Source organism: Bos mutus, chromosome 24 (genome assembly GCF_027580195.1).
Source record: "Bos mutus isolate GX-2022 chromosome 24, NWIPB_WYAK_1.1, whole genome shotgun sequence".
In the NCBI taxonomy this organism is placed as follows: domain Eukaryota; kingdom Metazoa; phylum Chordata; class Mammalia; order Artiodactyla; family Bovidae; genus Bos; species Bos mutus.
This window is the reverse complement of record NC_091640.1, coordinates 55,243,062-55,315,150: the sequence shown is the minus strand read 5'-3', so window position 1 is coordinate 55,315,150 and position 72,089 is coordinate 55,243,062.

Sequence of the window (72,089 nt, the reverse complement as noted above, 5' to 3'; positions counted from 1 at the left end):
AATTACTGCCCTTTGGACAGCTAAACCTTAATGTGGCTGCAGAATCCTACTTAACACAGAGACAGTCAGCTGTGTTCCACCCACTGAGCAGAGCTGGCACACTAAACAAAACCTTTAATACATCTTGAGGATAGAGACTAGTTAGCAATGGGAAGCAAGACATTTCTTTCTCATCTCAATATTATTTTTAGAACCTAAGTCATTTAGACTATTTTTATCCCATGCTGGAGTGTGGGTAAAATGAGAACAAAATAGTTACTGAGTTCCTGATATGTTAAACATATTGAAAATTCTACAGTATTATTTTATGGTGTCGTACTTAATGATCATCAAATTGAAAGAAATAAAACATCAGATGCTACAGAAGAAAGGCTATCCCAAAATAAATAAAAACTTAGGTGGACATTTCCTAGAATGAATACCTGTTATAGATTTGAACCATTATATTTCTGATTCAAAAAAAAAGTAACTGCTTGGGTTCAAGAAAATGGTAAAAGTCAGGCACTGGAGGAAGATGAGGTTATTGGTGAGGCTGAATTTAAACTCTCTAGAGTTCATTCAAGACACATTCATAGAACACTTACCACTGGGAAGATACACAATGCCTATTGCTTTTGAAAATACAATGATGTATAAAGAGGCATGGTGGTCAAATCCTTTTTTGAAATAAAGTGGTATGATGGTGTGAGTTTGGAATTGAGTTCAGCTGCTGGATAGACTGCAATACAGTGGATTAAACAGACAAGAGTGTATTTTTGTTCTGTAACTAAAAGTCTGTGTCAACAATTTTAATGTTGGTTCAGCTAATGGTTCAAAGTGTCAGGGTCAAAGGTCCTCTGATTTTCTTGACCTTTCTCTCATGACCCCTAAACAGCTGCTATAGCTCCAGCCAATACATTCAAATTCAGGCAAGATGAGACAGAAAGAGGAAATGAAAAATATATGCCTGCCACCTGAGTTAAGGAACTTTCCCAGAAGTTCTACCCAATGACTCCAACTTTTTTAATGGCTTCATCGTCTACAAGGATGTCTGGGAAATAGAGTGTCTTTTGGCTTTTAAAAAGTTTTTTAAACTGGGATTACTGCTGTCTAATAGCATTCTTTATTGAGAAGGAAGGGGAGAATGGATACTCAGTAGTAATTAGCAGTCGCAACCACTCGTGTAAATTAACTTAAAATACAATGCTAGTTGTTACAGGAAATTGATCTTTCTTTCAAAGAGCTCCACTCTAATAGGTGAAATAAGATATACACAACTTAGAACAATAGAAACCAATTTATCATCTTTGCAAACTATCCAAAGGATACAAAACTGTATTGCATACACATCAAACTGTCACCAGTTCTTTTTACTAGGTAAAGGGACAGCAGTTAATTTTTATTTCCTTCCATATAATTTTTGAGGGGTTTCCAAATGTCCCACAATGAATATTTGCTGAGGTAGTGAGAGGAGGCACTCTAAAGGAGGGATGGCATGAATCTGTTTCATATCTATTATTTCATTTTATCATTGTAACTGTGGTGTTTAGAAAAATGGGGGGGTATAATTAGACATAATGAACATTTTGATAATGAACCCATATGAACTCAGGGTTTTGGAAAAGAGATTAAAGAGCTGAATGCCTAAACCGGGTGCTGGGCTCAACTGCGATGATAATTCTCTGCACCCCAAACACATAGAATCGTAGAATGTCGTGTGGGTTCTGAAAAGCAATGGCAGTCGGAGCTATCATTCATGCTTCTGAGTCCAGTTCATTTCCCATTTTCTAAAGAAGGTCATTAGTGGAAGAATGCCAGAAACGGATTAACAGCAAGATAAGGTGAGGATCCGGCGCAAGGTACCACCTGAGCTTTGTCATTCCAAGACCCTGGGTGCCAGCTCCTACCCAGGGCCCCCTGATGTCTGCCCTAAACAGTCCTCTTTATGGAACAGCTTCAAATACCACAATCTGACCTGTCCAAATGGTTCATCTGTGTGCACTCACACAACTCTAAGTTACGGTGCTCTTGGGTTTACTGGAACTTTTAAAAATACATGGAGAGTTGCAAGAAGAGTGTTGGGGACAAAGGTCCCTGGGAATCCTGTTCTCAAGTGCCTTCGCTTCCTCAAAGCATCTGGGGATTGCACAAGCAGTCAGGGAGAGTTACTTTTCTTAATTTTTTGGATATGAGCCATTTTTAAAGTCTTTATTGAATATATTACAGTATTGTTTCTGTTTTGGTTTGGGGGCTGCAAAGCCTGTGGGATCTTTGCTCCCTGACCCGGGATCAAACCCACACCTCCCGCCCTGGAAGGCAGTCTTAACCCTGGGATGGCCACGGAGGTCCTGAGAACTCCCTCTGGGTGGAGACGAAATGTCCCAAGAGATGAGCCATTTCCGTTTCTCTTCCTGATGACGTTGCCTTTGGTTTTCTGGTCCTCTTTTGGCAAGACAGTGTTCTTGGCCCACCCAGCTAGCAGAGCATCATCCTCTTGATTATTAGACAACAGAGCATTTAACGCAGGCTGCCCTCCTCCTCCTTTTCCTACGAGCTCTGTCCTGTGGGTCATCATTATGGCTACTCGCTGGGGGATCTGATACCTGAAGACCCTGATGCCCATTTCTGTCAGAAGCAGCCTCCCTATTTCAGCATCTGTCCTCATTTGACCTACCTACACTGGTGCAATGCGGCTGAAAAATAACAAAAATAAATAAATAAAGGGCCGGCAATCTATATTATTAGTGAAAAAAGAGGGAAAAGTTTATGTCATCATGAAATGCCCTCAACGTGAGCACAGAATTTTTAAAGTGAATTTATATGGCAAAAGAACTAAAATATCCCAAAACCAGAGCCTAATTATGCTTCATTCACACAATGACAAGCCACTCAGACAAAACATGGAAAGCTCAGTAAGCAGCTATCCATATGCATGACATGGAATATCCAGTGTTTGCCCAAGATTCAGTCCATAAGAATACTCCCCATCTCCCAACTTCATTCTCTTAATTTTTTGCTCCAATGTTTGACCTCCCCTCTCCTGAATTCCCAATGCATGTTACGTCAGAAGAAATATTTTGATAATACCAATACACTGTCTCAAACACTTTTGCTTTCTTCGTTATCCTTACCTCCTCATAAATATGGCAAGCTCATGAAAACAGGATCTACCTCTGATTCCCCCACTACGAAAACTGTATTTTCATGTAACATGCCAAGAAAACAAAATTATAATTGCTTCCACTTAGCAAAAGAATGAAGCAAGGACTGAAATAATAATGTTACAGAAATTGAACCCTTCTCCATAAGTCCATAGATGTGCTTAAATTCATCGGTTTTCAGAGGCATTTCAGGGCTAAGAATCATCAGTAGTATCAGACGATGGCAGAGATGGTGCATGTACCCGTGTTGAGTCCTTTCAGCCATGCCCGACTCTGAGACCCCACATACTGTAGCCCACCAGGTTCTTCCATTCATGGGGTTCTCCCGGCAAGGACACTGGACTGGGTTGCCATGCCCTCCTCCAAGGCATTTTCCCAACCCGGGGATTTAATCCAGGTCTTTTTCATTGCAGGCAGATTCTTTACCATCTGAGCCACCAGGGAAGTTCAGTTACTATTGGGATGATACCTACTAGACACCCACGTTGGGCATCCACTGTTGAGTGGGCACATGAGCTCAGGAAAGAGTCTGCACTGGGGCTATAAGAGCCTAGCTCATTGTTGAGTTCAGTTCAGTCGCTCAGTAGTGTCCAACTTTTTGCAACCCCATGCATGGACTCATGGACTGCAGCACACCAGGCTTCCCTGTCCATCACCAACTCCCAGAGCTTACTCAAACTCATGTCCATTGAGTCGATTAGCCATCCAACCATCTCATCCTCTGTTGTCCCCTTCTCCCACCTTCAATCTTTCCCAGCATCAGGGTCTTTTCCCATGAGTCACTTCTTTGTATCAGGTGGCCAAAGTATTGGAGTTTCAGCTTCAACATCAGTCCTCCCAATGAATATTCAGGACTGATTTCCTTTAGGATTGACTGGTTGGATCTCCTTGCAGTCCAAGGGACTCTCCAGAGTCTTCTCCAACACCACAGTTCAAAAAGCATCAATTCTTCAGTGCTCAGCTTTCTTTATAGTCCAACTCTCACATCCATACATGACTCCTGGAAAAACCATAGCTTTGACTAAAGATGGACCTTTGTTGGCAAAGTAATGTGTCAGCTTTTTAATATGCTGTTTAGGTTGGTCGTAATTTTTCTTCCAAGGAACAAGTGTCTTTTCATTTCATGGCTGCAGTCACCATCTACAGTGATTTTGGAGCCCAAAAACATAAAGTCTGTCACTGTTTCCACTGTTTCCCCATCTATTTGCCATGAAGTGATGGGACCGGATGCCATGATCTTAGTTTTCTGAATGTTGAGCTTTAAGCCAACTTTTTCACTCTCCTCTTTCATTTTCAACAAGAGGCTCTTTAGTTCTTCACTTTCTGCCATAAGGGTGGTGTCACCTGCATATCTGAGGTTATTGATATTTCTCCCAGCAATCTTGATTCCAGCTGTGCTTCATCCAGTCCAGCGTTTCTCAAGATGTGCTCTGCATAGAAGTTAAACAAGCAGGGTGACAATATATAGCTTTAACGTACTCCTTGCCCGATTTGGAAGCAGTCTGTTGTTCCACGTCCAGTTCTAACTGTTGCTTCCTGACCTGCACATAGGTTTCTCAGGAGGCAGGTCAGGTGGTCTGGTATTCCCATTTCTTGAAGAATTTTCAGTCTGTTGTGATCCACACAGTCAGAGGCTTTGGCTCGTTGTTAGAGTTGCCAAATGGAGACCACCCTGTGCTTAGTCGCTCAGATGTGTCTGTCTCTCTCTGACCCCACGGACTAGCCCACCAGGCGCCTCTCCATGGGGATTCTCCAGGCAAGAGCAGTGGAGTGGGTTGCCATGCCCTCCTCCAGGGGATCTTCCCAACCCAGGGACTGAACCCAGGTCTCCCTCATTGTAGGTGGATTCTTCACTGTCTGAGCCACCAGGGAAACCCTTACCTTACAAGTGTTTTACAAAGGATGTTTCTTTTCTTTCTTTGGTTTCCATTAATCTATGTTATCAGATAGACCGTGTCATTTAGATTTTTATAAACCTTCATTTGAATTTTCAGGAAAAGATTGGGGTCACACCTGATGATACTGAAGAAATGGTTTTAAAGATTATTCCTGAGACATAACCAGGAATAATGAAGTGAGAGAGTATTACCGTTAGCTACTATTATGATTGTCATCATCTGTGTAAAAAAAAGGGGGGGGGATATTATCATTAGTTGGCGGAGCATTGGGAAAACTGACAAGGTAAAACATGACACACGTGAAAAATCCTAAATAATTACATTTTAAATTACCCAAGGAGGAAATTTTGCATTAACTTTCCCTGGGCTTTTTCACATAAGCATCAAATAAGGTTAAGCTCTGATGGAACTGAGTTTTATTTTGTAGAAATAACATCCTACCCAAATGCAGCATCCTTTCCAAGTTTTAATTATTACACTAATACGATATGTCCCACAATACACTTCATCAAGAACTATCTCTAAAAACATCAATGGCAAAGAAGAGGACGATGCTACAGAGAAGAAAGCCATGAATCTTATTTACTATTGTCTACTAAAGGCTGGTACCTGCAAACTATGAGCTGTGAGTTGAATCCAGCCACCCCTGTTTTTGGAAATAAAGTTTTATTGGAAAACAACCATGCTCACTCACTTAGGTATTATCTGTGGCTGTTTTCATGTGTTTACTGTCATCACAGTGGAAACCCAACAGTGGAAATAAGTACTTTTGAGAGAGACCAGTTGGCCTGCAAAAGTATAAACTATGTACTCTTTGATCCTTTAAAGAAAAGATTTGCCAACCCGTGATCTAATGTAAAGAGCTCAGAGGATGCAATGAACCTTTACTGTTTCTGCAAAGTAGATCAAAGTGGGGAAAACGTCACATCGGACTCGCTCTACTTTATGTGCAGTAGATTGCTATGTGACTTTCTAAGGACAGGAAAGAGAGACTTTTACATGCTCCTTCCTTGTCCTTCTGCCCCAGGCAGCTACTCTCCTACAGTCAGAAAGGGACTGTAATATTTCCATACTCTCCAGAGACTGAAATTGGCAATGGAAGGAGAAGAGAGGTAATTGCCCTGCTTTCAATGGCTGGGTGTCTTGGGAGACCCACAGCTGTCACATGGACCACGAACCTTCATCACTGAAGGGGCAAGGAAAGAGAAGTCTTAGCACAGAACCTCAAACCTGCTCTGTACCATCACTCCCATACCTTTAGCCCTGAAAGCCAAGGGAAAGCATAACTGCTCAAACACTCTGGTTAAACTATGTTCCGGGCTTATAAAATTCTATACAGGTTTTGAATGTTACTGTAGTGAAATGGTAATTAAAGGTAATGAGAAGCCTCCTGGGGAAACAGTAAAAACGACATTTTGTGAACCATCAGGTATTTCTACAACCCCAAAGCCCTGCATTTATTAAAACAAAGGCAGTTAGGTCTAAACTCCACTTCCCAGCATGTCTCATCCCCAGTCCAAGGATAAGGAGGACTAGGGTGATGGATGTCCCAGTGTGCCCTGGACGATGGACAGCAAACTGATTCAATTCACCATCCACCCGATTTGGAGAGATTCTCCCAAAAGATCTCCCAGCCTTGACGATCCACTGAAATGTCCTGGAGGGGAAAATAACAGTACATCCCATTTTAAGGAATCCCCAAAGGTGTCCAGAGAGAGATCAGTGAGCCTGCCTTGACAATTTCTTTGTTCAAAGCACACCTTAAACTATACTGGGCACACACTGAGATTGCTTTCAGCTTTTCAGTAGCGCTTCAGCTGATTTCCAGTCGTTACAGACTTGGGAGTTTTCCTGATCCCTGTAAAAATAGTTCATCGTTGCCAATCATTTCCTTGTCATAAACAGGTCTTGCCGATTGGTTTAAAATGTAATATAGGGCTTCCCTGGTGGCTCAGTAGTAAAAAAAAATCCACTTGCCAGTGCAGGGAACGCTCACTGGCCCTTGATCGATCCCTGATCCGGGAAGATCCCACGTGCCGCAGAGCAACTAAGCCCCCGTGCCACAGCTGTTGAGCCTGTGCTCTGGAGCCCAGGAACCACAACTACTGAGCCCACAAGTCGAAACCACTGGAGCCCACGCACCCTGCAGGCCATGCTACGCAACAGGAGAAGCCTCCGCAATGAGAAGCCCTGCACCGCAACTAGAGCGTAGCCCGCTCGGCCGCACCTAGAGAGACGCCCGTGCAGCAGTGAGGACAGCGGACAGCCAAAAATAAATAAATTGTTTAATGTGGTGTATATATATATATATGTAGGAATATTACTCAACCAGTCACAGCAAAATGGATGGACCCAGAGAATATTATACTTACCAAAGTAAGACAAAGACAAATACTATAACACTCATATATGGAATCAAAAATATAATATGAACAAATCTATCTTCAAAACAGAATTACAGCCATAACAAACAAACTTATGGTTACCAAAGAAGAGAGGGATGGGGAGAGGGACAAATTATAATGGGATTAACAGATACAAACTAGTATACACAAGATAGATAAGCAACAAGGATTTAGCGTGGGACAGAGGGATTAGACTCGCTATCTTCTAAGAACCTAATGTGGAATACAGTCAGGAAAATATAATCAGAATATAATCAAAATTCCCTGGTGGTCCAGGGGGTAGGACTTCCTTTCACTGCCAGGGCCCAGGTTCACTCCCTGGTTGGGAAACTAAAATCCTGCAAGCCACACAGCATGAAAAGTGTTGAAAAGAAATCAAGTGTACAACATTTTGACATAAGGATACGCCCATGACATCACCTCCATTACCAGACAATGAAAACACCCATCACCTCCCTCCAATTTTTTTGTACTTTGTAAGAATCCATCCCTCCACCTCTCACTATAGATTGGCTCAAATTTTCTAGAATTTTACATAAACTGATTCTTGCAGGGTTATGGGATGAATCTTGTTTCTCCAAGTGTTCTCACCCCTAGTACCTCAGAATGAGACCATATTCAAAAATTAAGTCCTTAAAGAGATCATTAAATTAAAATGAGGTCATGAGGGTGGGCCCCAATCCTACCTGATGGGTGTCTTTTTAAAAAGAGGGGATTTGGACACAGCCATAGAGGGAGGACACAGCCATAGAGGGAGAACACAGAGAGGAGAAGACGGCCATCTGCAAGCCAAGGAGAAGGGCTCAGAAGGAAACAACCCTGCCAACACCTAGAGATCAGCTTTCTAAACTCCACATCAGTGGGAAAATAAATTTCTATGGTTTAAGTAATGCAGCCTGTGGTACCCACCCTAGCAAACCAATATATACAGTATGTACTCTTGTTTTTGTTTTTTGGTTCCTTTCATTCAGTATAACTATGGCATGGTAAACATCCATCTTCTTTTTCATTGCTGTACTTCATCAGATGGGCTTCCCTGGTGGCTCAGTGGTAAAGAATCCATCTGTCAATGCAGGAGACTTGGGTTCAATCCCTGGGTCAGGAAGATCCCATGAAGAAGGAAATGGCAACTCACTCCAGTATTCTTGCCTGGAAAATCCCATGGACAGAGGAGCCTGGTTTGCTATGGTCATGGGGTTGCAAAGAGTCTGAGCACGCGTGTTCAACTATTTTAAATGGACTTTTTAGATCATGATAAAGAGTTGGATTGTTATACTATTTGCAGAAGGAAACCATTGATAGATTTTGAGCAGTAGAGTAAGATGGTGAGATTCCATGGTAAAGTTTCTTTCTAGATCACCTTCACAGCAGCGGTTCACAGAAACGAGAGTGGGACAAGGGGTCAGTTAAGGAGCCTGGCACAATAGTGTAGACAAGGGCAGGTGAGAACTAGGGAAAAGGTGGAGATGGCAGAGACAGGGCAGACTGAGGGTCCAATTCCAAAGGAGTCAGGACTTGGGGATTAACAGACTCACCAGTTGGTGTGGGGTGAGAGAGAAAGAGGGGTTCGGATGGCCCTGTGGGTTTCTGGCTTGGGTAGTAATAAGCAGTCTGATGGGAGTGGGTCATTCCCGTGAATTTAGGACAGGGATTAATCACACTAGTGGTGCCCACTCCAAGATTTTGATTGAGTCAAAGCAGGGGCATGTGCAGAAGGAGGCTAAACATTGGTGAAATGAAGAGTCAAGTAACCTCATTTTTTTTTTTTTTAGGCCTACCACCCTCTTTTCATCACTTGCCAATTTCATGAGTCACTGTCTTCCCACCAGCCTGGCTGAGCTAAAGGCCCCTCCTCGGAGTCAAGGTCTTCTCAGGCAAGGCTCTATCCCTCTGGTTAATACTTTATATCAAAATTTTTTGTTTGCCACACTAAGCAGTGAGCATCTCAAGGTCAAGAACCCCGTGTTTTTGGTCTCCTCTCAGTGTGTGGCAATGTATCTGGCAATGGGCAGACACTCAGCTGACAATGTTGATGTAAATTAAAAGGGGACTTCCCTGGTGGTGCAGGGGTTAAAAAATCACCTGCCACTGCAGGGACAAGGGTTCAATCCCTGGTCCAGGAAGACCCCACATGCTGTGGGGCAGCTACAGCCAGTGAGCCCACGCACCACAACTAGAGAATCATCCTTGCACCACAGCGAAAAGTCCCGTGTGATGCCCCGAAGACGCCACATGCCACAACCAAGGCCTGATGCAGTCAAGTAAAAAATATTTAAAAATCAGTTCATTAATTAACGGACAGGCAGTAAGGGAACCACTCAACGAACAGTGACTAACTTTTAAAGACCCTGATGCTGGGAAAGATTGAGGGCAGGAGGAGAAGGGGACGACAGAGGATGAGATGGTTGGATGGCATCACTGACTCAGCAGACATGGGTTTGGGTGGACTCCGGGGTTGGTGATGGACCGGCAGGCCTGGCGTGCTGCGGTTCATGGGGTCGCAAAGAGTCAGACACGACTGAGCGACTGAACTGAACTGAACCTTTTATAACTCATATTGTGTAGTTAGTGGAGACCTAGCCACCATCCCAGCTGCCCATGGTTGGGGGCAGTTTTGAGGAAACGGTGCAAAGCTGAAGAGTTGACAGACTGCTTCAGCCTTCCCCCAGCCCAGGAGGAAACCAGAGGCCCACCATCCACCAGCCGCCTGCGGGTCTGAGTCGCGGCCCCGTTCTCTCCAGGATGGCGCCGAGGGTGGACTGCCCCTCCTGCCAGGACGCAGCCCCGGGCGGCCAGAGACGTGTCTGGGGCTTCCCAGCCCCACTGCAGCCCAGTTCTACGGCCTCTGGTCTCTCAGCTCATCCTTGGTCTCTTCGCAGTTCATTCAGAGGCAGTGAGGAGCCACCGTGGGCCCTGGCAGGCCCTGCAGCGTTTCTGACTCCCGGGGTGGCGTTCAGGCCTCGCGCCATGCTGTTCTCAGGGAGGTGATCTGCTGGAGCGCTCACCAGTGTCTGCTGTTACGCTGGAGGCTGACTTTTGTTCCAGATTGGTGGGCTGGGGAGACTGGACGCCACTAAATGACACACCACCAATGAACACTGGTAACATTTTCCAGCCCCTTTCCCTCCCCCTTCTTTGCAGAGCTTCCAGAAAACTCCTTCCTCTTGGGTCCTCTTCCTATGCTCTCATCCATCCATGAGATCTCAGGAGTTGTGTCTTACTTTTGGAACTGGAGAGTGTGGAGAGGTGTCTGCAAAGCGGCCGTGACCTCCCAAGTTCTCTTGTCTCTTCACGATTTCTCCTAATCTTCCAAAGACCCTCCGCTTCCTTCCAACCTTTCTGTCTGGGTTTCCATCTCATGATTTAAAACATATATTCTATCTCACTCAGCCATGTCCCTTTCCTCCCTGTAGACAAAGCGTAGATGGATGGTAGGTTTAATGACATCAAAAGGGATTTTTTGTTTCAGAATACACATTTTTCCTTGGAAGAGAAAGTCAAAAATTTACTGGCAAAATAACATGAGTGAGGTGGATGCCTCATTTCCAGTAATTATGGTGCCACTGTCTCTGTTCACTAATTAAGGCAAAAACTAGTACTCTTTTGGGGGTCCTAATTTCTTTCCTTTCTCATGTTGTCAAAAAGAAGTCCAACAACAGCTCCTTTTGAACCGAAAATGATTAAGCTTTAGTCTCAAGCCAAAAAAACATTTATTTTGGAAAGTTTGAATCAAATTTTCTGAGTTACTCATGAAAGAAAAGGTCATGAAAATGCAATATTTCTGACTTTTTTTTAACTTCCTCAGCTTTCGGAATTCCCTCCATTCAGAAATCATTTTTTTCAAATAAACCTGAACTTTTTATGCCCTCAGATTCTCATAACAAACTAGTCATAAGCTGTACTTGAAAGAGTGACATTTAAAATGTTAAAGTACAAGAATGAACTCTCTGCTTAGGCACCAGTGAATTCCTGATACTAATTGGCCATCTCTTAGTTACGCATACGATTGTCTGGGGATGCAGATAATATAAAGAGTGGGCGATTTCTCAGTCATGTTTATTTTTGGAGTATCTTAACTTCTAGAAATTTACAATTCTTCAAAGAAATGACGGAGCCACGTTACAAAAATGAGCTCCATAATGCATTTCATCATTTTCTAAATATTCTATGTTAGGAATAAATTAATGGACCTTATTTAAAAGCTGACTCAGGGAATACTGTAAAAGCACCCCCTTGCTGTCTGTATTTCTGTCCCCTACACTATTGCACCGACTGCATGATGGAAATGAGCAGAAGAGACAAATTATGAACCAGACATGTGCTTTAGTAATCTAGCAGTATTTGTAATTCCACATTCCCTAAGGTTGCAGGAACTAATTAAGTGCTTTCACTTAAAAGGCCACCTGGGGGCTGCATGGGGTCCAGAAGTAAATTGTGAATAGAGCCATCAAATGACATGATTGGATTGTTTAATTCTATCAAAAAAGAATTTAAAATATGCATCACTAAGGTAATTCACCATGAGAAAAATATACTTAGAGAAAATCAAAAATAGGTTTGCCCAGCTCTGTCTCTATATAAATCATGATGTCTGTGTCACTCAGTTTGACTTTAAGAGCTGTCCCAGGCACTCAGGGGAGACAGACGTGGCCAAGGTGAAAGCCTCGGAATCAGAATGGCTCACTCCTAGTTCCAAAGCTGCATGAGGACAGCTGGGAGGCTGCGTGGGAGGTCGAAGCTCCATCAGGGAGATGTAGCTCCCACTCAGAGCACTTCCTCCCAGACCGACCCAGCTCTGTGACCTCCGGCAACACACCAGTTTCCTCCTTCTAAAATGAGGCGGTTGAAAGATGACTGAAGCAGAAACACAGTCTCTAGTTGAAAACCTCCGATTCTCCAAGCAGAGAATTAGGCTGAAAGACTAGCTGATGATGGACTGGCTTGGTTCTTCTTTTCTTTTTAAACATGTATTTCATTTGATTGAGGAGCCAGAGAGTTTAAAGAGTTTTGACTTTTATTGAAGAAGTTTGATGGTTTCTACACTCTGAGAGAGTCTTTTTGCTTCAGAACCACCCCCTTGAATAATTATTCTAAATGATTATTCTGATACAACCTGAAATCAGAACTGCTCTTGAATACATGTTAAGGCTAAGCTACTTCTTTAATAAGTTCTCCCTGGGACTCCTCTGCAATCCAATGTACTGTACTTCAATGTACTGTACAATCCAAGACTGTACTTCCAAAGCAAGGAGCCTGGGTTAGATCCCTGGTTGGGGAACTAAGTTCCTGCACATCACACAGTGCAGCAAAAAATTTAAAAACAAAACCAAACCAGTAAGTTCTCCCCAAATGATGTAGCCCACAACACAAACTCTTTCCTCTGAACCCCCACACCACTTATCGTCTATGACAGTTGTTTGGCACATACATGCTGCCATATATTATCACTGCTCATTAACACATGTGTCCCAGCTCCTCAGCTAAATCATAATTACCCAGAAGGCCAGAACCATTACGAGATAGATTCTTATTTGGAAGACACTTTCAAAGTATGATGGGGAGCTTAAACTTTATATCCCCAAAACGTCTTCACTGATGTTTCTAACCTATGCGCCACTTTACTAATCCATTCTGGCATTGTTTATATGGACTATGGCCTTCTATATTTAACACCCTGCGATACCACCGCCTATAACAAGGGATATTTGAATACAGAGCACTGACTGACTCTATCCTTCACTGAGTCCTCATTTTCAACAAGGAGTAAGCTAAAGTCCTCACCTTCTCCAAGAAAGCTGAGCGCCAAAGAATTGATGCTTTTGAACTGTGGTGTTGGAGAAAACTCTGGAGAGTCCCGTGGACTGCAAGGAGATCCAACTAGTCCATCCTAAAGGAAATCAGTCCTGAATATTCACTGAAAGGGCTGATGCTGAAACTCCAATACTTTGGCCACCTGATGTGAAGAACTGACTCATTGGAAAATACCCCAATCCTGGGAAAGATTGAAGGCAGGAGGAGAAGGGGACGACAGAGGATAAGATGATTGGATGGCATCACTGACTCAATGGATATGAGTTTGAGTAAGCTCTGGGAGTTGGTGATGGACAGGGAAGCCTGGCGTGCTGCAGTCCATGGGGTCGCAAAGAGTCAGACACGACTGAGCAACTGAACTGAACTCTCCAAGGGAAACAGTGAGTGGACGAGTATTTTCCAGACCCAATCCCACAGGTCAAGCCAACCAAGAACCAGAATATTTCTGGAATCACCGGCTCCATTTTGAATGGACTGACCAGTCACAGAAAGCCAACGTCAAGCCCACCGATGTTTAAGTCAGAGCAGACTAGAGCCATGACGTGCAGCAAAGCATAGCAGGGCAGAGAGGAGCACGCCCAGAGCCACCCCAAACGCCCGCATCTGCCTGCACGCCAGTCCTGGAGCTCATATAAATCTCACAGTCACAGCTTGACATTTCACAGGAATGCATAATTCCATCATGACAAGAGGAATAAACGACCTAGAAGAGTTGCAAGCTCGGAAGACCAATGAGACTGGCCAGGTAACAAAAAACAAGGAAACAAGCCCATCATAAGACAGGCAACAGGGGGCGGTGGGGACTGGATCAGCCAGAAGACATGTGCCCCACCTAAAGGAAACGGTTTTTATTCCTGCCAGCTGACACCTTGCAGAAACTCAGGCCCAATGCTGCCAGAGTCTTCTTTTTCCAAAGAACTAAAAAAAAAAAAAGATCTTAATTTTAATGTGAATGCTTCAAGTTTTACATGTTGGTAGCCAATAGGAATTTTTTTGGAAGAGTGGGTAAATCCAATAAAACACAACTGGATACCAGATGTGGCTCAAGGGCCAACAGTCTGCAATGTCCAATTTATATTATTCGTCATAACTAAAAATAGCCTATGTTCCCCAATACATCAAATATTATTTTTAATCTGTTTTTACAAGAGAGCTCAATTTTTTTTTTCTGCCTCAACTAAACATTATTTCTGTTTTTCTTCATGCTGCCCTCCCAAGTCCAGTTCCAAGTTTTTAATTTGTGGGTTTTGATCCTCCGTTCTTGGTTACATCCTCTTAGCAGTTGGAAGAGTGCTTACTGTTTTACAACATAGTCTTCCACTTTTAACAATAACAAAAATATTTTTTACTCCTTGTTTTTCCTGGGTTTAAGGTAAAAAAAAAAAAATCCCCTCTTCATTTCTTTTCCTGACAATGACCAGCAACATGATTGATGTCAAAGAACCAAGAAGGGGGGGTTAAAAAGGGATTAAACTAAGTTTATTTTGATGCTTAGTCTTTTTACAGAGAGAATATTCTGAAAAATGTAAACTCGTTCAAAAAAATACAGAAAGAATGTTGTTGTTGGTTCAACACCAGGCGCTTTGGTGAAGCGATAAGATTTTTAAAAAGCAAAGCTTTTCACCAGGTGTATGACACCATTTCACATAGCCATTTGGGTTTAAATGGAATGAAACTGGGAAAAGAATGCATTTTGCATTTGTAATTCAGCTAAATAGCTGCAGCACATGAATTGGTCTGCTGGTAGTTCCCCGTATGTTCTTTTAGTCATTTCAACATTTTCTCCACAACCACTAAAAATGATCACTTTTCTAGGAGGCATAACTTCTTATTCTTAAACCTAATAGTTAGGTTTTTTTTTTTTCTTTTTTTGGCCTTTGGATCAATAATTACTATTACCAGGGTGTGTATAAACACCATTCTGAAAATCAATGATCAAGTACTCATCATCATCAAATAATACTCATATGTACCTGGGGGTATATTACTCTCCCATGACAGCACCCAAAATCTTACATACCATGCACATTTTCATTTAAGAAAGAGAAGGCAACTTCTTCTTTCTGAGATACACACTAAACTCTAGTAATGTATCTTACTCAGATCACCAAGTCATGAAGGAAAAATGACTATTCCTGAGGAGAATCTCTTTTATCTTTTATTTCAATCACTTATAAGCTCAATTATTGATATTTTGATAAGATGTCCAACTTATTACCTATTATATTTTTCAACACAGTTATATATCAGACACAATCTCATAAATGTCAACATTACTTCTGGCCCTTGGACCTACCTTCTCAGAACCTAAAAACAAACAAAACAAAACAAGTAACTCCATTGAAACAGTCAGCAAAGATTCATTATATAGCTAATATTTGAGTTCCATGTTTTTGGAACTCACATGAGTTCCAATCAATTCCATGTGATTGGTCTTCCCAATCACAGAGTTGAACCCCTTGAAGTTAAAGATTCGAATCTTCTCTTCCTTACTTCCCACATCCAACCAGCGGCCAAAAGTACCAACTCTACTTTCACAGTATTTGATGCATGTATATCTCCTGCCGTCCTTCATTAACTTTTCACCCCACTAATCCAGAATTCCAGTTACCAGTTAAGAATGGAATCCATGAGTATAAGGTCATTGGCTATGTCTGGATACAAATAGGAGCCCGAAGCCAGGTTCCAACCTCAAGTCATGACTAAGTGATGGGGAGCAGAGTCATTATCAAGGCATCTCCAGGCTGAGAGTCAGATAATGATCAGGAAACTCCTCAAGGCACTCTGGAGTGACTGTCAGTCTTAAGGAATGTCTGAATGAGAAATTACATTTTCACCGAGACCTGCCCTGGATGACCTCATCCTCTAAGAGAATCTAAACAGGCTGAGACCAACTTCTAGAGTCTGACAGGGATAATTTTCATCTGAATTCACTGGGGGAAGGTTCTGGTAAATTGAAGAGAGTACCAAGGGCATGGGATTTTACCCTGAACCCTATTCCAGACTACCTGTAGTGAAATCAACCTATGGATCCAGTATGTATGATGCCCAGAAGTTTCTGAAGCTCTTCCAAAGGGGGTTGAAAGCTTGGTGTAAAGAGTGGAATGCCCAGGGACCAGCCATGATGAGATAGCAATAGACTTCGCAGTGGAGGCTGGGAGTGACTACCAGTCAGAAACCAAAAGCAAGATATGGCAGAGACACAGTGGGTCTCGGTATCATTGAGACTCAAAGGATGACCATACCAGCAAGCTGGGATTGTAGATGCCTAGCTAGGCTGAGGCACGCTGAACCACAGATTAAGTCAACCACCAAGTCCATTCTTGGGGCTTCCCTGATAGCTCAGTTGGTAAAGAATCCTCCCGCAATGCAGGGGACCCCAGTTTGATTCCTGGGTTGGGAAGATCTGCTGAGAAGAGATAGGCTACCCACTCCAGCATTCTTGGGCTTCCCTTGTGGCTCAGCTGGTAAAGAATCCACCTGCAACATGGGAGACCTGGGTTTAATCCCTGGGTGGGAAGATCCCCTGGAGAAGGGAAAGGCTACCCACACTGACTTTCACTTTCACTTTCAATTCCATTCCCAGCAGAGGGACAGACATCATTCCAAAGACCAAGAGCTGTAAGACTCCCACACCTCCCCCCACCAGTAAAGAGTGAACCAAACACTTTCTCCACTAGTATCCAATGCCATTTTGAAAAAGAGTCAACGATAGAGCAGAAATAATAATATGAATGTGAGGTAATACTTTCTGAGAACTTAACAAAGCCAGGTCCCACTCTAAGTACTTACATTAATTCACTGAATCCTTCCAACAACCTTTGAAGATTTTATTATATTGTATATTGTTATCTCACATTAGTAGAAATTGAGAAAGAGTAAATAATTTGCCTAAGGACACAGTTACTAAATGGCAGAAAACAGACTGCTTGGCTCTACAGCCCTCACACAGAACCCCCACATCACCTCTATGACAATGATTAGAAAGAAGAAATCTCTGCCCCATGGAAACTTACAAGATGGTACACGAAATAAAACATTTTAAAAACTAATAACCAGGAAGTGGAGTGAACCTACTCTTCCACAGCAGACCCAGCTGCCATTTTGAAGAAGAGTTAGGAAAGGAGAGAAGCATAGAGATAATGGTGCTGATAGATATACTGACCCTTATCTACAGGCCGGGCATTGTTTTAAGCACTTTAGATGTATTAAATCATTTACTCATTATAACCCTTCGATATGGCTTCCCCGGTGGCGCTGTCCTAAAGAATCTGCCAGTCAACAGAGGAGACACAGGTTCAATCCCTGGGTCGGGAAGATCCCCTGGAAAAGGAAATGGCAACCCACTCCAGTATTCTTGCCTGGGAAATCCCATGGACAAAGGAGCTTGGCAGGCTACAGTCCACGGGGTTGCAAAAAGTCAGGCACAACTTAGTGACTCAACAACAACAATAACCCTTTGATATAGACCAGTCCAGAATGGAACTTTATGCTAGAAACATTCTATTTTCTCTTCTCCAATACACTAACCACTAACTATATGTTGTCTATTGAGCCTTTGAAATGTGGCTGGTACAACTGAAGAAATAAATTATTAACCTCATTTAATTTTAATTAAATTTAAACAATCATACAGGGCTAGTATACACTGAATTGGATGGCACAGAAGCAGATATTTTTCCTAGTTTACACATGAGGACACTGAGGCAGAGTAGCTATGTAATTTGTCCAAAGTCACTGAACTACTCAGTGGCAAAGTCATTGTTTAAACCCAGGCAGTGTAACTCTGGAGCACAGACTTTTAACTCTTAACATTTCCACGACAAATTCTGAAAAATTATCCCAGAACACTGAGCACTGGATGAAACATTTTATTTTTTTTTCCCCCTAAACAGTTGGGGCCGGATCTATAACTTGACAAAATAAAGACATTAATTTTCTCTTTAGAGTGTCTCAAGTATGCCGTCTGTGCTCCAGTAAATATAGCATGTTGCAAACTGTGGCTGAGGCTGTCCCATTTGGCTTGGTTGCACCTGAACCCCTTGCATTCAGACAACTGCCCGATTATTGTTACCAGAAAAGGTCTAAACCAAGAAGGGCATGACAAGCATGGGGGAGAGCCAAGCCCATTGCATCAAGGCTGCCAGGACAGCAGCTCACAGGCGCAAGGACCCTGGGGTCAAGAGGAGCAGATGAGGATGAGGGGTCATTGTCAGTAATAACAGGAAGAGGGCTAGGAAATTGTAAAGCAGAGCCATAAGTCCAGGGAGAAACACTAATTTAGAGAGTTGAATTGGAAGAATTTTCTTAAACCAGAGGCACATCCTAAAATCGGCAAATGCTCAGAACAGATACACCAAAAGCATAAAATTAATGATCTGCTCAGCCCCCAGTGACATCTTGAGTGGGTTCAAGAGAAGGTGAGGACTTCCATGGTGGTCGAATGGTTAGGACTCTGCACTTCCAGTGTGGGGTGCATGAGTTTGATCCCTGGTCAGGCAACCAGGATCCCACATGCTATGCAGCATGGCCAATAAAGAAATAAAATTTAATTAAAAAAGAAAAGTTTACCTCTCCCTGGTTTAACATCATCTTTGATCCACTGGCAATAATATCCCTCCCCTCATTCTAAAGTTTTTAAAGACCTCATTTTTGTTTTTAAAGAGCTCTTAGCCACCCGTGAAGGAAGCACTGAAAGATATACCAAGGAGCACTTTTACTGGAATTAAGCACTCATACTTTTTTAGATGCTATAATTCATGCACAAAAAGAATGAAATGTGCCCAGTTTTTCTCTGAATTCAATTCCCTGTGTATCACTCTGATTTCAGAGTGAATCTGAGAGATCGGTTTCTATGGGTTCCATCTTGAAAAATGGTTTTTGCTGGAAATTAAATCAGGGAATCTTTGTCTGAGGGAACAGTTGGGCTTGAAATAAAGCTGCTTTCTCTTTGGAATAAAAGATCACATTAAATTTTTGAGAAAGGGAAAATCATCAGAACACCCTAGAAACCAAGGACTTTTAAGTGCAAGTTTTATCAAAGCAAAAGCAAGTCTACCCACTAAAATGCCCCCGTAGGAAGAAAAGATGGTTAAAGATTTATTATGAAGAACAAAAACCTGGGGGAAATTGTGTGCCAAGGGGGAGAATTTTGCAATTGAAAATGTGTGTGTGTGCGGGTGTGTGTGACATTTGTGAAATTTCACAAAATGTTTCCGCTTTGCCAGGCAGTGTTCACAAAGCCAAACCTTGGAGCTCTGCACAGCACCTAGGCCAAAAGCAATCAGCAGCCCGAGCCCACACAACAGCACATTAGCAAATATGCCAGCTTCCCTCACATCATGCAGTCAAAGAAATGAAAATCGCAATGCTGAATTGCACAACTCCCAGAACATGAGAAAAAAACAAGACTGAAAAAAGGAAATAATTTAAAGGGCAAGTGATTATTAACAGGAGTACAAGATGGAGAGGTAAGCTTCCACTCTTTCTGTATAGCACACAGGCCAACTGAGTTTCCGAACTTGTTATTAATCTCATCAACCACCCTAAGGAAGTCAAGATTTGGTGTTTTAACCTACCTTCGTGGTCTTGGAGGTGTACTAACAGAAGCACTGATTCATGCTGATACGTGTTCTAGACCAGAGTCAGCAAATGTTCTCCGTAAAGAGCCAGAAAGTAAATATTTTAGACTTCGGGAGCCATGCAATCTTTGTTGCCAATACTCAACTCTGCCACCATATTATGAAAGCAGCCACAGACAACACAGAAATCAATGAACATAGCTGTTGCGATAAGTCTTTACAGAAACAGATGGCCAACCTTAGTTTACCAACCTCTGTCCTAGGAAATCTGATAAGGGGAAGGGTAATTATTTCGACACTAGAACGAAATAAAAGGTATTGGGAGAAGATATTTTTATTTCTTCGAATTCTATGCAGTTCTAATCTAGTCCAGATTTATTTAATCAAATTCCATCTAACATTTTTATATAAGAACCAGAATATGGACTAGATAAGATTATAAATTCTCTAATAAATGTCTGCTTCCATATCACTATCCAGTTTAAATGTGTCCCCTGCAAAGGAAATTATTTTAAGCAAATTCAGTTACTTGATTCCTCTTATTTCCACAGACAATCATTTATAGATCAGTATTACCTTATCTAAATTTCTGTAGCCTAGTATTGTGCCTAAAACATAAGAGTAGGTAGATGACTAAACAACTAACTGGACTGCTTTTCATTCTTTCACTCGAAAAATAACCAAAATTGGAATCCTAAAATATAGTGGAAAAATATCTTCAAAGTTAGAAGGAAAAAAACTGGGGCTATTGATTCTTAAGCCCAATAACTCAATAAAGCCATTTACAGATATTCCAGAAATCAGTACCACCCACAAAGCTTTTTTTAAAAGTTACTCAAGAGTTTTGTGTCAGAAAAATTAAAAACAAACCCAAGGAGGAGAAAGATGTTAGCTTCAAGAAGTGATGATTAAGTTAAGGACCACACAAAAATTTCCAACTAGAGCAAAATAATTTTTCATGATGGTGTTTTGAAGCTTAATTCAATTATTAAGAAATAATCCTTAGAAAATAAAGGCAAGATTTAAAGACAAACATGAAAATGAAATGGTATTTTTATGAACTCAGAGGAGGAACTAAAGTAGAAAAGAGGTAAGAGGCCAAGCTTCACACTTTTATCTTGTTTAAGGAGGTGAGAGACACTAACTCATGTTAGAAATTGACAAAAGGGAATACGTTCAAACATGTTATTAAGACGTAAGCGTAAGCCCTAGATAACAGTGGTAGTATGTATAACTTTCAAACCAGTAAACAAAAAAATAACAGTAAAGAAAATGAAATCACTCCAGGAAAAGGTAAAAAAACTAATTTACATAAAAATAGGAAACCAACCAGGGATATCGGAGTGAGACCAAATGTTTCCATTTTCCTGGTAAATGGCAACAGATAAATTTCCCAATTCAAAGACAGAATTTCAGATTTGGTTTTTAAGCAAAATCCAGGTATATCTGTTTCCAAGAGATATGCCTAGAACAAAACGATTCAGAAAGATCAAATATAAAGTGAACAAAGATATAGTAGGCAAATACTAACAATGTAAAGCAGGAGTAGTAACAGTTTAGTCAGTCAAGAAGCAGTAAATTAGACAAATGCAGTCCACTCCACAAGGAAAAGTCAGTACATCCAACAGTCAACTATCAAACTACATTTTAAAAAAAATCTGTCTGAATACAAAAAGCAATTGACAAATGTAATATCATAATGGAAAATTTAATACTTCTCAGAAATTGACAGGAAAAAACACACCAAAAAAGAGAGAGAATTTGAATAGTACAATTAAGATGATTGATTTAGTAAATATATGGAAAATTTTGTAATAAAGGAAGCAGAATAAACATCCTTTTCAAACACCATTTATAATACTGATGATATATTTGACCCCAAAAATATTCTCAGAAGAGTTTTTAATAGTAGAAATCACGCAAACCATACCCCACAGCTATGATGCAACAAAGCTAAACATTAAAAACAAAAAAATGGTCAAATTAAAGTCTATCCACTGGAAAATTTTTAATGTTTTCTAATTAGTCTTGGATTAAAAAGAAATTCATGATTTATATTGCAGACAATTTATAAAGTAGTAATACTGAGAGCTGCTGCTGCTGCTGCTAAGTTGCTTCAGTCGTGTCCGACTCTGCGCGACCCCATAGACGGCAGCCCCACACATCAAAATTTAGGGGTCCATAGAATCTTATGGAAAACAAGAAAGGACTGAAAATAAGTGAACTAAAGCACTCAAACTAAAAGCTAAATAAAGAACAAATGAGCATCCCCATGTGCACAAAAAAGGATAAAAACCAGATGTGAGTGTATAAATAGAGATAGAGATATAAAATAGAAAAGAAAACAATTAGTTTACTTGGTCAATAAAGCAAAGAAGTGTTACTTGAAGAGTAAGCAGTGCAAATATAATCAGGAAAAAGTGAAAATACAAATAACAGTAGAAATAAGAGGTACTTAGCTATAGATATAGTAGATGTTAAAACCTTAGGAAAACACTTTATGAAATTTATGCACATATACTTGAAAATGTAGGTGAAATGGATAATTTTCTAAGACAGTGTGAATGCTCAAAATTGAGTCAAGAAAGGTTAAAAAAAAACTTGACTAAATCAATAACCATAAAATAAATTGAAAATTTAGTCAAAGATTAATCCTCTTCCAGTTTTGTTATTGAAAGTTTAAAAACTAGATAATTTCTATATTTAATACTCACATGTGCTAAGTCACTTTAGTTGTGTTCAACTCTTTGTGACCCTATGGACTATAGCCCCCCAGGTTCCTATGTCCAAGAGATTCTCCAGGCAAGAATACTGGAGAGGATTGCCATGCCCGTCTCTAGGGGATCTTCCTGACCTGGGGAAAAAAATCCACACCTTTTGTCTCCTGCATTGGCAGGTGGGTTCTTTACCACTAGCACCACCTGGGAAGCTAAAACTGAAAGCATTAAAACATATCACAAGGTAAGACACTCCCAATATTAAAACTAAGAAAGAAAACTAGGCATCCGCTAACTCATGAATATAAATGAAAAAGGTCCAAACAGCACATTGCTAAATTGAACCTAGAAAGGTATTAAAATAGAAAACAAAGTATACCTAGAAATGTTTATCCCAGGAGCATGAGGATAATTCAAAATTAAGAAAATAAGAACATAATTTAGCATCTTAATAAATTAAAGATAAATAATGATTATCTCAATCTATGCTAATACATTATATACTAAAGTTCAATATCTTTTTCCAAATGTAGAAAAACACTTCCTTAACTTATGAAGGCAATCAATCAGAAACCTATAGCTATTATTATTCTTGATAATAAATATTAGACACACTGGCATTCAAAAATAAAACAAAAATGTTTGCCATGACTACTATCACGGAATACCATTCACTGAGCACCAGAAGACAATAAGATATGAGCAACAAATGATACAAATAATGGAATTGAAAAGGTAGAATTTCATTACTTGTGGACAATATGATTATCTAACATACCAAAAAAAAAAAAAAAGAGAGAGAGAGAAGCAATGGAATGATATTCAAACAAGTAAGAGAGTTCAATTATCAGATAAAACAACAAAATTAAAAAATAATCTGTTCTCAACACTAACAATAACCAATAAAAAAATGTAATGGAAAAAATTCCATTAAAAACCAACAGAACTAAGAAAGATAAAATTAAGAAGAACTCACACATGAAATAAACCTAATAAGAAATATGCAAGACATGGATGCAAATTAAAAATTTTATTCAGAGCCAAAAAATAATCTCACTAAAAAGAGAAACTACCATAATTGTGAATGGTAAAAACCAATATTGTAAAACTAAAACTCTCAGTTATTTTCAAATTAGTTACACATTAATGCTCAAAATATCAATTGAGACAGTACTCTGAACTTCAATCTGAAGGGAAAGTGAGCAAGAACAGGCATGATACTTTTGGAAAACAAATAAATTTTAATAACAAGATAAAAACTCACTGTAAAGCTACGGTAGTCAAAACTGAGTGGCACTGGCATAAAGATAGATGTGCAGACGGATGGAGTGGAGTACAGAGCCCAGAAACAGACACTCACAGATACGGTCAATGATGTTTACAAGGTGCCAGGACTGAACCCAGGTCTCTCGCATCGCAGGCACATTCTTTATCATCTGAACCACCACAGAAGTCCATGGGCATCATGCTAAGTGAATAAGCCAGTCACCAAAGGACAAATATTGTATGATTTCATTTATATGAGTTCCTTAGAGTAGTAAGGTTTCCCTGGTGGCTCAGTGGCAGAGAACCCGCTTACAGTGGAGCAGACCTAGGTTCAATCCCTGAGTTGGGAAGATCCCCTGGAGAAGGAAATGGCAACCCACTCCAGTATTCTTGCCTGGAGAACCCCATGGACAGGGGAACTTTGGAGGGCTGCAGTCCATGGGGTCGCAAAGAGCCAGACATGACCGAGTGACTAAACAACAACAAAAGTAGTCAAATTATTTTATAGAGACAGAAAGCAGAATGGTAGCCGCCAATGGCTGGGGGGAGGGAGCAATCGGGGAGTTAGTGATCAATGAGCATAGAGTTTCAGTTGGGAAAGATGAGAAAGTTCTGGCAGTGAACAGTAGTGATGGTTGCACAACAGTGTGAATGTCTTAAGGCTACTGAACTTTACAATTAAAAATGTAAAATGGTCAATTTTGTATTATGTGTATTTTGAAGCAATAGAAAAAAAGAGCAACTTGTTTTACTAGATATCAAAATTTATTATAAAGCTATAAGAGTTAGACAGTGTGGTAACACTCAGTGTGGTAATGGCAGAGGTGAAAATAACCAGTGCAATATAATTAAGTGATCAGAAACAAACACTGGTATTATGGAAATAATGTATGTGATAAAGATCATATTTAAATCTATGGGAACATGATAGCTTATACAATAGTTTGTGCCAAATGGTTTTCCATTTGAAGAAAACAGAATTAGGCCTTTATTTCACATCATACATAAAGTCTAAAGATATATATATATATATGAGTATATATGTATACAAATATAACACAAGAAACTATAGTGACTATTTTATGATATTAGGATATCTTTGCACATATATGATGTTAGCATACTGCTGCTGCTGCTAAGTCGCTTCAGTCGTGTCCGACTCTGTGCGACCTCTTAGACGGCAGCCCACCAGGCTTGTCCGTCCATGGGATTCTCCAGGCAAGAATACTGGAATGGGTTGCCATTTCCTTCTCCAATGCATGAAAGTGAAAAGTGAAAGTGAAGTCGCTCAGTCGTGCCCGACTCCTAGCAACCCCATGGACTGCAGCCTACCAGGCTCCTCCATCCATGGGATCTTCCAGGCAAGAGTCCTGGAGTGGGGTGCCATTGCCTTCTCCTATAAGTACTCTAGAGATGATTTAAAGGAGACAGGAGGATGTGAGGAGGTTACATGCAAATACTATGTAACATTTTATATAAGGACTTCAACATTCACAGGTTTATCTGAGAAGATGGTGGATACCAAGTGGAGAGTGTATAAGTACTGAAGCTGTACGCACACAGGTGTTCACTGCTGCACTGTTTGCCACGGCAAAAAGCTAGAGACAATAGGAATGTTGATCAGAAGAGGGGAGGAAAGTTTGGATGAATATGGTACAATGATTCTACAGAACATTTACAGCCAATTTTAAAAATTACAAGGTCGATTCAAATGAGTTAAGTTCCAAATGCACCTACCACATCTTTGTTAAATGGGAAAAAAAAAAAAATTCAGAGTAATGCATTACTTGGGGGCAGAGTGTAAAGTAAAATTCCACTCACAAATCTACAGTTTCTACAGAATTTACAGCTGATGTAATGTGACATCAGCAAAGTGGGGGCTTGATTGAAGAGGGGAGAGAAGTTGTTTTACTGTAGACACTTTCATACTATTAATATTTAAATGGCTACCATTTAGCTTATATTTTATACATTAAACAAGTGTTATAACAAGTTAGAAAAAAACAAGGGAGTGAGCAATGGAGATGCCCTGCAAATGACACAAATATCGTTCCTGGGTTCTGCCACTTAGCGATTTCTGGGAGAAAGGAAAAAACAACACGGAGCTCTGGAGTCCTCCCTGGAGACTGGAGTGGTCCCCGAGGCTCCCCTTGCATAAGCGTCTCCTCTGGTGCCTTGAAGAAGGATCCTCTTTCTTGTATGCTGTTGGGCTAGGACCTGGCATGTGAAGACAGTAGTCTCCAAATTCATCTCTCACGCCCTCTTTAACTCTCGGCCTCAGCCCCGTGTTTACCCCAGCGTCACTTATCTCCCCCAGAACTTCTCAGCCTCAGCACTGCTGACGTTTACTGAGCCAGTTCTTTGCTGTGAGAGCTCTGCTGCGGGACTCTGGGTGGTCTCCCTTGCCTCTCCCCCCTAGATGCAGGAGCATCACAAGTGAACCACACTGCCAAGTGTCCCCTGGGATCAGGGGAGCAAAACTACCCCAGTGGAGGCCCCAGGCTCAGTCAGCAGGACCAGGGATCTCAACCAGGTAAACTGGGGATTCCAGTTAACAGGCTCCCACTCACTCCCTAACGTGTGTGCTGCACCCAGCCACTCAGCCGTGTCTGGACTCTGGGTGACCCCATGGACTACAGCCCGCCAGGCTTCTTTGTCCATGGGATTTCCCAGGCAAGAATATTGGAGTGCCATTTCCTCCTCCAGGGGATCTTCCCGACCCAGGGATCGAACCCACATCTCCTGCATCTCCTGCACTGGCAGGTCGATTCTTTACCACTGGGTCACCTGTGAAGTCCCAACTGTCTAATCTATTGAGTATTAAGCTATGAAAGAGTCCCTGTACACATATCAAATCCCAAAATGTGTAAAATGGAGAAGGCAATGGCAGCCCACTCCAGTACTCTTGCCTGGAAAATCCCACGGACGGAGGAGCCTGGTGGGCTGCAGTCCATGGGGTGGCTAACAGTCAGACACGACTGAGCGACTTCACTTTCACTTTTCACTTACATGCATTGGAGAAGGAAACAGCAACCCACTCCAGTGTTCTTGCCTGGAGAATCCCAGGGACGGGGGAGCCTGGTGGGCTGCCATCTATGGGGTTGCACAGAGTCAGACATGACTGAAGCGACTTAGCAGGAGCAGAAGCAATGTGTAAAAGTGTTCTGGATTCTCTTTTCCCATCATTTCACATATTATCTTTTTTTAATTTTTATTGTTACAGATTTTTTTGGTTGTGCTGTGTGGCATACGGGGTCTTCTCTCCCCAAACAGGGATCAAACATGTGCCCCCTGCACAGCAAGCATGGAGTCTTAACCAGTGTACTTCCAGGGAAGTCCCTCCCATCTTATCTTCAGAAATAAAATCTTAAAAGAGGTAAACCGCATTATTTGTGTTAGAAGTGAGAGGAGAAATCCATCATCCCTTTGGATGTACCCAACCTGCTTCCACGGCACGAGAAGAACTTGCTGAAGGGAAAACTTTTGAATCTACTGCAGCTGAAAAAAGGAAATCTGCTGTGGCTAAGAAAGAAAACACATATAAAGGCCTGAAAACTCATAAGGTATTATTTATTACATGCGTCGGCTTTGTAGATTGCTTCCTGTCCTGGGTCAAATCTTTAGGAAATCACAGAAGAATTTAGAAGATAAAGTCCAAGCTGTTGTGACTCACAACATATAACAAACACAGCAACAAAGAGTCATACACATTTTTTTAAAGCCCCTCTGAGTACAGGAGTTTTTAAAGAGTTGGTTTTTTGTTTTGTTTTTTTTAATCACAAAGCAGAGTATGTCTTCTTCCCCAGACAGCAGTACGTGCTCCAGCTTCAGAACCCCCTCTAAAGATCTAGGACAAGTAGTTTATTTATTTCTTAAAACCAATGCCATGTATTCTGAAAAACAGAGTCAAGGGCTATGAACTTTACAGGGCTACAGAGCAAAGGTGGGGTGGTGCGGAGGGGATGAGGGTCAAGTTTTTCAATGTTAGAGAATGGTGATAAGGTGACTCAGACTTACGGGAAGTCACAAGTTGTTTTTAAGCCGCAAATGGCAGCTGTTTTGGTTTTAAAGGTTTATTGAAAGTGGACATTATTTACACCATGTTCATACAAAAATACAAGCAGTGTTTCCCCAGCACCTGTGGCAGATGTTTAAGGGGAAAAATTGAGCTCACATAGCCTCAAGAATCATAAACATGCCAACCTTTCCCAAAATAATACCTCTCTTTATGGCAAGTCCAGCCTCCCATTTCATGCTAGGCTCTTATCATGATTTGAACTTTGATGAACTGCCTTTTAACCCACCTTTTGGCTATGAAACTGTCAGGACTTATGAACTAAATAGGTTCCATCCTGGTCAGCACCCCAGTGGACATGCTCCAAAGAAAATCACAGTGTTGTCTTAAAAAGCAGGGCCTCAGAAAGAGGCCTGTGAGCCTCTGCCCTGGTTCAGAACCCAAATTTCTGGCTTCTGGGAGAAAACGTTACAAAGAAGAGCTGCAGGTGGCCCTGTCTGGGCAAATACCTTGCTTTCAGCAGAGAGTTCTCCAAGCATTAATACATTCCTAAGGATTCTCAAGGTAACATGCAGATTCTTGACATCCTGGGCTTTGTAATACGTCAGTGCCTCTATTTTGGTTCCTAGCCTGAAATGATGATTTACCTGCTGAATCCTTCTTTCCTCTCTCTCTTTTTAAACATCGTTTTCTTTTCATTTACTTAAAGGGATTTGGTCTTGGTCTGATTGATTGCTTTAGGCGATTGCACTCTGGTGATTAGGAGTCAAGACCGGGAGAGGAATTCTATGAGCCTTGAAAAGGAGCAAGGGGGTGCTGTGGAGGGTGGCTTGGCTGAGCTGAGGTGGTCTGCAGGTCAACACACGTGAAGGTCATTTCTTGAAGGCAGCAGGACAATGACATTCACAGTGTGAAAGCCCAAGGGTCATCCTGCGGCCTCCGGAACCCTGCTGGTGTGACAGTGTAACGTGCCTTCCATGATGCAGGAGTACCATGATGGTCTCACGGTGCCCACACACTCCTCTTCTAGGCTCTATTCTTTTTTTAAGATTTTTTTTTTTAACACGGACCATTTTTTGAAGTCTTTATTGAATTTTATACAATAGTGCCTCTTCATATATTTTTTCTTTTGATTTTTTTTTTGGGGGGTGGGCCACAGGGCATGTGGGATCTTAGCTGCCTGACCACGGATTGAGCCCACACCCCCCGCATTGGAAGGTGGGGTTTTTTTTAATATGTAATTTCATTTATTTGTTTGGCAGTGGTGGGTCCTCTCTGTCACGGTGCACGGGTCTCTCGCCGTGGTGGCGTCTCTTGCCGTGCAGCACAGCTCTAGGGTGCTCGGGCTCAGTCGTCGTGGCACGTGGGCTCAGTAGTTGTGGCACAAGAGCTTAGTTGCTCCACAGCACGAAGCTTCTCCTGGACCAGGGATCTAACCCATGTCTCCTGCAACGGCAGGGAGATTCTATACCACTGAGCCACCAGGAAAGCCCCAGAAGGTGAAGTCTTAACTCCTAGACCACCAGGGAAGTCCCTTCTAGGCTCTATACTTCAGTAAAATCCCGCTTCCTAGATTTCCCTCCTCAGAATTCTTTGTTCTCTACAGGCCCACATCCAGGTACAGAAACTATTAAAAGGAACACATTTTCTTCCACTGAAAACTGGGAGCTCCACACTGGCCCTTTTGGGATATGTCTGACTGCAATTCATGAAACACTCGCCTTGAACAAGAAGAGACTGAAGTTGGAAAGGATTTTAGAATCAGCTGATGCCTAAAGAAGCTGGAGGGGGGAAGGGCCAACTTCACAAGCTAATTGGTGTTGGAGCCAAGGCGAGAATTTCCGATTGCCTGGCTCCCAGAGCGGTTGCTAATTGCATCCTATCTGGAGGATGCTCACGGAGGAAACACACTTTTCAGTCCACCTTTCTCCATCGCAGACACGTGAAGGCAGGTAAAAGAGTTTATGCACTATTCTTACTAAAGTTTTAGTGCTCTTGATATAAACGTCTTTCTAAACGATTGTTTCTCCTCTGATTTATCCTTTAGTGGAGGTCATTCCCTTCCTGCAGGCCTTGGGGAGTAGTCTTCCCTCTGTGTGTTTGTGGTGGAGGGTGAAGTGGGGAGGAATGGGCTGGCAGTCACCCTCTCAGAAGCCTGCATGCATGCTAAGTCACTTCAGTGGTGTCCCACTCTTTGCAGCCCTACACACTGCACACTGCCAGGCTCTGTCCACGGGATTCTCTAGGCAAGAACACTGAGAGTGAGTTGCCATGCCCCACTCCAGGGGATCTTCCCAACCCAGGGACTGAGCCCATGTCTCTTACATCTCCTTCATCAGCAGGCAGGTTTTTTACCACAGGCACCACCTAGGAAGCCCCTCTTCGAAGCCTACTTCAAGACAACTCATACTGGAAAGGAAAAACATCTGTGGACTCAAACTGCATGTAATGGATCAGATCAGATCAGATCAGATCAGTCGCTCAGTCGTATCTGACTCTTTGCGACCCTATGAATCGCAGCACGCCAGGCCTCCCTGTCCATCACCAACTCCCGGAGTTCACTCAGACTCACATCCATCAAGTCAGTAATGGATAGGTTCTCTCTAAACAATGTCTAAAGAAACATCAAAAATAAATCAAAGAAACGAAATAATCAAGCACCTCATTAGACTTTGACAATCACTAAAAGAAAGAAAGCTGAGCGCTGAAGAATTGATGCTTTTGAACTGGTTTGAGAAGATTCTTGAGAGTCCCTTGGACTGCAAGGAGATCCAACCAGTCCATCCTAAAGGAGATTAGTCCTGGGTGTTCATTGGAAGGACTGATGCTGAGGCTGAAACTCCAATACTTTGACCACCTGATGTGAAGAACGGATTCATTGGGAAAGACCCTGATGCTGGGAAAGATGGAAGGCAGGAGGAGAAGGGGACGACAGAGGATGAGATGGTTGGATGGCATCACTGACTCGATGGACATGAGTTTGAGCAAGCACCGGGAGATGGTGAAGGACGGGGAAGCCTGGCGTGCTGCAGTCCATGGGGTCACAAAGAGATGGACACAACTGAGCGACTGAACTGACTAAATCACTAAAATGGAAAAAAATATTTAAATTCCTAATAACTTAAGTGAAAGTAAGGAAAGTAACCAAGAACTATTCTCAAAGGAAGCTGGTGGCTAAGAAGGTGGCCTTGGCAACTCTAAAGCTCTGTGAAGCCCCCAGTCACACTAAAGAGAACGGTTGCACCCTCCCTTCACATTTTCCCCATTTCCCCTTCAAGGCTGCCCCCCGTCTTCTCTGGGACCTGATTTTGCCTTAATATTATTGCCAAGCGAAGGAGGTAGAGCCCTTCACAGTCCCTAGAGATGGCCTTGGGCATCAGAGTTGAAGTTAGTAATAAACAATTAATCCTTTGCCATGGCCTGCTTGTTAATGCAGGAGATGCAAGAGATGAGGGGCTTCAATCCCTGGGTCAGGAAGATCCCCTGGAGTAGGCAATGGCAACCCACTCCAGGATTCTTGCCTGGGAAATCCTATGGACAGAGGAGCCTGGCGGGCTACAGTCCATGTGGTCTCAACAAGTCAGACTTGACTAAGCAACTGAGCACATCAGTTGCAATGATGCGGGGCAATGGCCCTAAGTCATCAGATTTTTAACTTTTTTGGTCTCACTTTAAACTTCTCACCTAATTACACCTGGTTTGCTGGAAAGGAAGTCGGAGGCAGAGACCTCTGCCACTGAAGAACAGGAACCAATGGGCACCATCTGAGATCAGCCCTCCTCCTGTTCTTTTCATCATCTTTCTCAAAGAAGGGAGTAGGTTGTGCCTCTGAGACTGTGCCCACAAGAAGGACAAGATTCCCTCTGATCTATCACATACATTCTCATCAGCTGATCTGAGTTTACTTTCCAGTCGGCCCCAGAGCTGAACTGCAAACCATGAGGAACTGCTACCTGAAGAAGAAAACAGTTACATGGGGGAAAAAAGGCAAATCCACAGACCTCAAAGGCCAGAGAAATATCGAGTCAAATTACACCCCATGAATTATTTACAGTATTCCTTGCTGCTAAATCTAAGCAAACATTCCACTTGCATCAAATCTACTCCAGGAGTTTTAACTGTTTATTGTAAAATCAAGTGCACAATAGTTCTTTCATAAAACATTTAGCTATATCTTTAGCGCTAACAAATATCACACACATATTATGAATGCTTCCTTATTATGAAGCTAAACATTCCATGCATGAAACTTTAAGCTCTGTATTCCAAATCATTACAAACAAGATGTTTCCTCTTAGGCAATTTATTCTGGTGATGTGGAATCTTTGAATAAATAGTGACGCTAGTATTTTTAATAGCTGTTTCCCATCACATATTGCAAAGGAAACATTAACAAGGGCTGAATTCATAACTCAGCATTGTACATGTCCCAGATTTCACAACATTTATGGTGAACTATAAATTATTTTATATGCGAATGTTCTGCCACTTGGCTAATTTCACTTGGCTACATGTTCTCCACCTTATCATTCTGAACAGAAATGATATCCTGTCTATGAAACATCCTCGAAAACTACAGGATATTCTAATAGAACTGCTTCAGAGGATAGGATGGCACATGTCTGTAATCATTTTACCAAGCTTTTTTTTCCCCTTTGATAAAATGTGTTTCTGAGATAACAGTGACAATGAGGCTCTAGTAAATATTCATTTTCCCCCTTCTTCCCTTTCTAGTCCCTTTGATCTGCTTGGATTCCAGTCTAGCAAGAACCCATTCTTGTTTCATGCTTTTCTCCAAATATTTTTTAATACTCTTAAGGAGTATTTGTCCTTCTGATTATCTTTTTTGGATAGTCTGATCTCAACAAAGTCTTCCAACAAAAGAGATCATTAAATTTTACCGTTTTTCTTTCAACGGTGGAAATAAATTGTGCTTTATAAAATCTCTTTACATTAGTTATGAAGTCCTGAACTGCAAACATAAATTTTCTTAAATTAATGCCTGTAGTGCATGTTTTCCCTCACAAAATGTTTGTTACTTTCCTATTTGAGAATATCAATACAGTAGAGACTATCAAGACCCAATGAGTCTCAGGCAGGGAAATCTTTTTAAAATACACGTGCTAAGTTTCTTGCCCCTAGACTCAGGCTTAGCAGTGTGTGTGTGTGTGTGTGTGTGTGTGTGTGCCTGACAAGTGGTGGGGGTGGGGGGAGGGGTGAAGATCAGGAATCTATTTTTTCTGCTCAAGAAAATACTTTTAAAAATCGAGTCTTGGAACTTCCCTGGTGGCCCAGTGGGTAAGATGCCCATGCTTCCACTACAGGGACTCGGGTTCCATCCCTGATCCGTGAACTAAAACTCTACATGGGGCACATCCCCCCAAAAAAAATCCGGTCTTGAGGATGCCTTTCTCAGCAAGTCACAAAAGTCAGAAATATAAGAGAAATGTATCATTTGGTGCCATAGAAATTAGCAATTAATATGAACAAAGATATCAGCATCAAAGTCAAAATTAAAAATGACAATCTGGGGAGAATGTCTGCAAAAGCCTTTGCACACAACAGATAAAGAGCTCTTACAAATCAATAAGAAAGTGAATTTCCACCTGAACTTATTCACAAGAATTGTTCATAAAAACAGTAAAATAATACATATCTCATTAGCAAAGACTGAGAAGTCTGGTAGTTCCCATTTGCAGTCTCTTTCAGTGGAATGCATGTTGGTGCTACTATTTTGGAAGATAATTCCCAATATCTGAAATGGAGAGCATGGCACTACCAGACTAAATGATCCCCACACACATATCTAACAAACTGAGCAATAAGAACTCTCAAAAAAAGGTTTAAAAAAATGTATCAGCAGCAAACAGCCAAGGAAAAGAAATAAGGACTTCATACCATCATCTTCCTTGGTGGCTCAGATAGTAAAGCGTCTGTCTACAACGCGGGAGACCTGGATTCCATCCCTGGGTGGGGAAGATCCACTGGAGAAGGAAATGGCAACCCACTCCAGTACTATTGCCTGGAAAATCCCATGGACAGAGGAGCCTGGTAGGCTACAGTCCATGGGGTCGCAAAGAGTTGGAAACGACCGAGCAACTTCACTTTCACTTTCACCATCATCTTCAAAATGTTGTGGCCAACAAAGTAAATAAAAGATGTTGATGCTGCCTCATCACTTATCAACATTCTTTCAAGGCCCAGAAATGAAACAAGGGGAAAACGCTAGAGGACAAAAATTTTTTTTAATCTCATGACTATTTCCTAGTTTAGAGAGAAACATATTGAGGAGGTGGGTAAGCAGACTGGGGAAACAGTGAGAACAAAACGCCATGTACACAGAGGCTTCTCTGCCCTTCTATGGAATTTCAGTAATGGGAAGATAGGCACCATTTCTAGGAAGTAGAAAGAATTGCCATATTTGAATTTAATAAAAGACATTTAAAACTCCTTGTGGGGAAAAAAAAAACACAATGAAAGGAAGAAGAAAACTTAATAACAATATGAATTAATTTCAGTAAGAGTGAAAGGGAAAAATATAACAAAACGTACAAAATGAAGAGTAAAGGGAATGTACATAGTTGGGGGAAAAAACCTGAGAACCAAAAAGCAGCATTACAGATTTAATAGAAATGTTAGAAACAGCAAGAGAAAATTCTACATGCCTGAAAATCAAACTGCTGGCGGTAAAAACTATAGACAAACTGCACAAGAAACAAAGATTAGAGAGAAGACAGTAGACACGAAGGACCAAAAAATGAGTCAACATAAAATAGTTATGTCAAATCAGAAAATTTTTACCAATGAAAGAGAAACGTGTTGTGAATACAATGTAAGAAAAATTTACCTGTAATGAAGGAAGAAGTAGATGTGCAGATCTTCCACGCATATCACATTCTAAGAAAATCTGACAGAAGAAAAATTACATCAAGACATGTTCAAAGTTTTAAATTTTAGTGTGAAGAAAAAAAAAAAAACTCAGGCATGTACACAGCAAAAGCAAGTCATTTTCATGGTAAAAAGTAAAGGGGAAGTCAGACAATTTCCACTGCAACTCTCTAGTCTGTAAGACAGTAATGCCTAGACAATTCCGAGGGAAAATGAAAAATGTAAGAATAATACACTTGGCCAATTTGTCCTGTGTTTATAAAAACAACTCAGTCATGCTCTCAAGCGTTCAACACCTAGAAAAATAGTAATTTGACTCCTTCTTCAAAAAGTAATAATGCCAATTAAATCCAGGTAATCAAGAAATAAATCAAAAAAGAAAACTCAAAAATAGAAAAGTCATGGTTTTTAAAAATATGAGTTCTGAACCCATTAAATATAAAAATATGACCAAAAGTGAGGTAATGATTATTATAGACTAGACTGTGAAGTTACAGAACTCAACAAAACTTTTTTAAACAACAAATTCTGGAGCCAGGTGCCTCTGAGGAAGCAAAGTGGAAAACCGTGTTCAGAGTAGATTCCATCCTCAGTGTTTTTGGAATCTTCCTTTTTAAACTTTAGGGAGAATTTTAAGAAACTAATATCTCTCGTGGTAATGAAACAATTATCTAATACTTAGAAATTCCTTCAGTTTTACCTCAGTTTTATTTTATTCTGTTAGATCCAAATAAAAACTACAGGCCACACATTTTTAAAGTTTGCCCATGTATCACAGTCCTTTTCAATGAAATTTTATCTATCTAGCTTTCTACATGAACATTAATAAATATCTGTTATTCAACTAATGTAAAAAACAGTAATTTCTAAATGGTTGTGAATGAGAATAACTTGTTTTCTTGTTTTATTCTTGTTTATTTGAATTTTTATAAATCTGTGAACTTTTTTCAAAGAGGTTATTATGTTTTTAAAAATCCATTGTATAATATCCTAAAATCGTTTTTTGAAAGAATTTGAACCAGTAATTTTATTTCTAGGAGTCCGTTTCATGTATCTTTTTGCCTTTGTAATCTTGCAGTATCATATATACAAGTATGCCCACTGTGGCAAACTTAAACGTCCATCATTAGAAAACTGATTAAATAAATCATGGCATATCCACATAGGATGCAATCACAAAAAGTAACAGAATAGATCTAAATATGATGATATGGAAATATCTTCAAGATGTATGCCATTTTATAAAATTGGGGTGAACTGTGAGTACAGTATATTCCCATTTGAGATTAAAAAGGAAAAAAAAAACGGTGCATAGCATACACATATGAGTATACGCCATATGTGTATATATTTGTATACGCAGAGAAAATACACACCAACACACTCACAATCTGTTAATAGTGGTTGCATCAGAGAAAGGCTAGGAGACCAGAATGGGAGAATTATTTTTTTATCATGTTTCTTCTGTACGATTTAAATATTTTTTCATTACATTATTACTTTTTCCCTTGGGGAAAAAAATAATTTAAAAAAGGAAACTTCTTTTGGTGATGCTGTTGTTCAATTTCTTTATTTTGTGGAAGAAAAAGCCAAGATTAGGAATCAAGGGTTAAGTGACTTGACTGAGTTCACGTAACTACTTTGAAATTATAACTTATATTTTCTAGAGCTGATTCCAGTAATTCATAGGTAGTGCTTCACTCTTAAAGTTGTCACTAAGGCAAGAGTAACCCTAAGAATCATCATAGCGCACAATGTATAGCCTCTCAGTAGGATGCTTTGAGACTTAATAATTCCAAAAGGAGCAACTTATAACCCAGCTAAGCAAAATTCCTTGGGGAAAACCTGTGCCTTGTTCGATGAAACTAAATTGCTGGGAGTGGAAATGACTGTGATCACAGTCTCCACTACTGTCACCCAGAACCTAACACGCTTGTGGGTGATGGTAAATGCACAGATGGTTTCCACCTACTTGAATTTTCAGTTGGCTTTTAAGATCAATTTGTCACTGCCTTTCCCAATTAGGAAATCGGGAAAGGAATATGTCAAGGCTGTATATTGTCACCCTACTTATTTAACTTTTATGCAGAGTACATCTTGAGAAATGCCAGGCTGGATGAAGCACAAGCTGGAATCAAGATTGCCGGGAGAAATATCAATAACCTCAGATATGCAGATGACACCACCCTTATGACAGAAAGTGAAGAAGAACTAAAGAGCCTCTTGATGAAAGTGAAAGAGGAGAGTGAAAAAGTTGGCTTAAAGTTCAACATTCAAAACTAAGATCATGGAATCTGGTCCCATCACTCCATGGCAAATAGATGGGGAAACAATGGAAACAGTGACAGACTTTATTTTCTTAGGCTGCAAAATCACTGCAGATGGTGACTTAGCCATGAAATTAAAAGACTCTTGCTCCTTGGAAGAAAAGTTATGACCAACCTCAACAGCATATTAAAAAGCAGAGACATTACTTTGCCAACAAAGGTCTGTCTAGTCAAAGCTATTTTTTTTTTCCAGTAGTCATATATGGATGTGAGAGTCAGACTATAAAGGAAGCTGAGCACTGAAGAATTAATGCTTTTGAACTGTGGTGTTGAGAGTCTCTTGGACTGCAAGGAGATCAAACCAGTCCATCCTAAAGGAAACCAGTCCTGAATATTCATTGGAAGGACTGATGCTGAAGCTGAAACTCCAATACCGTGGCCACCTTATGTGAAGAGCTGGCTCATTGGAAAAGACCCTGATGCTGGGAAAGATTGAAGGTGGGAGGAGAGGGGATGACAGAGGATGAAATGGTTGGATAGCATCACTAACTCAATGGACAAGAATTTGAGTAAACTCCAGGAGTTGGTGACGGACAGGGAGGCCTGGCATGCTGCAGTCCATGGGGTCGCAAAGAGTAGGGCACAACTGAGTGACTGAACTGACTGAACTGATCACTGTCTTAAAAAATCAAGAGCCCACATAGAAATAATATCACAATGAGATTTCAGAATGCTTCCCTTTAAAGTCTATCTTTACATGTCAGCAAATCTGGAGACATCACGAAACTCTAGCATGGAACATGTTCAAGTATCACGTTCTGAGAAGCATTTTAACACATGGACTTCACCCACATTACTAGATAAACCAATTTTTTTTAAGTTCATAACTTTCTAGATTCCTGTGAATTTCTTGCAAAATCTTTGCTTGAAAATAAACAATAGAGTATCATTAAAACCAATAACCAAAAGAGGATGGTTTTATTGAATTCTGGCTCTGCCATTTCCTAATTAAACAATCTTTGGCACGTTGGTTTCTAGCCATCAGTTTTTCATCTTTAGAATAAGAATAATAATTCCAGCTTCCCAAGATTGCACACAGAATCAAATGAGATAATATGTGGCAAGTGCCAAAAACAGGCTGTGTCAAAAGGAGATACAAAATGAGGGTTAATTTCTTTCCTCCTTCCCCAGACAAAAACAAGTTCAAAGGAATGTGGACATGTATGCTTAAGGAAAAATTATGTATATTGAATCAAATTGGAAAGAAATCATCCTGGAATGGAAATGAACACGAATTATGAATGTGGTCATTCAGCAGATTGAAATTAAATACACTTCATCAGTGCTATCAACAGAGAGAAGGAGAAAATGCATGACTGCACTGCTCATGTACTTCTTGTTTTTATATTTGCTTCTTTGCTTATAATTATCAAATACTAATGAGGAAAAGTGATTTGGAGTTGTGTAATTAAAACAAAAAACAAGGTAATTTTAGGCAAAGTATGCAGAAAATGTTTTCATAATGAGGTTGAGAGAAACAAGCATTTTCTAGAGAAAATTGAATGCTTTTAATTTGAGAAACAAAAATAAAGGATCTCTCTCAGATGTAGGCTATACATATTGGAACTAATATTCTGATATTATTTTCTAACATGAAGCAGGTAACAGTGAGACCTTAGCATTTTTCCATTCAAATTTTGTATATAATTTCACACATATTGAGCACTAGCTAAAATCATATACACATCACATTGTTAATATGTTATGGTCCATGCTCACTCAGTAAACCAAAGTCTGAAAGTGTGCATGTCTCAGAAAATAGAGTTCTTATAATTCTATTATATTATTTCTAATTGTATATACAAAGCACTGTACAAAAGGGCTAATAAAAGCCTTATTTGTGTAGAGCTGACAATCTTGTGAGAAATACACTCATCTCAAAGCATGAATATGGACATAAATAAAAGTAAGGAAAGAGCTTCCCTGGTGGCTCAGTTGGTAAAGAATCCACTTGCAATGTAGGAGATGCATGTTCAATCCATAGGTCAGGAAGATCCCCTGGAGAAGGAAATGGCAACTCACTCCTATATTCTTGTCTGGGAAATCCCATGGACAGCAGAGCCTGGCGGGCTACAGTCCATGGGGTCACAAAAGAGGTGGACACAACTTAGGATGCAAAAGGGGTGGAAACAACAACTACATATCAAATTAGTGATGTGACCCGTGATGCGTGACACCAAATGGTAACATGGAGATGACACAGACTGTGCCACATAAGGATTGTTTTCAGTCTTACCTGAGTTGAAAGGCCAACACTAGACTTCGGTTCTGGAGGCAAAGAAGCCACCTGGAAGGAAAGAGGACTTTTCAGTGACAAAGTGTTAAGTCAGGCAGTAATACCTTCAGCAACACTTAATTTGGCACTAAGTCAAGGAAATTCACTTTCATCATTTGTTATAAGAGAGAAAATGGTTGGGGGAGGGGGGAGTCAGAGTAAACGACACTTGATGTCCACGGCACTAAGTCATGAAGACCTATGATAGAGGTGGACAAAGTCAAAAGTTTCATGAGAGGTATGAACAAATTACTCTCCGAATTCAGAGAAGGATGGGGATACTTTATAAAATGAGATCCAGCAGGGCATCATGAAAGACATTGTTTTGTCTTGATCACAAAGATAGGAAGAATGTTCCTACTACGTAGGGAAGAGAAAATCTAGTAGAAAAAGCTATATAAAGAGGTAAATGAAGGGAATGATGGCAGATGAACTCAAAAGAGAAGAGCATAAAGTTGCTTTAACACCAACATAAAAAAAACTGTTTAATTACTCTGCTACCAAGTAGAGTCACTGAAGATTTTAAATGAGGTTTAAAAATCACAATTAGAAGAATTCAAAGAAGATCAATCTGGCAAAGGGAGTGATGGTGAGATTGGGAGATGGAGTCCAGAAGTAGGAAGACTAGGTAAAGATTTTTACAATTACTGAGGAAGCAAGTAACTGTGGATTGAAGCAGTAGGAAGGAGGTGGCTGGTGAGAGGAGCTGCAGCGACATGACCTGGGAGGGAATACAAACAACACAGATGTGGAGGTAAGAGAAAAAAATCAAAGACGACCCAGAACCTTCAACTTCCAACCATGAGAGAGCAAGAGGGTCCAGATTTATTGTCCTGCCATAACAACCAGAAAATTAAGAAAATATGAGACAGCTGTCTGAAGACATCAGCTAAAGTGGCAGCACAGGACTGTGATCCCTGCGGCGGTGGTGGGGGGTGGGGGGAGGAGGGGGTGGCGGGGGGGGGTGACTGGGGGGAGGGCGTGGCGGTGGGGGGGGGCGGCGGGGGTGCAGGGGGAGAGAGAAAATAAAGTGGGTCTTTCAACTACCTGGAAAGTGTGACAGTCACTCAATCTTGTCCACCTCTTTGCGATCCCATGGACTATATAGTCCATGGAATTCACCAGGCCAGAATACCGGAATGGGTAGCCTTTCCCTTCTCCAGGAGATCTTCCCAACCCAGGATTGAACCCAGGTCTCCTGCAATGCAGGCGGATTCTTTACCAGCTGAGCCACCAGGGAAACCCAAGGATATTGGAGTGGGTGCCTGGAAGTAATTTGTAAACCTGAAGTCCAGAAAGTGAAAGCTCAAGAAGAGCTTCATAGCATTGCTGAGTTGGAGAGATAGAGTTCAGAGTCACAGATCAGCTAAAATTTTCAAGGGAGGATATCAGAGAAAAGAAAGCTACACAGAGAAAGAGCTCCAGAAATATGAAGAGGTGTCCTGAGTCTTCAGCTGAATGCTAACCATTTGTATATACGATAAAACTCCACAATTTGGGGGAGGAACAACATATGGAGAAATAAACAATTACCAGGGAGTTGTAAGATTAAAAAGTTCCCTGTGCTTACAAAGGGCCAGGGTTAATTTTTCCCCTCATTGGTTACAGTGGAAACATGTCACTGTGACTCAAGAAGGGTGTCCCGGGTGGCACTAGTGGTAAAGAACCCGCCTGCTGATGCAGGAGATGCAAGAGACATGGGTTCAATCCCCGGGTCAGGAAGATTTCCTGAAGGAAGGCATGGCAACCCACTCCAGTATTGTTGCCTGAAAAAATCCCATGGACAGAAGAGCCTGAAGGCTACAGTCCATGCAGTCGCAAGAGTCAGACACAACTTAGCAACTAAACCCCCACCACCCACAATGAAAATGATAACCTTCTTGGGAAACATAAAGAACTATTTTTTCCTGATTTTTAGAAAAAATTTTTTTAATCTTTAAAGCAGAAACAACAAAAACTCATGATGGGGTTTGTAACAATGAAGAAATATTAAGTATGATAATAATAGCACAGTGGATAAGTGATAGGGGACAGAAATATATCATTGCAAAATCATTGCATTATATGATGAACCTAGTAGAGAATGAACTTGCGGACACAGTGCTGGAAGGTGAGGGGGGCACAAATTCAGAAAGCAGCACTGACATAGATACACTCTCGTGTGTAAAACAGTTAGTGGGAAGTTGCTAAGTAACACAGGGAGCCCAGTCTGGTGCTCTGTGAAGACCTACAGGGGCGGGGTGGCGGGGAGTGGAGAGAGGCTCAGGAGAGAAGGAATAAACATATATAACTATGACTGACTCATGCTGCTGTAAGGCAGAAGCCAACACAGAACTGTAAAGCAATTCTCCACCAATTAAAAAATACATAAATTAAAAAAATAAGGTTATATAATATATACTATATTATATATTATAATATAATAATCAATCAATATTGTTATTAATAGGATAAAAATGAAAACATAGCTATTTCAGTAGATGCAGTTAAGTTTTTCACAAAACTCATGACAAATACTTTCAAAAACTATAAATACAAAAGAGGTTCCTCGGGACTCTCCTGGTAGCCCAATGGCTCAGACTCCATGCTACCAAGCAGGGGACCCAGGTTTGATCCCTAGCTGGGGAACCTGGCGTGCTGCGATTCATGGGGTCGCAAAGAGTCGGACACGACTGAGCAACTGATCTGGTCTGATCTGGGGAACTAGATCCCACATGCTGCCGCTAAGGAGTCTGCACGTGGCAACTAAAGTCCCTCATGTTGCAACTAAGCCTGGCACAGTCAAATAAATACATAAATACAAATAATTTTTTTAAAAAAGAAAAGGGAAAAAAAAGAAGCTCCTTGATCTGATGAGAGACGTCCACACAAAACCTAAAGCTAACATCATAATATCGTTAACAATGAAAGATGAAGGGCTGCCGTCACTTCTATTGTTAGAACCCAACTTGTGTGGGGGTTGACCAATGGGAGACACTGGCAAAAGACTGGACAACAAGAGTAAGGTCAGGGCATTGTATCTTCCTGGCTTCCATCCTTTAGAACACGGGTCTGCTCCATCTTCTACCCAAGACCACAGCTGCTACAGGGCAGCTCTTTGCTGAGATAAAGTCACTTTCGCTGACTGGCGACTGTTCCTTCACTTTACACCCTTAGGACTAGGTTCCTCCATGCCCCTTCGCCCTCAGTTAGTTTTCACATAATACTGCCAATATTTGTGTAAACTCTTTTAATAAACTCAGGTCAATTTCCTGGGTGGAAGTATGCCATCCAGCTCCCAGTGGGCTTCCCTGGTGGCTCAGATAGTAAAGCGTCTGCCTGCAGTGCGGGAGACCTGGGGTTCGATCCCTGGGTTGGGAAGATCCCCCGGAGAAGGAAATGGCAACGCACTCCAGTACTCTTGCTTGGAAAATTCCATGGACTGAGGAGCCTGGTGGGTTACAGTCCATGGGGTCGCATAGAGTCGGACATGACTGAGCAACTTCACTTTCACTTTCATTTCATATGAATATGAAAAGTTTAAGTTGTTCTTGTTTCGTGAAAGAAAAATTGTTGTTGCTGTCCATTTGCAACCCCATGGGCTGCAGCTTGTCCAGGCATCCCTGCTCTTCACTATCTCCTGGAGTTTGCACAAACTCATGTCCATTGAGTCGGTGATGCCATCCAACCATCTCGTCCTCTGTCGTCCCCTTCTCCTCCTGCCTTCAGTCTTGCCCAGCATCAGGGCCTTTTTCAGTGAGTCAGTTCTCCGCATGAGGGGGCCAAAGTATTGGAACTTCAGCTTCAGCATCAGTCCTTCCAATTGAATATTCAGGACTGATTTCCTTTAGGATGGACTGGTCTGACCTCCTTGCTTTCCAAGGAACTCTTAAGAGCCTTCTCCAACACCACAGTTTGAAAACATCAATTCTTTGGCATCCAGCCTTCCTTATGGTCCAACTCTCATATTATTACCAAAATTTTTTCTGGATTGAATTAATTATCATTACAGTTAGTAAGCCACAATTGCTCAAATAACGTAACTATATCTTACATTTTGATGTTAAAATGATTGAATGTAACAAATAAACTTCTTATTGGAAATGCATCTTTTAATGACAATAGAGTTTTTCTCCCAATTAGCTTATATTTCCATGGATGAATATAATTTATGGCTAGAAGGATACTGGGTTCAGAGAACATCATAATACAGAGTTCAGAGGAAAAAATTAAAAATGATTGGGGCCACAGGACGTTCAGAGCTTACAAAAGGTGCATTAATTCCTGTTGTTAATGTTCTTAAGAGTGGCACTTGCAAGCCATTCCTGTATTAAGCACGTGGCAAAAATAAATGAGCAGAAAAGAGTTTACCAGTGAGCAAGACATTTGTGTTTATGTTTAACATAGAGGTTGACAATATATAATCATCTGGCAAAAGTTAATGAAAATATTTTTTTTCCTGCAACTCTGAATAAATGGTCAAGAAATATAAACATTAACTTAGCTAAAATACAACACTAACTTAATATCGGGTTCATTTCCAGAAAATGTAATACTGCTATTTTGGAAGTAAACATGAAATTTTCACCTCTTGGAAAATGTGGGAAACATGCAGCTGGGCCACAGAGCGAGGGCCTGGTTTTAGTGGCTTCCACGGTGGCGCTAAAAGAGTCAGCCTGCTGATGCCAGAGACGTAGGAGTCGTGGGCTCCACCCTGGGTGGGCATGGCAACCCACTCCAGCATCCTTGTCTGTAGAATCCCATGGACAGAGCAGCCTGGTGCACTGCAGTCCATGAGGTCCCAAAGACTCGGAAATGACTAAAGCGACTTAGCACAGCAAGATCCCAACAATCCTTTTCTTTAAAGTGCTGGGGGATGGAGCGGGGAGGGGGGCGGGGGGCGGTGTTCTTTATGTCCTGGAGCTGCATTCTTCAGTGAGGTAACTGATGAGTAAGAGGTAAGATTTTCTTTTACAAATGGAAGGAGGGCTTAAGAATGGAGTGATATCCAAGGAGAACCAGACCCATTCTTAGAACAGTCGGCTTCAGAAAAGAATGGATACAGAAAGCTGATGATCTGCAGGACGCTTCCCACTCTGTAAGCCCCCATTCCTACGCCCCAGGCCCCCTGACAAACCTTTGCTGGCTCCCAGGAAGAGATTTCTAAGTGTGACAAAATTAAGCACAGTATTGTCGGAGAAAGGAGAGAAAAAGGTCACCCCTTGAACAAATCATTCAGATTGACATGGTTCTACTTTGCCTCAGACATGACTTCTTTGTCAAAGCTGCTAACACCAAATAGCCAAAGAAGCGTGAGATACAGTTCAGAACATGAAACTGGATCTTTTGTGTATTCTAAGATTGAGTCTACACAAGAGCGAAGTGTCGGATGTTTTGTCTCCACGTTGCCAGACATATGGATTGAATGAAGATTCAACTAAATGGACTTGATGATCGTCTTGTTCCCTGTCTTGAGGTTGGCTGTGACTCCTCCTGGCTGTGAAAGCACCCTTTGATATTAGGAGCAGATCTGAGCATGGAATCAACAGTCTGCACAGAAGAAAAGCAAGCAAGGTTTGCTCACTCTTTCCATGAGTGTCCTTTCTTCTTTCCTTTCCTTTCTTCGTCTAAGCCCTCTCAGAGACTGAGGCACAGGCCGAGTTGCTCCAAATTAATCTATGCGAAAAGGACAAAGAAGGTGGCCCCTATGTCCACCGCCTGACATAGGTCTTCAGGTCCCATGTGGGCGCATCCTCTTTCCTGCTCACTCTCCCTCCTTGAGACGGCTGAGCCCGCTCCGGGTAATGTCTCGACCCCTGTGGTCTCTCCCCGAGTTAAAGGAAAGCAGGCTCTATCTGAGCGACAAAGCAACATAATGAGCTGCGTCTTGTTGAGGGCTCTCCAGGTCCCCTAAAATCTTTCTCAAATGTGATTGTTTATAAAATGTTTGATAAAAATAAATGATGCTTTCAATTTAAACAAAATTTCACACTGTTACTGGTTTTAATAACAGTTTTGACAGATGAGATTTTCATCATCTGTTTTTTCTTTGTGAAGCCTTCTTCAATAAACTAAAAATGCTTTAAACTAACAGATGTGCCTATAAAGTAAGGCTTGAGTGTGAGACATCAGGAACTGGGGCTTGTCAAATGCTTCAACATAGAAATTAATTCCTCGAGCAAGCATCTCCTGGGTATCAGGAAAGTCACCAACCTAATGATTGCCGGCTAACGTGTGAAGCTTGTTTCAGCAGCGAGATGCTGTTATCCCTGCTATCCTGAACTGGGAACGCATCTTTGCCGGCTCCTCCCCTTTTAGCAACCACTGCTCTGGCTTGCAGAAACCTATTGAAAAGTCAACCCAGGTTTGAGCTGATGTTGATGTTTGACAAACTGATGATTTGCAACTCTTTTTTTCTATCAGCTCAAAAATTTGCATTTTCAATGATACTCTGTTTACAATAAATAAGTTATTTTTCCCTACTTTTAAATATATATATATGCATATATTCAAATTTTTTAACAGACTTGAAGACTGGAAATGAAGACTGCAGTACTCTGATTTCAGAAAAGCTCACTATTTTTATCCAAAATATAAGTTTGAAGGGTTCCCCCTGGCTTGCTGCTGCTAAGTCGCTTCAGTCGTGTCCGACTCTGTGTGACCCCATAGATGGCAGCCCACCAGGCTCCCCCATCCCTGGGATTCTCCAGGCAAGAATGATATCTCTACATATTTTAGTTATTCTTAGAGAGAGAAATACAATCTTATGAGGCAAATTGACGAATCAGTTTAACAACAAAGTCGTCCAAAAAGCTTTGTTAAATTAAGGGGTGATATTACATAAAGAACATTTTTTTAAACCTTGTCATATTTCAAATGAAATTTCTTCTCACACCAGAAAGTCTACTATGTCAGGATTTATTAACATGATCTGGGGATTAACATAAGAGATGGAGAAATACTGATTTCCTTTTCCAACTCATCCACTAACACTATATATATATTCTATCAAGTCACTGAATCCACAGTTTTACCCTTTCCCTTGAAGCAGGCACAGAGCTTTCAGCTTCTTTAATGAATCGGTCCGTGTCACGTCTTATCCCACTGGACTTCCTTTAGTTCTCAGGGTGAAATCTGAAAATGGCCATACAGTAGTAGGTCCAGGATCTGGGCTAGCCCCAGCAGAAGCAAGAACTCCTTCCTCCCTTCTGAAGCACATCCAAAGGAAGTTTTTCTGCCGAAAGGGGTATTCACAAGCATCATGGCCGTACAGGGCCTGTAGTAGAGCATGGCGGGTGGGGCTGTCTTGAGCCGACTTTGACCTGAATCTTGCTGGCAGACCTTGAAACAAGATATTACGTGAAAGGGGGGTAGCTGCCAGGAGGAAGGGAGAAGAAGATCTGACCCAATGCCAAGAGCAGCCCCCAAGGAAGGGGGCCAGCCAGTCCAAAGTGTGTGCAAAGGCCATGGCGAGATGAGGTGTGGATGGGGCAGCCATTGGAACTATGTGGTAATGGGCTACGCCAGAGGAGAAAATGGGGTCTAGCTATGGCTGCTGGGGTGGAGGCAAGATCGAAGCTCATGGGAGACTGGAAAAAAACAAGAAGAGCTTCAGAGCTCCCCTTCTTCCTAGAGTTTGGGGTTCCACTCAAGGGCCCAGGCAAGGGCAGCCTCAGTGGAAAAGGAGACAGTCAATCCAATGGCTTGGATTGAGATGGCTCAGGAGAGGGTAGGAAGGGATCAGAAATGGTATGTCTCATGTGTCAGCATTGACACAGCCACATGACCCCTAAATATACATTCAGGCGTTTGTTTCCCTTGCTAGGCTGGGAACTCCTTTTTTATCAATCTTCAGTACCCACAAATCATCTCTTTGAGGGCTTAATTTATGCCTCTGAATGAGTGAATGAATGAACCAGAGTGAAAAATTAGTGAATGAATAAATGTGAACTTGCTTGAAGGCGCGTGTGTGTGTGTGTGTGTGTTAGTCACTCAGTCATATTCGACTCTTAGCGACCCCATGGACTGTAGCCCACTAGGCTCCTCTGTCCATGGGATTTACCAGGAAAGAATACTGCAGTGGACTGCCACTCCCTTCTCCAGGGATCATACCTGGGTCTCCTGTACTGCAGGCAGATTCCTTTACCAGTATCTGTGTGCTATGTCGCTTCAGTCATGTCCAACTCCTTGCGACCCTATGGACTGTACCCTGCCAGGCTGCTGCTGCTGCTGCTGCTAAGTCGCTTCAGTCGTGTCCGACTCTGTGCGACCCCATAGACAGCAGCCCACCAGGCTCCCCCATCCCTGGGATTCTCCAGGCAAGAACACTGGAGTGGGTTGCCATTTCCTTCTCCAATGCATGAAAGTGAAGTCGCTCAGTCATGTCCGACTGTTAGCTACCCCATGGACTGCAGCCCACCAGCCTCTTCCATCCATGGGATCTTCCAGGCAAGAGTACTGGAGTAGGGTGCCATTGCCTTCTCTGACCCTGCCAGGCTAAGAACACACAATTATACCTGGCATTTGGAACATGCTCTTACAGCAAATTCTGTTCTCAGATGATCAACAGAATAATACGAGGATGACAGTAACATGCTTTTCTAAATATGAAGACAGAAAGACTTAAAATATGACCCCATGACTTTATCTTTTATAGACTCTTAGACCATCTTGATGATTCTTAATTGTCAACACTACTAGACATGCATTATGACCAGAAATAGAACTATGAAGAAGATAAGTTTAGGGTTACCTATGGCTATTAAAGAAAAAAAAATGTTAAACCCAACATATCAGAGACTCACCATTTATCATCTCATCCCTTTTACCAGGCTCCAAAAGAACTTGGATTTACCTATCATCCTTCCTCTCCCAGTCACTCTCAGTTCTCCTTAAATAATCATCCTTGCCTCTTTAAGCATCTTCAAAGAGTCAGACAGGACTGAGCAACTAACACACACACCAGTCTCCCCTCTCTTTTTCTCTCTCTGGTTTCTTCTGACGTCTACTTCTAAACATTTTAACTCTTATTTTATTCATCAAACAGCCATTCACTCATTTATTCATTCAACAAACATGAATCAAGCTCTGTGCCAAGAATGATTTTACGTATCAAGTATGCAGAGCTTAAAAAAAAAGAGGATCTTTGCTCTCAAGGATTTACCAGTAGAGCGGGGAAGACGAGTTCATAAACACCTACAGTGCAGGGCAGCGGGCTCTACACGCTGTTCGTTTTGTGGAAGATGTCCATTCAGTTCCAACTAATGGCACAGGGAGAGGAGGAGAGGCCCCTTTGCTTGTTACCGCCACACCTAGGCTTATAATCAATCAGATCAGGCCTGGAAAGAATGCTGAGGAACATGCCAACCAGCTCTGCAGTGGCATGTTCCCGAAGAAGCCCTCCCTCGCTGGCAGTGAGGACCACTGGGCACTGGGTGGACCTCCGGGACCCCCAGCGGAGTGGGGGGACAGAGAGCTCCTGACCCGGTGGAGACCTGGGGTTTCTTCACCTCCTGCTCTCCTTTTCTCTGGTACCTTCTCCCCCTGCCCTGCCCTGCCCTTTTGGGAATCTAGAATCGAAGTTCTGAACTAGATTAAGTCTCTGAAGACAGAAAAACTTGCTCAACAAGTACGCATCCAAATCTTTCTGACTTACACTAAGACCGGAGGATTTTCAAGTATGTTCAGCCTTTGTTTTGGGTGATTCACTGTCTGGCTGTCTAGTTCGGTGGAAGGGTGGGGGTGGGGACAAGGAGACGAAGGGCTGCAGAGAGCAGGAGCTGGGGGCGGCATGGGGGCGGCATCCTCAGAGAGCAAGTGAAGAAATGTACTTACCTCAGGGACATAGAAACATCTTCAATGTGTTAAATATATTCATATATTAAAATACAATCCCTCTAGCTTTTTAACATAAACTGCCAAGTAACATATTGCATTAAATAAGGAGAGAAAGGAACTGGGGTTGGAAGACACAGAGGTTGAACCTTTGATCCAGTCTAGCGGGAGACGGCGCCTTGATCCTGCCAAAAGTCCTGCTTCCATTTCTTTCCATAGTCCCACTTCTGCTTTGCCTGCATTGTCAGCACTCCCTCCTTACCCATTCTTTCCTCAGTCCCTGCAACCCAGCTTCCATATCCACTATGGAGCTGAAACAAGGCTCTTGAAGATCACCATTCCTTTCTAGCCGGCAAATCCAAGGAACCTTCGACAGTCCTCACTTTCCTTTCTGTCTCTGAAGCTCTAATCACCATGTCACGTGGGCACCAGTACCACCCACCACAGTTGTTTACTCACTAACTGAGAATATTCTCAGTTTTTTGGTTTGATCATGAAAACAATAGGTACTTAGAATGATCTAACTATGACTTTTCAAGCTATGCTCTCGTCCCTCTAGTTATGATCTGCCATTCTGGTGGGGGCAGAGGGATGAGAAAGTTGCTTCCCTGTCTGAGGATCAATGGTCTGCAGAAAAAAAATTCCTGGAGCCTGAAGATCTGTATTCTAATCTTGGATCTATTATCTGCTAGTCCACAAAGCCTGGGCAAATTACTCAGCAGCTTCATTTTTAAGAAAGAGGTGTTCATAGAGATGAATAGATGGAGCCTATGTGGGCGATGCTCAGCGTGCCTGACACACCCATGCATCGCACCAGGGCATCTGGACTAGGAGGAGCCCAACAACCATCTCCAGGATAAGCCACACCAGCCAAGGACAACCAACATACAGTATACCTGAGTGCCTTAGGGGCTGTGATGATGACGCTTCACTTGGTACCACGAGGTACCCAAGGAAAGGCTGGCGATCCGAATAAAAGGAGAAGCCGGAAATGAAGAGGCAGACCTGGTGGGGCAGCAGCCTCCACGGAGACTTCAGTCTCCTGTTGCGTCCACTGTGGTCTGTGAGAGCAAGCTGGCAGCATGGAAGGGCAGCTCCTGTGGTCCCCGGGACTATACAGGTTCCCCATATGAAGGATTGAGAAACCTCCACTGGCAGGACAGAGGCTTTGCTTTCAATTCTTGGGTAAACTCCTTCCACTGTAGAAATCAAAGCACACCCCAATTTTTCCCAGTACTGTTCTCCTTAATTAAATAGGCCCACTCCTCTGGCTCACACCAAGAATAAAAAGGGCTCCTTTTGAGCTGAACACAGTTGACTCACTTAAAGCTTTCGTTGGGATCGATTTTTTTCTATTAACCCATCAGTGAACATATGAGGAAATAATTTCACAAAAATCAAAAGCACTTGAAAGTGAAAGTTGCTCAGTTGCGTCTGACTCTTTGCGACCCTGTGGACTATACAGTCCATGGAATTCTCCAGGCCAGAATACTGGAATGGTAGCCTATCCCTTCTCCAGGGGATCTTCCTGACCCAGGAATCGAACCAGAGTCTCCTGCATTGCAGACAGATTCTTTACCAACTGAGCCACCAGGGAAGCCCACCAAAAGCACTTAGATATTACTAATAACCAACAAAGGTCAACTTTCGCTTTCCATTGCATATAAATTGATTGTTTGTTTCTTGCGTACCACCTCTTTTCATTTTGCCTCCTGAGCTGTAACAACGAATATCCCACAAGGCTAACTCAGTGCTCAGAGTTTTCCTGTCTGTATGCATCAGTGCAGTCCCCTCGTGCTCAGAACTTGTGGTCTGACCTGCACAATGAGGGGGGCGGGGGGGGGGCATCCATGATGCTCGTCCTTATCACCCAATGACACTCCAGTCTTTGTAGCCCAGGACATCAAGGACTCCATGACTTCACTTGACTCGAAGCTCTCATTTAATTCAGCTCTGTAGGAGGAGGAAGGAAACTGAAAGGAGCATCAGGAAATGATCTACCCTGGACCAGAGTCTGTGCTGATGTTTATATATGCTAATCCTCACCACAATCCATCTGGAAAGACGTCCTCATCCCTATTTTTCAAGTGACAGAACAAGGCACAGAACAATGACCTCACCCAAGATCCCCCAGCTAATCATGTACAACCACCTGTGTGGCCATCTCACTCCCCGTGATGCGACTGTGACGTGATGTGATCTGACTCCCTTACCCATAAAATTTTCCACCATGCTACTTCCCTTGAAAATTAAGCTTAAGATCCTTTCTTGGTTTTCACTCAAAAAATGGGATCTATTTCTTTGCCTTAAAATTCAAAGCTCACATTTTTTTTAATAATCAAAAGGGTTTGGAAACTTGCTGATTGATGTCCGAGACTAATTTGCAATTTTAGTGAAAATGTTTTAAGAGCTTACCCAGTATTGTTAGTTATTATAGGTCCTAGCTCTAGCATACCTCTGGTCATCAAAGAGGTTATCATCTTTTTCCTGATTCCAATCTTTCCAGCAAGTAGTCTGCACCACTAAAATCTGATTTTCATACTAAATAAACTTTTTTATGCACCTACTGTGTGCCATGATGTGTGACCTAGACTTGAGCTAGCAAAGACAGTTAGCCACCTCTAACCTCAAGGAACTCACATTCAACTTGTTCCCTGGTATAAAACCATCAGTGGCTTCCTGATGTTAACCTACCTCAAACCCAGGGCTTATCCGGTGACTCAGCAGTAAAGAATCTGCCTACCATACAGAAGACACAGGAGATGCAGGTTCGATGCCTGACTTGGGAAGATTCCCTGGAGGAAGGCATGCAACCCACTCCAGTATTCTTACCCGGAGAATCCCATGGACACAGGAGCCTGGCAGGCTACAGTCCATGGGGTTGCAAAGAGTCTGACATGACTGAAGTAACTTATTCACACACACACACACCCCTCAAACCCAACCTTCTCTACACAGCACTTACTCTGAAGCTCCATCATCTTTCTCTGCTCTAAACTTACAGACCAGAAGTGCCATATTGTTTAGTTGGTCTAATGGTCTCTTACGTCTTCATTTTATCTTGGCAATGACACTATAATCTACTTAAGAGCAGGGATCACTGCTCACAATCATTCTTTTCGGTCACCCCTGAGACAGGGGATTACTTCTTTGGCTTTAAATCCAAAGAGGTCTTTCATCTTGTGATGATTTAAAGGACTTTAAATGACTTGTTGATTGATTTCAAGGATTAAATCCAACACCAGAGAATTTTCCTCTTAGTTAAAAATTCCACTTAGCTCTTTAATACAAAAATCATCACTGAGATTAATGACAAAAATTTAGTTTTAAAAAAGATGTTTGAGTGGAAAGAAGAGAGAAAACATCTTTAGTCACACGGCATCTGAAGTTTAATCTCGGCTCTTCTTAATCATCAGCTATCATTTTGATTTTTCTTTCACCAGTTGCATCTGTCATTTTGCCAATCAGGCCAAGACTGTGTTTCCATTATCTTCTACTTTTGAGAAATGTAAGACCAAACCCTTGTGCAACTCTCTTATAATAACTATATTCTATGGTCATATGACTTACCTTTTGAGTAGGAAAGAAAGGAAGTGTCTCACTTTTGGCAAGACTGTAGAGTAGGGAGGTAGTTTTTCCTGCCACATGGCCAAACATGAATCAACAACCTGCCAGTAAATGGAGCCAACTGAGAAGACCCAGGACTGAACCTGTGCCTGTCCACGGGGGTAGGGAGGCAGCCAGTGACAAGCTGAGTGACCAAGACGCTCAACAGGTCCTGCAGAATACATATCTGATGGGGAAGACAGTGAATCCCACACTGGCAGGGAGCGACAGTATCTACTCTCTAATACACAGTCATGGATGAACTGAAGTAATAGATGGTCTAGGAACTGATGAAAATAGAATTTCAGAGAGGTATCCGGCCAGTTGGTGGGCAGGACCTAGTCCCTGGGCTACTGGTTTAAAGACTTGGAAGTATAAGGCACACCTTCAGTCCTAAGTGGTCTGGAAAATCAGTGAGTCACCAGATCAGCCCAGACTGACCCATGGGAACATGCTAAAAAAATCCAATTAAACAAAACAAGGACTGCATGAAGAGTAATTTGGGGCTCCAAAAATCCCTGGAAGATGAAGCAAGGCTGTCTTGTACATAAGAGTAAGGGGCCTTCAGAACACTAGAAATCCAAGCAGATATGGACTCCAGCTTCACTCTAAGTATTTCTAATTCACACTCAAACAATAATAGGGACTCATGAGTTAACTCAAGACCCCACTTCTACAAGTATATTACATTCTAAGAGGAGCCTTCCAAAACCTCCAACAACGATGTTTAGGGTCAAGTGCCAAGGTTGGAGGTAGTTTCTAAGGCCCTTAGTCCACACTGGTTTTGCCTTCTCAGAGGATTCACCCAGGATGGAGACCTAAAGTTAGCTGCACTTAGTGGGTTTTCTTTGCACTGAGGAGGCTGGCAGAATAGATCAGTACAGGAGTCAGCAAATTACAGACATAGGAGAAATCTGGCCTACCACCTGCTTTTTTTCAAATAAAGCTTTATCGGAACAGAGCCACACAATTCATTTACATATTATCTAGAACTGCTTCTGTACTACAACAGCAGACTTGAGTAGCTGTGATAGACAATGTATGCCCTACAAAGCCTAAGATCCGCTAACTGGCCCTTTGAAGACAGTGGATAGCAGGGTTGTACTACTGCAGTTTAGTCCCTACCTTCACTATTTACTAGGCAGGTGCTGTGGTCTAATGTTCCAGAATTCATATGTTGAAACCTAACCCCAATGTGATGGTATCAGGAGGTGAGGATCTTTGGAAGGGGACAGGTCATGAGGGTGGAGCCCTCAGTAATGAGATTAGTGCCCTTATAAAAGCAGCTGAGACAGTACTCTTCCTTGTAAATTCTACCATGTGAGGTTATAACTAGCAAATACTGTTTGCAAACCAGAATGTTGGCTCTCACCAGACACGGAATCTGTTGGCACCTTGATCTTGGACTTCCTGGCCTCCAGAACTGTGAGGAATAAACTTCTGTTGTTTACAAGCCATCCAGTCTATGGCATTTTGTTACAGCAGTCCAAAGAGATTCAGACAGCAGGAAACTTGGGGAAAATCACTTTTAACTCTGTATGACTCAACTTTCCTCATCCTTTTTTTTTTCAGTGATGCTTAGTGTTAGTCGCTCAGTCATGTCTGACTCTTTGCAACCCCATGGACTGTAGCCTGCCAGGCTCCCTCTGTGCATGGGATTCTCCAGCAAGAATACTGGAGTGGATAGCCCCTTCCTTCTCCAGGGGATCTTCCCAACCCAGGGACTGAACCCAAGTCTCCTACGTTGCAGGCAGATTCTTTACCTTCTGAGCCACCAGAAGAGTGGTAATCATGTATCTTCCTTATATAGTAGCTATAAAATTCTAGTGTAATAATCAATGGAATAAACCTAGTGTAGTGTCTGGTTAGGTAATAAACAGTAAATATTCTGCTGTCCATCAGTAACAGAAGAACTGTATTTAAGTAAAATTTGTTTCTAATACAGAGCCTATAAAGTAAAAGGGCACTCTTGATAAAGGTACCAGTGCAGACACAAGCCAAAACCGGCTCAATCTGGATAAGGCACTTGGTTTAATATTATCAATATAAACATTTTTAACAAGGTCACTAATCATTCTTTATTGCCAGGAATCTCTACGATATCTTGTAAATTGCTTTAAACGGGTACTTAAAGATTTCTGTAGGACTCTGTCACATCCAGATAAGGGTCGTGAAGGAAAAATTTACATTTCATCAGTATTAACAATTTATTAAAACTCATGAAAATGTACATTATTGTACTTTTTGGGTGATGTTTTATGTTACAATCTCTGGAACATACTTGGAAAAAACTCATTCCACTGTTGCAGCTTAAATCTTAAAACATCTCGAATTCTCTCTTCAACTCAGAATGCCATTCATTAAATTTCCTCTTCCAAGGAACCATAAATGCGGTAATCTAGACCCTGATAAAGGCTTTAAAGTTGTCCCTCTGGGTACTCAGGGTGGAGAAAGATAGAACATTAGTGTCAAAGAAGCATATTATTTGATTCTCAATATAATTAATAAACTCTTTCTCTCCCCCACAGGAATCTGCTAAATCTCCAATTCTTACTTGTGCGGAAGCAAAAGATTTAGTTACCTACCTAATAGAAAAGCAGGAAAAAAAGATCTGAAAAAAGGCTTTAGGTATTTAGTAGTTTAAACCCTGCATAAATTGGAGATTTGAATAAAAAATCAGCCCTGGTATTTTTCTATGAAAATGGTGAACAGAAGGAATATATGTGCTCAGAGGAATAGCGTTTTATGCCAAACATCAATCAACCCGGCTTTAGAAGCCTATTTATAATACTGTGGGAGTTCTGGACAGTGCACTTGACCCTGTGAGGACCAATCCATGACATTAGATAGTGAACAATCAGAGTCTTTACAAATAATTAAAACTCTGTGTGAAAATGGAGATGTTTTCCACAGCTTTTCCGTGTATGCACGACATCATCGATATTCAAGAGTGTAAATATTGACTAGTTATTGCTGGTAGCCAGAAGGAGCAAAATCCCCCTTGAAATAATAATGTGGAGTGTGTGTATATAACATATACATATGTATGCACACACATATGCATAGAGATGTTAAATATATAGTCATATAGGGAGAGAAAATATAGATTTCACTTTATATGACAGTTGAATAGCTATACTTTAAACAACCCATGTTCACTGCCAGTACAGTTCTCGTGTGAGTGTGTGTGTGTGTGTGCTATGCAAAGAAGACGCAAAAATATTTCTGAAATGTTGTATCTGTGATTTTTTTTCCCTTAACATGAAAATGAGAGATATTAGAAAGTGCACCTTTTACCTTAAAAAAAAATTTCTCCATTGTTTAAATTGGGACCCCGAACTATGTGATTTTAGAGCCTGCAAGGACAGAATTAATAATCTTGTCTAGTTTTCCTAATATTTTAAGCCCACCTTAAATCCTTTTGGGGTGGAGGCAAAGCATAACTAATACATAAATTAAAATCCTGGAAATGGCTCCTTAATTTGACAATTTTTCATGTAAGAGACATGGGATTTAAAAATTTTTTGAGATAAAAAAAATCCCTCGGGATTATTATTTCAATTTACTCATTGAACAGAGCACTCCTTAAACAAATCGGAGCACTTGGATAGTGTGATGATACAGAAGAAACAAAAGCCATTACTCCTCCAGGAAGCTTCCGGTTCAGGGCCAGGGGTAACACACACGGAGGTCTTGGAGATCAGGGAAGGGGTTATCCGTAAGAAGAGCTCGTTTCGGGGTACAAACAAAAAGTGCAGGAAGAGTTAGGAGAGCAATTTGTATAGGTAAGAATTGTCAGGAAAGAGGTGCACCTCACTCTGAAGTAGACAGTGGGAATTTCTCTGGAGGTCCAATGGCTAAGACTCCATGCTCCCAACTCAGGGGGCCCCAGTTCAATCCCTGGCTGGGGAACTAGATCCCACAAGCCGAAACTAGGTGTTCGCATACAGCATTTAAAGATACTGCGTCCTGCAACTGAAACCAGCACAGCCAAACAAATAAATACTTTTTAAAAATGTAGGCACTGGATGGCTTGGAGGCGGGAGGCGGAAAGCAGCCAGACCAGAGGAAGAGCCCAGCAAAGAAGTAAAGGGGAGTGAGCCTGGTGTGCCAGGAGAAATAAAAGCCAGAGAGGAGAATGCATTTAAGATTATAGAGAATTGATAGATCAGTGAAAGCTTGCCACAGTCTTCTGGGTGGGCTTCAAGGCTCCGTGATTAAGCTCGGAGTAAAGGAGAAGCCCAGGAGCCGTCAGGAGAGCTGGGGTCTTTGGGTCCATTTTTGGCTTGACAAGACCCTCACGCAGCTAGAATCACACACAGAAAGCTAAATGCACCCAAAGCTCGGCCTTGACTTATGAGGTCAATGAATCTTAATAATCTATTTTCATGAACACTGAAGTTTGTCCCTTAGCTAATCTAACAGTTCTCAGTAGGGATTATATTCCTACATCTTTTATACTCCCCATAAGTAGAAGTGTTAGTCGCTCAGTCGTGTTTGATTCTTTGCGACCCCATGGACTACATAGCCCGCCAGGCTCCTCCGTCCATGGAATTCTCCAGGCAAGAATACCAAAGTAGGCAGCCATTCCCTTCTCCAGGGGATCTTCCCAACCCAGGGATCGAACCCAGGTCTCCCGCATTGCAGGAGGATTTTTTACCATCTGAGCCACCAGGGAAGCCCTAAACTCCCCATAGTGTGGACCAAATGCAGGACTAACTAAATACACATTGACAAATTGTTGAAGGCCACTGTGATGAATTTATCCAGTAGACTGCATGAGATTGCCTCCACCGCCTTTACTGGCAACCAGAGCCCTCAGAGGTCTCTTGACTGCAGGTGCCTAAAAAGTTCTTAAAAGTACAGGAATTTACTGGGATCGGAGACATGGTCTAGAATTAAAGGACTTACTGATCAAGATGGTTTGCACCAGAGCTCCATGATATCTTTGTGATATCTACTTCCACATACACACACAAAAATTAGTGTGTGAAAATTATTCATCCAAAAGGAGAACAAGCCTGGACAAAAAAGTAATCCAGTTTGATTCCAAGAGCAATCCCATCCACAGGGCAGCTGCCAAATTCCCACTTCAAGTTGTGCTTTGTCAACCTGTTCTCTGACAAGGCATGGACTCCTCTTCCAGCTCTTGACAGAAATGACATTATCTAACAAAGGCAGGTCTACACGGACAGGGTGACATAAAGGGTCCAAGAGAATCCAAGCCTGGAGACGTTGATCTGAAATGTTCTGCCGGTGAGTGCGGAAGCGGGCCACTTGAAATAACGCAGATCATTGACTTTTCCTTCCCTTTGTGTAGACGGGTGCTCCTGACAATTCTTTTCAATCCGCCTGAATACAGACGAGCACCAGGGGGAGCTCACACATCTTCCTTCTTTTCCTCCCCCTCTCACAGAAGGTCGCCCTGGCGTCCTAGGGAAAGGGTGGGTCAGAACAACATACACGAAATAATCCAGTCACGCAAACACACAGGTGATTTATCCTGTAAAAAATAGTCTAGATTCTTTCGGAGGGCTTTGCAGTACATTCCTCATATTGGCTCACCTAAAGTCAGCCTTCAATCGTCTCAGCTGCCTTTGAGAGGTAGCCTCTTAAAAACTCTCCAATCAGAAAAACATTCCTAAGCTGCTCCTATGTCTCCCTTAAAAGAGAGGGAAAGAGGCAAAGAAGGTGGGGGAGGCCGAGAAAGAGAGAGAGAGAGAGAGAGAGATCTCTTCCTTGCAATCTGAAATGACTTTTTTTTTTTTTAAAAAAAAGAACACTTCAATTTTAATCACAGTGGAGGGTAATGGAAGGGATTTGGGCCTTTGGTTTTCCACACTGATCAATGAGATTGTTTTTTTTTTTTTTTTTTGGTATTTTAAAGATGAGAACTAGTTGCCTTTCTCTCCCCTTCTCTCTCTTTCTCCGTCTCTCTCCCTCCAGGACTGAAAACATGAAAGGAGGGGAAACTCAAAATACACAAAATACACAATTTACTATCCTATTATCAGTATGAGCAGAGAAAATCAATGGCACAAAGGATCTTACAGGACTAACCTGCAGTCCTTGCAGGACAGACCTGTCATCCTCAGGTCTGACTCCCTGATTCTGTGTTCATGACACTGACACTGAGTGTGGAGAGCCCTAGTTGCCCCAGCTGGCGAGAGAGAGAGAGAGAGAGAGAGAGAGAGAAAGACGCCCTGCTTCTGACACTTAACTGCACATAAAATGCTCTTTACTCATCGCTTAAAAGAAAATCATATATTTCTAATCCTACGTTTCAAATCTACAGATCACAAAATCATTAGCGATCCCTGCAAGACCTTTCACAAGGTCATCTCACCAACCCTCTACGAAGGCAGGTGAGATAAAAATAATTTAAATTTTACTTTATAGATGAAGTAAAGTTGAGATTCAGAGAGGAAAATGAAGAGCCTGGGGTCATGCGGTGGAATCATTTTTGTCGGTAAATTAAAAACCCACTCAGCATCGTCCTGTAAAACTGTAACATGTTTTTGTTTTTGTTTTTTTTAACATGCCAGGTCCAAACTTTGAACCATCCACAACCTTAAAGAGGAAAGAAAAGAAGCAATCATAGGGAATGCAGAAAAGTTACAAACCGAGGCAGCTAACACCTGGGGGAAACGCTGCGGTTGATCAAAGATCCTATCAAATTGGAGATGTCTCGCGGGTGGGAGGCGGCGGAACCGCGCGGAAAGCGCGGGACCAGCGGAGGAGCCGGCGCCTGCTGGGTGCCCCCCGAGTTGCGCCGCAGCGTGATCGGCAGACCAGGCCGGGCCAGACAGCCGCACGGAGCGCCCGGGCGGAGGCACCGCGGGGCGAGGCCCGCGGCCGCGAGGAACGCGCTCCGAGCCCGACTTGCGCTAAGACCGCGTGGCGCTCGGCCGGCGCCCCGGGAGCGCGCGAGGCGCACGGGAGGGACGCACCCGCCGCGGCCCGCGGGCCTGCGGGCACCGTCGGCCGGGCGGTGTCAGGGGCCCCCGCCCTCGCGCCCACCCCGACCCCCACGGCCGGCGGAACCCGCCCGGCCCCCGCAGCCGAGCCGGTGCAGACCGCGCGGGGAGATGGCGCAGACGCAGCCCGCGAAGGGAGGCTCGGGCCGCGAGGTGCCAATCCGAGGCTCTCCGTCGGTTTGGACGGAGGGCTGGCGACAGAGGGGCCGGGGCTTTAATCGCGACAGTCGCCCCGGGTGTCGTTGACTTTTTGTTTGTTTTCTGTCCACCAGGGTCGAAACACCCGAGGTTTAACTGCCTGCGACTCACGTGTCTGTGCGGCAGCTTCCCTGCGACTTCGGGGGCGGGAGGCCGAGCACCTGTGCGCCGCGCCTCTTGCGGGGACAGCTGCGCGCATCCCTCGGGCCCGCCGACCGCACCATCTGACCTGCCCGGAACGAAATCCGAGCCTCGGAATTCGAACGGCCCCGCGCACCTCCCTTCTCAGATAAATCTCCTAGGAGAGGATCGTTCCTCTCTACTCAGAGATTATTTAGGGAGATGTCCTGGGCGGGATAGGTAGACATACGATAGCCCAAGGAAAACGTTAAATCGTAGACACTTAAGCACCAACTGTCTGGAGCCCTGAAGGAAAGGGAGAAAGGAGGAAAAAAAAAAAAAAGATGATCCATCATCAGAAACTTCCAGAGCCCCTGGGACTTTCTAAATCAGTGGATGTACTAACCAGGGAGTGTGGGAAGATTTCTGAACACAATTCATATTCCTTAACCTCGGGAAGTGGGAGTTCTACCTCTCTTCCAGCTGTCAAATCTTAGGTTCCTAATTCCTTGGTTTTGACCACCAGGAAGAGATTCCTTATCATCAACTCAGCAAAAGCATTTCCATTAAATATTACTGGGTGGGAAATATTTCGTTCCCCCGGCTCACTGTATCATAACCACCATAAACATTTCTGTGATCCACGGTGTTTGATACTGGCCAGGCTTTCAGCGGAGCTGGGGCCAGGTGTTAAACGGCCCCTCGGCACCTTGCCCTTGTCCAGAGAAGGGATTCCTACAGCTGCTGCTGACGGAGGATGACTAGGAAGTTGGTTAGGAAAAGCATCTTTTTCTTTTTCCTTCCTTTAAAGCTACCCTCTTGCCAAACATTATTTCTTTAGCCACCAAAGGAAGATCATTTAATTGATAACTTTGAGGGCCTCCTTTCTCTGCCACTCTGGGTTTTTTGATTGTTGTTGCTTGGTGAGGAGGGTTTTGGGGGGAGAGAAAGAGGGGCTAAAGTGAAAGGGAGCTGGAAAGGAGATTTGTGTCTGGCTTTATCCAAACCCTGTTAGGTCTTGTATTTAACGTGATGTGGAATGGAGAGGTTGCAAAAGGTACACAATTGGAAAAGAAGGTCTCTTGGAAAAGAATTAAGGGATAGGAATTTAGTATCCTGGAGGGGAAAAAAACAGTTAAGAAAACCTTCAGGAGGACACAGTGACTGTTACACAGAGAAAATATCAAGATACAAAGGAGAGGGGGAAGTGGAATGAGGAAGTGAACCTTCCTGAGCCACCCATCTATCCAAAACTTCACTCGCATTATCTCATTTAATTCTTTCCACAACTTGAGGAGAAGGCTATAAGTTTTAATCCAATCCTCCTTTTCCAGAGGAGAAATCTGTAGCAGAGACCCAAGGTAAATTGCCTGAGTGCCTATAGCTAGTGAGGAGCAGAATTGCAATTGATTAAGGGGTAAGGAAGAATTTCTTGAGAATTAGTGTTTTCAAATCTTTATTAGTTACAGAGAGAAATGGGGTATTAATAACCTTATGGGATGACCTTTAGATTCCAGGGGGAAACAATGTTAATTAAGCAAGACAAGCCCATGAATTTTCTTGTTTCCCCCTTATGTGGCTTCAGGGAAGGTGTGACAATTAGAGACAACTCAGTGCTGCCCAAATCCATTGTAAAGTTCTTTTCAACTGATGGATCTATTAGCTATAATTAAGCACATGTCCTTATTCTTTAGGAAATTCCTACTATTTGAGGAGCAAACTGTAAAGCGTTAGACTCTCCAATTTAAGAACAATTGGGATTTAGTTGGAAACAGATAAACTATCTATAAAATTGAATTTAAAAAGCTTGGAAAAGGGTCCTGAGAGTCCAGAGTCCTGGCCCCACCAACTGCGAACAAACACGGCTCTTGAATCAACCTGAGCTGAGTGTGGATATGAGCTCTGGCTAGCTGTGTGACCACAAGCAGTTTTCTTCACCTCTCTGGGCTTCAGCTTCCTCCTCGGTAAAATAAGGCAAACAAACCTTTTCAAGGTTATCGTGAGGCTAAAATAAAATATTATGGGTGAAAACCTTTAACAGGATGCCTGGTGTAGAGTAGATGCTCAGAAGCGTTAGCGTAGCTTAGTGTGATTAAAGCGTGTGAGAGCAGATTTTGAGAGGGTGGGAACACACCAGACGTGGGGCTGGAGAAAGGAAGTGCCACCAACTTCAGTTCCTTGACACATTTGCCTGGGGCTGGCTCTGGGGGAAAGACTTGGGTTGTCACTCCTGTGTGAATCTACTGAGACTCTGGGAAGGGGACGGATAACTATAAAAGCAAGCCAGGGAGGTCTGAGAAGGTGGAGACTGATTATGGAAAACTTGGAGCAAGTTTTCTCCACATCGTAAATCGTCTTGATCTTGAGATCAAACAATACTTTCGGAAACTGCAAGAAATGAAGACTGAAACAAAATGCCACTGTGAAATTTTTACACTAGTTAGTAATGATGGCATAAGACAAAAATGTCTGTGTTCTTACTTAAACCCTGAGCGGCTAAGGACTTTTTATTCTTCAATTTTTTAACAGAGATATTTTAACCATTTTTGTAAAAACTAATTATACACAGTTTTTGCCTAGTTATTATTTGCTACTGCTCTGCCAAAAAAAAGGGAGGTTATTACTTTGGTTTGAATAGAACTGTGAAATTCTTCTTTAAAAAATGTTACAAAACAATTCATCAGTATGGTTTCCTCTGATATTTTCTGCCAGGTAAAATCTACAATTCTAGAGATTTTTCTTTTAAAATAATGATTTCTTTTCTGATTATGAATGTAACACATGCTCATTGTAGACAGTATAAAATGAGAGAATACACTATAAAGAAGAAAATAAGTATTTATTCACACCAACAAGAGTTAACCACTGTTGATACTTGGGTGTTTTCCCGCCAGTCTTGTTACCTTTTTTTTATAATCTTGAACTATTATAGCTTGAACTATTGTGTATAAAATTTTACATTCTGCTTTTTCTACTTATTTCCCCTATGTCACTAAAAAGCACTTGTTTTTTGATTTTTTAGTTTTCTTTTAATTACTATTTATTGCAATAGATTTACAATGTTGTATTAGTTTCAGGTGTACAGCAAAGGGATCATATACACATGATATTATATATATATATATATTTCTTTTTCAGATTGTTTCCTTTACTAGGGTATCACAAAATATTAAGTATAGTTCCCTGTGTTATACAGTAGGTTCTTGTTGGTTATCTCTTTTATCCAGAATAGTGTGTATATGTTCATCCCAAGCTCCTAATTTACTTCATTTTTAATGACTGTTAATTTTGCACCCTACCAGTGTAACCTACCTCTCTTGCTGAATGTTTGTAGATTCTGGTTTCTGCTATTGTAAATTATGCTAAAATGAAAATCTGTGTGCATAAATCTTTGAGTTGAAGACTATTTTGTAGGGTAGACTTCTATATTTAGAACTACTAGATCCATATATATAAATCTTTTTTAAGGCTCTTAAAATACATGATCAAATTGATTTTTAGGAGCAGTTACAGAAATTTTCAGTCTCAGCAGCAACACCTGAGGAATGCTGCTTCCTGCAAATGTCCCTAGTAATGACTAGTATCATTGCCCCAAAATCTTTTATAATGTGATAAGTTAAAAAAAAAAAAGTTTTGTTTTTCTCTTTTCATTCATTTGGGACTACTGTCATTAAAGAGCTTTTTCAGATTTCCCCAGCCATTTCCTCTTCTGTGAATTGCCTATTAATGTCCTTTGCCCATTTTTCTATTGAGACCTTAATGCTTTTATAACCTATTTATATAAACCCTTTATATCAGTCCTTTATTGTAATTGTAGGGAACAGTTTCTTCCCCGTTTTACTCTTTTTGCCTTTTAATTTTATGATTTTTGAGACATAAAAATTTAAATTTTTATTTAGATAAATGTATCATGCATTTCTTGATGATTATTTCCTTTGTTTTCTGTTGCTGTACAGAAAATCAGGTCATCACCTATTTTCTTTCTACTTCTATTTTTATATATATATTTTAAAATATTTAGTACTTTACTGCTTCTGTAATTTATTATGCTGGGAGATGAATATACGATGTTTTCCCCCTAATATTAGGCAGCTTTTCCAGTACCATCAGTTCAACATCCATCCCTTTCCCTTTGATTCACTGTGAGTCTGCGTCAAAGACCTCTTTTGATTAATACAGATACAGAGATGCTAGTCACAATAGAGAAGTAAACTGCCAGGACTCCAGGGACACCAACCAATGGGAACAGACACCAATTATCGTGAGCATCAGGTTTGGCCAGTGAGTGTATCCCAGCGGAGGACTAGCCCTACAAATAAGACCTTCGAAACTCCTACATGAACAACAGCAGCAAAAAGTTTCCTTTCAAAGAAAGGTCTTGTTGAATTGATCTTCTTTAATGTTTCTCTTTTTAACTTTTTTATTATGGAAAATTTCAAACACATACAAAAGTAAAAGGAGTAGTGTAATAAAATCCCCATGAATCCATCTGTTAGTTTCAAGAATTATCAACACATGGCCAATCTGGTCTCCTGTATTATCATTCTCTTACACCCTGTCCATTTTTTTTTAATACAGGAATTCCTTGTTGGTAATTTATTGTAAATAAAGCGATATGTACATGTCCATCCCAGGCTCCCGAAATATCCCTCCCCTCTTTGTTTAACAGATTTAAGACTGTTGTGTGACTTTCATTTGGAATGCTTGTAGTTTAAACTAACCTAACCCCACTGCGTTCATTCAACACAGCCTCTACTATGGCAGATACTATTTTAGAATATCTCTCTCTACCATCTATTATTGTCAAAAAATGCCCTGAACTCAGTGAAATTCATCAGTAGTAGTATCAATTTCCTGTGTTTTTTTTTTTTTTTTTAACAACAGATCTTTCTCCCTCCATCAAAATAATTGTCACTGTTTTTTGAGATATGGTCTTGGTCAGCTCACCCTCTTCTAATATGACACAAATCACATTGGCCAGTCATTCAGTTAGCTTATTTAGAAGGTTGACAAACCTGGGTGGTTCCTTTGCCCATCTGTTCCCACAGTTCACTCCTTAAAGAATTTGATATTTGCCACTTTTTGAAGTGGATTCACATTTCTTGTCTGGATTTTCTTTTTCATGATAACTCTAACGGAAGACTGTCCCAATTTTACATTCTACCTTGCCTTTTGCTTTAAAGTAATTTAAATAGCTTCCAGAGAAACTGATGCAGAAATTTGATTTTTATCAAACTTTCTGTGCAGTTAGGGTTATTGAACTTTCTGAAATTAAGGAAGGAAACCAGATTTTGTGATTTCCCCCAGCATACCATGTGCTCAGTCACTCAGTCGTGTCTGACTCTTTGCATCCACATGGACTGTAGCTCACCAGGCTCCTCCGTCCGTGGGGATTCTCCAGGCAAGAAAACCAGAGTGGGTTGCCATGCCCTCCTCCAGGGGATCTTCCCAACCGGGGACTGAAACCAGGTCTTCTGCATTGCAGGCAGATTCTTTACCGTCTGAACCACTGTCTATTAAACTCCATTACTGTGTAAGAATGAGACAGCAATTGGACAATTGCTGTTACAAAGGAAGACTTGTTGATTTACTCGAGACAAGGAGGTGAGGGAATCATGATCCAGCTAGGATCTGACATCTGGGATAAGGTGCTCCCTGGGGGAGGACCAAAGGTCTGACTTAGGAGAGGCATCCGGAGCATCACAGTGCCTACAGGGCAAGACTCTCCCAGAAAGAAGGACAGGACTAGAATCAAGTAATCCTCACCATGGGGCACGGGAGAGAAACAGAGTCCCCAGAGTGTCTGAAAATAAACCAAAAATGAGTTAAAAAAAAAAAAAAGTGATCCAGTAAACAAAGATTAACCAGACTACATCTTCTGCCATGAGATAAAATGATGATTCAAGGTAAAAATTTTAGTTTAGTAGAGAAATAGATGGTCACCCACTCCAGCATTTGTGTCTGGAGAATCCCATGGACTGTAGCCTGCAAGGCTCCTCTGTCCTCGGGGTCACTAGAGTCGGACACGACTTGGCGACTAAAGCACCACCACCAGAGAAATAGACATGGACCCTTCTTACCATCCCGGCTGTGACAGAGAAGCTAGGACAGGCCCTGGGCATGGGCATTTTTGTGGAGTGTAAACCTTCCTGCGTTCCATAGCGTGTCTCTAGGACTGGACTCCTGCCATGCCCTGAGCAGGGAACCTGCTCTTGCCAGAGACTGAGCCCTTTCCCAATGCTTATTCCAAAAATAGCATGTCAACTACAGTCACGGAGCAGTCACTTGCCTCTCTCTAATCATCCCCTTGAAAATCTGAATGCCCCCTTCCCCAGACCGGATTCCTTTGGAGTTAAACGCTGGCCTTGATTCAACTCGAGTGTACCATTCTTCCTTCAACACCGTGGTTCAGGCTTCTAGCTACTTTCACTCTCAAGAGAGAAAGCTGCCAAGAATGGGGTTAGAACCCTAATGTTAAAAATTGTTTTCAGGCATCCCCAGCAACGGTGGATTTGTGTTGATATACAATATAATCAGCCCCTGGTGCCTTTCTGGATGACTGGGCCCAGTAATTTGTACCAGCTTCCGACCCCTTTTAACCACCTCATGCCTCTTGTGCAAACATACCGCATCATCTCTACAGAATACCGTGTGACACCTGTAGCCCCACAGATGTAGACTGGGGGAGGACTGCTATTTTGCTCTGTTCCACACGATGTAACATTGCATCTTATCCTTAAGCAGCTTTAGCATCTTGTTGAGTTTGAGCTTGTGGCTCACTATGAACCCCAGGTCTTTCTCACAAGGATAATTGTAAAGTTTTATTTCCTGGACCTTGTACTTCAGTAAACTTTTCAATATTTACTCAATTATTTAAAAAACTATTATTTTGTTTCTGATCATAAGGCAATATATGCTTACTATAGAAAAACTAGCAACAGAAAAACATAAAGAGACAAATAAAAATAAGTCATTATCCATCTGCCCAGAGATACCTTGTTCACATTTTGATATACTGTATTTCCTTTCAGCATCTTCACTTGCATAAATCTTTTTAACATTTGCAAACATACTGCATATACTACGGAGTAGTCTACTTCTTTACTTAACAATATATCACATTAGTACATATTCTCCTAAAGAATTACTGTATTTGTTTAGAATTTTAGGCCAAAAATTCCCTTTCTAGGAAATTACCTAATAACTATTGTATAGCAAAGATTTAGCAACAAAGAAATTTACCGCAGTGTCATTTATAATAAGGAAAAATTGGAATAACACAAAAATATTAAAAAATAGTGAGTAAATATTAATCTATACCACAGAGCTGTTGGTATAAAACAGCTATAAAATTCTATAAAATAGAAGAGTTTTCTTAAGGATTTCTAAGAGGAAAAGCAAACTCTATGGCTGTATGTATAGCATGATTTAATTTTTAAACAATATGAAATTCTATTTAAAAAGATTAGATGACACAGCAGATACTACAACAGAAGTTACAATGGTTGTATCTGGCTGATGAAATTATGGGTGATTTTAGTTTTGTTTAATTTTGAGGCTATTTTTCAAATGTCAAATGATGTGTATGTATCATACATAAAATATTAAAGATAAATTTAACATAATATTTCACCAGTAAGCTATCATAATTTATTTAATCCCCTCAAGCTTGTTCACATAGGAAGTTTATAATTGCATAATGCCATATTGAATTGTAAATACCACCTTCACCTCTGGAGATGAAGGAGGGCAAAGGCATGAAGAGAAGGATGCAGAGAGAGTGTCACCACTTTTTTTTTTTAACTATTTATTTTGCATTGGAGTATTGTCAATTCTAAATGAAATCAACGCTGAATAGTCACAGGAAGGACCGATGCTAAAGCTGAAATACTTTGACCACCTGATGCAAAGAGTCGACTCACTGGAAAAGACCCTGATGCTGGGAAAGATTGAGGGCAGGAGGAGAAGGGGACAATAAAGGATGAGATGACTGGATGGCATCACCGACTCAGTGGACATGACTTTGAGCAAACTCTGGGAGACAGTGAAGCCTGGGGTGCTGCAGTCCATGGGGTTGCAAAGAGTCGGACACAACTTGGCCACTGAACAACAACAATAGCCAGTTAACAATGTTATGATAGTTTCAGATGAACAGCAAAGGGACTCAGCCATAGAACCCTACTGATAGTGATTTATTTCTTCATCAGCAGATAAAGAAGGGATGTTGGGTACATGGGTGTCTACTGCATTAATCTTTATGCTTTCTATATCTTTTAAATGCTTCGTAATAAATTAAAAAAATAATACTACAGTAAGCAATTCATACATTCATATATATTTGATTCTTTCTTTGCAATGATTTGCTAAAAATAGAACTCCTAGGTATAAATGAGAAAACATATTTAAGTTTTTGATATATACTGCTTTACTGTCCGCCAGGAAGTCTGAAACAATTTATTTTCCCACTAGAAGCATACAACTAATTGTTTCACCTTGCCCTTGCCAACAATGCCATCAGCATTTTTAAAATCTTTGCAAAATTAGATAAAAACAGGTTATATCTCCCTATTGTATTAGCTTGAATTCTTTTGATTGGCAGAGAGAAAAGCATTTTCACCTTAACTGGTCATTTGTCTTTCTTTTTACTATATTGTCTTGCCCATTTTAATTTTGGCTAGGCACCTGATTATTAACCTTAATATAGTAAGAATATTTTTCTGAGCTGGTAATCTGCTTTTTATTTGTGCTTATGGTATTTTGATGTTTGGAATTTTTACTTTTTATAAAATATAAATTATATAAAATTTTCTTTTATGATTTTTTTTCCTTTATCTAAACATTTAGACTGGCTATCTTCTATGAAGTCAAATACACTTATCTACAATTTTTTCTAGTTTATTGTTTTCTTATGTTTTACTCTTATTTAACTCTCTGTGCTATCCATGAGTGTGGTGCAAAGCTCTAACTAAATTTTTACCAAAATAACTGGATCAAAATATTCCAATCTCTCATCCCGTTTTTAAAATAATGTATATTTTCCTCATTGGTGTGAAATGCTCTTTTATCAGTTACTAACCACAGTTAGAACTGGACATGGAACAACAGACTGGTTCCAAATAGGAAAAGGAGTTCATCAAGGCTGTATATTGTCACCCTGTTTATTTAACTTATATGCAGAGTACATCATGAGAAACGCTGGACTGGAAGAAACACAAACTGGAATCAAGATTGCCGGGAGAAATATCAATAACCTCAGATATGCAGATGACACCACCCTTATGGCAGAAAGTGCAGAGGAACTCAAAAGCCTCTTGATGAAAGTGAAAGTGGAGAGTGAAAAAGTTGGCTTAAAGCTCAACATTCAGAAAACGAAGATCATGGCATCCGGTCCCACCACTTCGTGGGAAATAGATGGGGAAACAGTGGAAACAGTGTCAGACTTTATTTTTGGGGGCTCCAAAATCACTGCAGATGGTGACTGCAGCCATGAAATTAAAAGACGCTTACTCCTTGGAAGGAAAGTTATGACCAACCTAGATAGCATATTCAAAAGCAGAGACATTACTTTGCCAACAAAGGTTCGTCTAGTCAAGGCTATGGTTTTTCCTGTGGTCATGTATGGATGTGAGAGTTGGACTGTGAAGAAGGCTGAGTGCCGAAGAATTGATGCTTTTGAACTGTGGTGTTGGAGAAGACTCTTGAGAGTCCCTTGGACTGCAAGGAGATCCAACCAGTCCATTCTGAAGGAGATCGGCCCTGGGATTTCTTTGGAGGGAATGATGCTGAAGCTGAAACTCCAGTACTTTGGCCACCTGATGCGAAGAGTTGACTCATTGGAAAAGACTCTGATGCTGGGAGGGATTGGGGGCAGGAGGAGAAGGGGACGACAGAGGATGAGATGGCTGGATGGCATCACTGACTTGATGGACATGAGTCTGGGTGAACTCCGGGAGTTGGTGATGGACAGGGAGGCCTGGCGTGCTGCAGTTCATGGGGTCGCAAAGAGTTGCACACAACTGAGCAACTGATCTGATCTGATCTGATCTGATCTGAACCACTAGAGACTATTTCTTGGCTTTTTGTTCCATACGCTTCTCTGTCTCTCTTTGAAGACCTCACCCTGCTACTTTATTTATTCTACATTTATAATGTATTTTGACATCTTATAGGCCAAGTCTATAATCCTCTATAATCCAAGTCTTCGTAGTCCTCCTTTCTCCAATTTTCCTTGGTTAAATTTCAGATTTCAAATCTTTCACATGAAATTTCAAATCATTTTGTAAATTTCCAAAAGAGTCTATTGACTTTTGTTTGAAGTGCATTAATTATATATATATGGGCTTCCCAGGTCGAGCAGTGGTAAATGCAGGAGACACAGAGATGCAGGTTCAATCCTTGGGCTTAGAAGATCCCTTAGAGAGGAAAATAGCAACCCACTCCCATATTCTTGCCTGGGAAATTGCGTGGACAGAGGAGCCTGGCGGGCTAAGCACACGGAGCACACTGGCATGCAACTCTATGTATGAACTTGGAAATCAGGGGAATCTATATAATATTTACCCTTCCAGTTTAGAAATATAACTCTCCATTTACTCCAGGCTCATGAATTGCTTTTCAGGTGTTTTATAATTTTCTTCATATATGTCCTATAAGTTTATAATAAAATTTACTTCTAGATATATGAAACTTTAACGTATTATAAAACTCTCATTTTTATAAATATCAGAAAAATGCCTAAACACTGAGGTAGGGAAAAACATGCATTCATCTCATACTACTCATGAATGCAAAACTCAGATGGATTTAGCAATAAATGAAAAAAAAAAAATAAAGGAAGAAGGAAAGGGTATTACAAGAAAATATCTGAAGAGGTATTTTAATCTGATTGTAGGGAAGACTTTTTATAACATGACACAGAGATTACAAATCACAGAGTAGAAAAACTGGAATAAATTTTAAACCTACAAAGTTTTTAAACTAAGAGAAAATACACTAAAAACAATAGTAACAGGTAAATAGCAAACAGAAAATTATCTTTAATGTGTAAAGTATTTCTCCAAATCAGCAAGATAGGACAAAACAGGACAAGAAAATGCAACAAGGGAAAAAAATAGCCAAAAGGCATTTGAAAGATAATTTTACTTATAAAGAAATACTGTTAAAACTACAATTAAAAACTACTTTTCTTCTATCATCTCATTATTAAAGGCTTTGTTTTTTAAATCATAATCACCAGGATCGGGCAAACTTATGAAAAAACGGGCATTTCCACACACTGCCAGGAGTTGTGAATTGACACTGCCTTCCGGTTGGACAAATGGTCAGATTTAACCAAATGGAATACAGTGTGTGACTGCATGTGGATCTACCAATCCCATTTTCAAGAATTATAAGTAGGAATTGTTCTCAGAGATGCACAAAGATATCTGCTGCACTACTCTCTGTACATTTACTGCCGCACCACTTTTCATTTTGAAGAATGAAAACCAAGAAAAAAAAAAGCCTGAGTCAAGAGAGAAGACAAACTGGACTACAATATTAAATCATCTTTGCATTTTTAATAATTCCTATTCTGGTAAATATTCCTTTACTAAACTACTGGGTTAAATGTGTTGGTATTTTATTTAGTAAACTTTCTTACCTGTACTTAAAACTGAGATTGGTTATCATTTTTAGACTCATTTTAATAAAAAATCAAGATGACTTTCATTTTGGTGATTTCACTTTGCTAGTTTTTGTCCTATTTCTGGCTGTTAAGACGGCAAAGTTTATTGGTTCAGTGGGTGGGTGGGTGGTTGCTTGGTTGGTTTTGGAGGTAAGACACCACTGAGCTTAGCCGGCTTCTCTTTCAGCTAAGTGACTAAGTTCAAGCCCGTGAGTTAAAAGTCAAAGTGTGCAGAAGCTTCTAGAATGACTTTTTCAAGGAAACTAAAGCAGCTGGGAGGTATACTCGTTTTCCCTTTATTCGTATTTCTTCCTCTTGCCTAAAACATGGATGTTGCGGTTGACGCTCCAGCTGTCATCTTGGACCATGAAGCAAAACTGGAGCATG